This window comes from Nothobranchius furzeri, chromosome 19, assembly GCF_043380555.1.
Source record: "Nothobranchius furzeri strain GRZ-AD chromosome 19, NfurGRZ-RIMD1, whole genome shotgun sequence".
NCBI lineage: Eukaryota > Metazoa > Chordata > Actinopteri > Cyprinodontiformes > Nothobranchiidae > Nothobranchius > Nothobranchius furzeri.
Window position 1 is genome coordinate 9,791,768 of NC_091759.1, and position 70,446 is coordinate 9,862,213.

General features: G+C 42.0%; 4 protein-coding genes across 5 annotated transcripts; 3 read left to right on the plus strand and 1 right to left on the minus strand.

The window, feature by feature from the left end:
• Positions 1-2,866: 2,866 nt before the first annotated feature.
• On the minus strand, positions 2,867-16,676 carry LOC107394461 (bcl-2/adenovirus E1B 19 kDa-interacting protein 2-like protein). 2 transcript variants are annotated; one of them, XM_015973394.3, is made up of 14 exons: positions 16,511-16,676; positions 15,822-15,869; positions 15,410-15,552; positions 11,837-11,896; positions 11,678-11,713; positions 11,545-11,601; positions 11,386-11,469; positions 11,134-11,301; positions 9,126-9,377; positions 8,946-9,048; positions 8,628-8,759; positions 3,758-3,844; positions 3,572-3,670; positions 2,867-3,427 (listed from the first exon to the last, which is right to left on the minus strand). In XM_015973394.3, exons 2-14 carry the CDS (start codon positions 15,860-15,862, stop codon positions 3,403-3,405), a joined length of 1,287 nt encoding a protein of 428 aa, XP_015828880.1. In that variant the 5' UTR covers positions 15,863-15,869; positions 16,511-16,676; the 3' UTR covers positions 2,867-3,402. The 2 variants fall into 2 exon arrangements, with proteins under 2 accessions (XP_015828880.1, XP_015828879.1); XM_015973393.3 differs by having other exon boundaries at positions 15,410-15,555.
• A 1,319-nt stretch (positions 16,677-17,995) lies between these two features.
• psmb4 (proteasome 20S subunit beta 4) lies at positions 17,996-20,543 on the plus strand. Its single transcript, XM_015973392.3, has 8 exons — positions 17,996-18,153; positions 18,826-18,952; positions 19,022-19,101; positions 19,176-19,322; positions 19,428-19,509; positions 19,844-19,960; positions 20,179-20,267; positions 20,403-20,543. The coding sequence occupies exons 1-8, from the start codon at positions 18,044-18,046 to the stop codon at positions 20,413-20,415; spliced, it is 765 nt and encodes a 254-aa protein (XP_015828878.1). The 5' UTR covers positions 17,996-18,043; the 3' UTR covers positions 20,416-20,543.
• Positions 20,544-27,778: 7,235 nt separating this feature from the next.
• rfx5 (regulatory factor X, 5) lies at positions 27,779-35,817 on the plus strand. The gene is made up of 10 exons (XM_015973391.3): positions 27,779-27,826; positions 29,512-29,666; positions 29,867-29,900; positions 29,978-30,060; positions 30,226-30,348; positions 30,561-30,677; positions 33,641-33,719; positions 33,850-34,048; positions 34,150-34,361; positions 34,541-35,817. The coding sequence occupies exons 2-10, from the start codon at positions 29,545-29,547 to the stop codon at positions 35,585-35,587; spliced, it is 2,016 nt and encodes a 671-aa protein (XP_015828877.3). The 5' UTR covers positions 27,779-27,826; positions 29,512-29,544; the 3' UTR covers positions 35,588-35,817.
• A 6,183-nt stretch (positions 35,818-42,000) lies between these two features.
• Positions 42,001-65,336, plus strand: LOC107394457 (phosphatidylinositol 4-kinase beta). The gene is made up of 14 exons (XM_015973386.3): positions 42,001-42,188; positions 46,806-47,285; positions 47,378-47,853; positions 47,944-48,387; positions 61,362-61,589; positions 61,686-61,937; positions 62,035-62,141; positions 62,232-62,336; positions 62,417-62,540; positions 62,618-62,731; positions 63,739-63,890; positions 63,973-64,105; positions 64,219-64,339; positions 64,945-65,336. The coding sequence occupies exons 2-14, from the start codon at positions 46,820-46,822 to the stop codon at positions 65,124-65,126; spliced, it is 2,904 nt and encodes a 967-aa protein (XP_015828872.3). The 5' UTR covers positions 42,001-42,188; positions 46,806-46,819; the 3' UTR covers positions 65,127-65,336.
• Positions 65,337-70,446: the final 5,110 nt, after the last annotated feature.

Here is a 70,446-nt window from a genome sequence, read left to right on the forward strand (position 1 = left end):
GTAAATCTAGGGATCAGCGACAACTAACCAAGAGTGATACGTGGTTGGTAAGCAAAGGAAACTGGAACAACTGGCAGGAAAAGAAAGAAGGGACACAACATCAAAATCATAGATTACTTTAAGTCTTGGTCACTGAAGACTGGAAACATCTCACCAACAGTAGAAACGATACAAACCTTTAAATTTGATCTCCAGACTTTCCAACTAGCCATATTGGTCAATATTAGTAATTAAAGTAGCAAAACCAGCTGAATAAAAAGGCAGTACAACTATGAGAAAACAAGACTGACTCTTTCTTTTCATGTAATGATTGCAGAGGGATAAAAAAACAGTTGTTTGACAGAGACTCACACACAGTCTGGTGTGTGTTCCTGTTTATGGAGTTTCCTCTGCAGCTACATCACTTCCTTCCTGTCAAGCTCCATATCCTGAAAAATGGCTGTGTTCATGCAGACCACTTTTATGTTTCCTTCGCTTCAGGAGACATTAAAATGACTCAAGCTCGAATCCTGACCTTTGACCTGCCGCCATAAATTTCAGGAAATTCGGGTCTTTACCGCATAATCTGTGTTCTCGTAATCAAATTAAAGCTGACAATTAGACACACAAAAATAGGTTTCCATCTTCATCACAAGCTTCAGGATGTTTTGCATGTTACAAATGTTACAAAGGAAATGTTTATTATTGGAAACAATAGAAACTTCGAACTTTCACACAGATAAGTTTATTCTTCGTCCTTTTTGTTTGAGATCATTGAATCTTTTTGTGCTTTTTCTCTCAGCTGAATACGTTCCACATAAATTGACACATAGAAGCATTTCAATGTATCCTGGTGCTAATTAGCCGTGACTTGCAATGCTTTAATCCCTAATCAGTAACTTGAAACGGTAATACTGACTGATTACAAAAGCAAACCGAACATATTTTTCTTCTTAAGTGAAAAGAGGATATCTGTTAGAGGAAGAGCTGATAAAGAAGCAGAGTTCTCCATAATCTCAGCTGATCGACGGGAGAGTGCTTTAGCAGCTAGCGTAATGACATAAACGTTGCTCAACCAATAAAACAACACTGTAAACAACTCTATTTAATATCGCATTAGCTGCAAAATCATTTTTTTACCTTTCAGCTGATTTGGATGGTGGACATCCACTTTTTAATTCTTTGGATTACCTGTTAGGTGAACTCTCTAGCCCTAATATGATCAGAATAAATGATGAATTTCTGTTCAGATTATAGTACGGAATTGATTTGCTTTCACTTTTTTATTTTTCTGAATTGATAAGATGATAAAGGTAACAAAAAAACTTAATTATTGATTATGGCTTCAACGTGTTCGGACTGCTTCCCTCAGGGAAGCGCTACAGGTGCATTAATACAAAAACCCACAGACTCAAAAGCAGTTTCTTCCCCAAAGCAATAACCACCCTGAACTCACACATGCACCGATAACACAGCCCCCCACTTCCCACTTCCTCCATTGACCACCACTATCTGTTGATACCAAATTCCATGTGCAATAATTGTATATACACAACATTACTGTCCATATGTACATAGCGCTGCAGAACTGTACCCCCCCCCCCAAGTATGTTTGTTTTACACTGAGTAGGAGATGCTCTGTATCTCACTTTACACCTGTATAGTGACAATAAAGGCATTCTATTCTATTCTATTCTATTCTGTTCTGTTCTATTCTATTCTATGTTCTGTGCTTGTAAGTAAGAGGAACTGAAACATGTCCAGTTTGTTGAGTTTAATCCACTTTTACTTTGTTGTGAGACTGAGAAAGTTAAGACTCTTGTCTCTAAACTATGTAGATAAGATTTCTATTAGTTTGTCGACTTTGCGCTGACGCCTGCGGAGCGTGATCTCTCCTTGATGTGACCATGTTTCTCCAGGATCCGTTGGCAGAGGTTTTTTAAATGATCTTGTTACTTTAGAAAAAATGAGATATTTTTAAATTTCGCATTATGCTTCTGTAGTCTATAATTACACAGCTTTTATTTTTATTTTATTTTTTTTTTTTACTTTTTGTTTGGCAGAATGCAGAATCAAGTTTTTCTTCAACACTCCCAACAAAATTACTTGAGTTTGATGATTATGGTTTTAAGAAACATCATTCTAAAATATAAGAATGTCTAAGAGCATTGTAAATAAACAAAATCAATCCCAAACAAAGCTGTGATTTGGGTTTCCCCCCACCATTTACTGTTTTAAGCAAATACTTCTTCATGAGCAAGTGATGTTTTTCATGGGCAACAGCGCCCTCTGGAGTCACAATAGTTTGTTGTCACAAAATGCAAGAAAAGGTTCTTTCCTGTTTGTGGTAATTTTGTTTTACATAAAGTTGTGAATTTATTAAATTTTTTTTACCTGAGAATTTTAACCTTTTTTTCTCATCAAATTCAGAACTGAACAATCTCAGTAACTTTCTGTGATTTTTTTCAGATAAATGTATTTTTTCTGTTTTCTTGCAGTTTTCAATCTTTATTTTAGTATTTTCCCAGCTTTATTCTCATAAGTGCAAGCTTTTAGTACAGAAAATCTGAAGTTTTTCTTGCAAATGTAGGTGTTGTCATACAAATACACCACATCCATGAGACTGAATCAATAACAAAACACTTGCAACTTTACCCCCCCCATTTTCTTTACAAAAGCTCTAATGTGCAATCATTCCTAAAACTAGACAAAATTAGACAAACATCAAGAATTAAATCAAGGCTATAGCAAATTCAAACATCAAATTCACAAACAGGAAAGAGCAAGCATGACTAAAAGTGCAAACAAGAGGCTAGTTTTAAAAACCTTCACCACTTTGCAACATATTTAGGAAATGTGCGCATTTTTAATTGTTTTGGACACTTTAAAGAATTCTAGCTTTTATTTGTGTAAATAATCACAAAATTGTTTCAGGAGATGACAAGTCTGTAATGTAAAAATTAGATCCTCACATTTGACTCTTAATTAAATGTTTTGGTACTAAAATGCACAGAATTTCTATGACAAATACTCTTTGTGCTTTTTCATTTTTGATTAAAATGGAACATTCTCATAAACTAACTGTAAATGTTTGACACTTAAAAAATCAAACAAAAATATCGGCTTAATTATTTCTATTAAAAATTGGAGTAATTGGAAATCATTGAAGTCTCCTGGTTCACGTTTTTTTGCTTTAACATGGCATATAAGTTAATTTATCTTTAAATTTAAATATCTGGAACTAAAGATTCCACCAACACTGTTTACAAGATCAAAACTCTTGTTGAAACTGATTGTTCTTCACCACCACCCGATACTGCCGGGGTGCTTTTTGATGACAGCGATATGTCCTTAACTGGCAGCTGATAAATATCAGAAAGAGGAATATTTCCAGCGTTCTCACTCTGCTGTGACTCCCAAGCTTCACCTGGACAGGTTCTGGTCATACCTGAAAGGTTAAAAAACGATTAATGTTCAGGAATTTGTAAGGTATAATGATTTAAGGTTTCTGGACAGATCCCAACTAGTTGGTGATGAGTCTGTTAATCTATAAATCTCAAACGACAGCATGTCGATAAATGATGTCACTCACACTTTAACACAGTCCGGTATCTGCACATGCTCAGTAGGGATGAAGTGAGAAAGTTGCTGAAGTCCATTGACGAACTGAAGCTTCCTGCTGAACTTTGTGCTAAGAAGGAACAAAACATCAAATAATGCTCTGTAAGTTTAGTAACCATGGTAACACAGGACGAGTGAGGAAGAAGAGGCAGCAAACCTGATGAAGGGTTTGATGATCGTAATGACAACTTTGATGTACCAGGTGGGATGAACCACATAAAAACTCTTCAGGTTCTTCCTCAATCTGAACAAAGATGAACAAAATAAACAAAAAAATACTTTATTTATAATTCAAATTTTAAATAATCTTAACTGGAAAATCTACACATGATAAATAAATAAATAAATAAATAAATAAATAAATAAATAAATAAATAAATAGATAAATAGATAAATAAATAAACATAAATTTTTTTGAAAAAGTTTTAAACACAAATGCATCAAATAGATGTGGTGTAAAGTTTAATTAAATTTGCAAGGTTTGTGAGAATCTAAACTTTATCCTAGTGAAGAGATTTAATGTTTATAAGAATAGATTTTACTCCCTCTGTTGGAATCTGACCGAAAAAGTTTATCACTCAAGGTTCAGATGAGCAAATGTCACCTCTTCAATCGGAATGCTCATCATTTTGAGTCTTCTTTTAGTTGTTTCAACATTTTAAGTACTGAGAGTTGCACTTATGGATGATAAACACAAAAAAGAACAACAAATCCTTAAAAAGGAGTTGGAAAACAACTATTACTCACCCACTTTTTGATTACAGCAAATAAAACAGAATTCTCATTTAGATATTTTAAAGCTGGGTTGCGTCGATTAAATTTGTAGCTTAGACCTTTCATAATTTGTTTTTCCCCTTGCTAATCATTTATACAAGCCAAGAGCATTGACCAATAGAGTTGTGTATCCAAAAGAAAGAGCTGTGCCCCAGTTTCCAGCATGCACTGCAGGAAGTCACACCACTATGCCAATCTAGCTTGAATGCTAACTCCACCTGCATTGAATTAGTGTCAGTAAATTTCAAGCTAGCTTTGGAAGAGGAGGGGGGAACGAAAAGGGGTTTATTTTTTGTCTATTAGAGCTAAGTGTTTAATATAGCATTCAACCTTACGCTACAGCAAACTGTTGTTTTAGCCTGTTTGTAGCGTTAGCAGGGGTGGGCTACCAACTCGAATGCTGAATTCCTGCCAGTTTTAGACGTTTCCCTGCTTGAACACTGAAGATTAATGTGCAGTAAGCAGGTCCTGCAGAACCCAATGAAGGCTGAGGAAACATCAAAAGCATTCGACATTACTGGTTTGCTTGCTTGCTATTTATGTGCGCATGCGCAGCATGAAGCTTGGCTTTCAGTTCCTTCTAGAGCAGGGGTGCCCAATCCTGGTCCTGGAGGGCTGTAATCCAGCAGGTTTTGTGATTTTTCTGCTCCAACACACTTGATTAACTGGTTGAATCACCTGTGCAGCATCTCATCAGGCTCTGCAGAAGCCTGTTAATCACCTGCTGATTGAAATCAGGTGTGTTGAAGGAGAGTTAAAACTAAAACAAGCTGGATACTGGCCCTCGAGGACCAGGATTGGGCACCCCTGTTCTATAGGTAGAGGGGGGGGGCAGGGGTGTGAGCTATTGAACATGTTGTAGGGATCAAAGGAACAGCGCTAGGCTGGTTTAAATCCTACCTGTCTGACAGATTTCATTTTGTAAATGTACATGACAAATCTTCTTCATACTCCAGGGTTACTTGTGGAGTACCACAGGGTTCAGTGCTTGGACCAATTCTTTTACTATATATATGCTCCCAATTGGTAAAATCATTAGACAGCATAGGGTAAACTTCCACTGTTATGCTGACGATACTCAGTTATATTTATCCATTAACCCTGATGAACCTAATTAGTTGGGTAGATTACAGGCTTGTCTTGAGGACATAAAAAATTGGATGACTCTAAACTTTTTGCTTTTAAATCAAGACAAGACGGAAGTTCTCATCTTTGGACCAGAAATCCAGAAGAGGAAATTGCTTAGTCAATGACCTGACCTGAATGGCATTACATTAATCTCCGAGAACAAAGTAAGGAACCTTGGTGTTATCTTTGACCAGAACATGTCATTCAAATCCCAGGTTAAACAGGTTTGTAGGATTTCCTTTTTCCACCTTCGGAATATTGCTAATATTAGAAGCATCCTTTCCAGGAGTGGTGCTGAAAAATTAGTTCATACATTTATTACATCAAGACTGGATTACTGTAATTCATTACTCTCAGGAAGTCCACAGAATGTAGTTAAAAGTCTTCAGCTTGTCCAAAATGCTGCAGCTAGAGTTCTGATTAGAATTAAAAAGAGAGATCATATCTCTCCTGTCTTAGCTTCCCTACGTTGGCTACCTGTTAAATTCAGAATAGATTTTAAGATCCTCCTTCTCACATATAAAGCTCTTAATAATCATGCTCCATCATACATCAGTGATCTGATTGTTCCATATGTTCCTAACCGAGCACTTCACGCTCATACTGCAGGTCTACTGGTGGTTCCCAGAATTTCTAAAATTAGGATGGGAGGCAGAACTTTTAGTTATCAGGCTCCTCTCCTGTGGAACCAGCTCCCAGCTTTAGTCCGTGAGGCAGACACTTTGTCTACTTTTAAGACTAGGGTTAAAACATTTTTATTTGATGGGCCTATGGCTAAAATCTGATGTTAGCCTTAATCTGGACAAGTGGGGGAGTACAGGGAGGTGGAGTGTACAGTCGGTAAAGACAGCTCTCCCTTGCCCTGCCTCCAACATGCCTCCATCTAAATAGGATAGATTATCCTGATTTATCTCTGTAGTTATGCTGCTATAGGCTTAGACTGCTGGAGGATACACTGACCTCTTTTCACACTCTACTACTTTCTTCTATAATCTGCTCTTTTACGGTATTATTTTCTGCAATTTTAGCTGTTAACTTTATTTTCTCTCTAAGTGTTTTTCTCCCCAGAAGAAGCAACAATGATGTTCTGCTGAGCTGTGGTGGCCTCATGGAGGGGGCCATCGTCTAGCACACTGCTGCTAACCACTTAAACTTTCTCCCTCTCCTAATAATAACTTTTTGCTTTCCTTGACGTTGGATGTGCTACTACTAGTTTATCCGTTTAATTATAGATCCACTAGGATAAATACAATAAAGTTTATCTTTCACCAAATAGAATATTTACTAAGACATCACAATATAACTATAGACACATTATTTTGCCGTGTGTGTGTGTGTGTGTGTGTGTGTGTGTGTGTGTGTGTGTGTGTGTGTATGTGTGTGTGTGTGTGTGTGCGTCTGCTCTGTCATCTCGATCCCCAGTGAGTCGTGGAGGATGGCTGCTTATAGACCCTTTTACTACCTACGTCATCAAAAGTTGCGCGCGCAGCCTGGCAATGAGAGTGAAGGCTTCCTCATTCAAACTCGATACTAAAACAGCGTTTTAAACCCTTTGTTTTGAAGTTCTGAGCACATAAGAATGTCGGGTTGTTGCGTGTATGGATGCCAGAATCGCTTCTCTTCAAGCAGTGGACTGAAACTTTACAGAATTCCGAAGGGAGCACATCCATTTCAACAAAATCGGAGGCGTCTGTGGCTGCAGGCCATCAAAAGGGTTGATGAAAACTGGACTGAAAACACGATCCGAAATGCTCGAGTTTGTAGCGCCCATTTTATATCAGGTAAGGTAATTATGTACTAAGATTACACCAGAAAGCTGGTTAACGTGTGTTCTATTAAATAAAGTAAGTTGCATTTGCTGGTTTGCTTTTAAGCAGTCCATTTATTTACAGGCGAGGTTTTCTGTTTTTCCCATCCTAACACAAAGCTCAACTTTGAATAAAATTGCTGCTGCGTGGCTGCAGCATGACCCAAGTCTGGAACATCAAAATGACAGAATTAAACAAATTTATACGCTTTATTTCATGCTTCAAATTAACATTTCATTCTAATTCATCTGTATTTTCCCACTGCATATTAGTATAAACTGTATTTCTCTAAAATTAACACGATTGTACTCTGAGCACGCTAAAAAAAAGAAACCTATGCTATACTCACCCTGCCATGCAGGTACAGTTGGCTGTGAAGAGGTAGTTCTCTGGTTTGTTTACTATGACCCAAGCCTCGTACATAGCAGTCTTGTGTCCTTGTCTTTGGCTAGGAAGGACTTCTGCCTTCAAGACGCAAAACTCAGAGTCTATGTGGTGATATTTTACTTTCTGTACGTGGCCACAGACAACATAGTTGTATGCATCTAACGATTTGTATGCCCGTAGCTTCTCACTTGTGTACTTACTGGGCCTCTCCACTAAAAACGTATATATATCGGACCACTGGATATCTGGCCACGCACCTATCTTCCACCCATTCCGTAATGCCACAGGGATCCGGGAGTCTGTTGCCATTCGTTAAAGTGAGTTTAATAATATAACATTCAAGATTTGCCGGTGATAACCCCGCAGCGTAGCTTGATAAAGCCTGACACAACGCCATTCTCTGTTGCCAAGCTGCGTGCGCATTCTCGCTGACGTCATATTGTTTACAAACAGTAAAAGGGTCTATACAGAGCCAGGATTCTCAGGAGGTTTCTTCCTGTTTAATGGGAGTTTTCCTCTCCACTGTCACTATATGCTTGCTTAGTATGAGGATTGCTGTAAAGTCACTGACACTAGTCAGTGACTTGATGCAATTTGCTGGGTTCCTTATATAGGAAAAATTATTTCTGATTGGCTTAATGAACTGACCTGAATTGGAATGTTTATTATGTGAAGTGCCTTGAGACGACTCTTGTTGTGATTTGGCGCTTTGTAAATAAACTTGAATTGAATTGAATTGAATTATTTTTGCCAGTTTATTTTTTATTATTAATGGATATCAGTTCACAGTGTATCACATCATTATAAACATATTAAACACATTAATAAAAAAAATGCACTTGTGTTTGTTGAGAATTACTTCACAAATGACCTTGCAGCTCAAATAAGCTGACCAACTAAAAACATTTTCTGTCTCGCTGTGTTTGTTACCTCCTGTCGATGGTGGTGTAACACTCTTTCAACCAACTGATTCTTGGAAGTTTTTCCTTCTGACCTCCGGCACAAAGATACACAATCACATAATTCTCTGCTACCATCAGCTCTAGAGTCCCAACAATGAACCTGAGGAACAAAACAAAAATTGGACCTAATCATCAACAATCTGCTTTGTTATCAGCTTCGTCAACTGATGACATCCTGAAGTCAGCTGGGAGTTACTGGTGCTGTACTGGCCTGGACCAGTTAAGATGTGCAGTCTTGCTCTCATATTCCTAATTAAATACTTTAGGAGCAGATCTATGAGCTCACCTGAACAGGTTGTCCATCACATATTGATAATTCTCCAAGGTGTTCTCTGGCAGGTAACAGGAGGAAAACACAATGATGTCATTCATCCCGTCTCCATAGTAACCTGAGAGATGGCAGCAGCTGTTACATTTCAGGTCTACAGGTGACAAAAGTGGACTTGAGTGCAGGTAAGGGGGGTACCTCCATGTGACAGCACCCTGAGGAAGGGCTCCAGGACGCTCATGTTGACTCGAGACTCCTGCGGAGGGTCGCCTGTGGAGAAGCAGCGCCACCTGGTGCCCTCGGCATCCACCACATCCTCTCTGTCCATAGCTCCCAGTCCACTCTGGTCAGTCCCTGGTAGAGAACCACTTTGAGAGCCTGACCTGGACCTGGACCTGGAGCCCGTCCGTCTGTGGTGATGGGACGCCACACCGAGACGTTGCAGATCATCTGGAAAACAACCATTCTTGAGAGTCATAAAGATAGTCTACATTTGGCCAAACATCAGAATCACGTTCATTGCCAGGTAAGTGAGAGTCTCACTTATGGGGAGTTTGTTTCAGTGACAGAGTGCAAACATACATACAAGTCAGGCAATAAATAAAATAGGACACATCAGAATTTTGTTCGTTCATTTGTTTTCTTCCGCTTATCCGGGTACGGGTCACGGGGGTAGCATCTCAAGCAGGACATCTCACCAGCTCCTTCAGCAAGACCCCAAGGCGTTCCCGGGCCTGATTGGAGATGTACGTGCTCCAATGTGTCATCAGAAATAATTAACATAGCAAGAAAAACACAAATGGATGGTTGAAACAGTTAATAGGTGTCTTACAGCAGAGGGGAAGAAGCTACTTTTGTAGCATGAGGTTCTTGTCTGTAAGGACCTGAACCTCCTCCCTGAGGGTACTGTATGGGTCAGCTGTAATCCAACTTGCGTGTCTCAGAACCTTGGAGGTGAGCCGATTGGGGATTGATGGGGGGTTGCCTCCGATCACCTTTTCTGCTGTGCGCATCGCACATTGCAATCTTTGCTTGTCCCTGGCAGTGGCCCTCCGCACCCTACAGTGATGGAGGAGGACCAGGCACTCGATGATGGTCATATAGAACTGGACCATCATCATGGTTGGCATCATCTTTTCTGGGCCCTCTTAATGAGGGAGCTGATGGACATCTCCCAATTGAGTTCATAGGTGAAGGTGGTCCATAGAAAGTGGAAGGAGCCCACAGTTGGGGCGACGGTGGCACAGGAGTTAAGTGCTCGCCCCGTAATCGGAAGGTTGCAGGTTCGAGCCCCGCTCAGTCTGTCGCTGTCGTTGTGTCCTTGGGCAAGACACTTAACCCACGTTGCCTGCTGGTGGTGGTCGGAGGGACCGGTGGCGCCTGTGCTCGGCAGCCTCGCCTCTGTCAGTGCGCCCCAGGGCAGCTGTGGCTACATTGTAGCTCATCCACACCAGTGTGTGAATGTGTGTGTGAATGGGTGAATGACTGATTGTGTTGTAAAGCGCCTTGGGGGGTTTCAAGAACTCTAGAAGGCGCTATATCAAATACAGGCCATTTACCATTTACCATAGGGGTGTCTGTCAGGGTTTTTGGGGGCAGTGGAGCTGACACTTTCCTGAAATCCACAATCATCTCCACTATCTTCTGCACAGTCAGCTCCAGGTTGTTATTGGTGTACCAGAACGCCAGACATTCTGCCTCCCTCCTGTCCGCCGCAGACTGATCCCTGCCTGAGATGAGGCCAACGAGGATGGTGTCATCTGCAAACTTGACCAGTTTCACAGACTGGTGACTTGAGGTGCAGCAGTTGATGTAGAGGGAGAAGAGCAGAGGGGAGAGGACCCAGCCCTGTGGGTTTCCAATGTTAGTGGTCCGAGTCTCCACAAACAGGATTCTTACATGGGTTCCTGAGGAGTCCAGATGCTGCAGGATGAAGTTGAGGGCAAGATTGATTGTGTCATCTACATATCGGTTGACTCTCTAGACAAAATGCATGGGGTCCAGGAAGGGGGGGTTGTGATTTCTTTGAGGTGAGACAGAACCAGGTACTCGAGAGTCTTCACGACTACTGATTTCAGGGCCACTGATCTGTGGTCACTTAGTCTAGTGATCCATGGCTTTTTAGGTACTGGGACCATAATGGAGGATTTGAGGCAGGTTGGTACACCACATGAGTTAAACTTAAAGTTGACCTCTGACCCCTCACCTTCAAGGTCCAAGTCATAGATGGGGAAGTGCAGTGATTCGCTGTCAGATGGTGTCTCTATGGCATCCAAGTCGATATCAAGTCCAGCGTCGTCTGCGTCTGCATCTTCAGGTGACGGGGAGAGGAGGCCCGAGGGGAAGTCATCAGAGGCCATCGACATGCTTCCACCTGAAGAAGAAATATCATCACATGACTGAGACAGATGTAAAGCTGATTAAATAAATATGGCACAAATATTAAAAAAAACTTTACCTAAAGACAAACTGAGCTCTGGAGCTGTTAGAACCTTCTTCTTCATGGGCCGGGGCCCGGACAGAGCCAGACAGCTGGGAGGAGCTGCAGAATAACACAGGCTGTGATGTAAAATTTTTAAAAAAAAGATGATAAACCAGAGGATCATCTCCTGTTTACCTGGTCTGCTGTTGCTTAGAGACAATGATTTGTTCTCTGACTCAGATTCCTCAGTTCCTGATGGACAAAACAAAGATGGGAAGCCAAAATGGGAAACTGGAAGAATTAGGATGGAAAAAGGCTGTAGACCTACCTGGATGGAATTCAAACACCTGTTGGTCGTCTCTTACTGTCAAACAAGAGAACTTGATGAGAACCCGTGAGTTTTAGGAGCTGAGGCTGAGTTTTTGCTCAGAATAAAGCAGAACAAACAACACATTTGTAAGACTAACACACATGTATCTAGTCTTACCTGCTGGGTCGCCATCTGTCATCGCCAAGGCAACATTGTGTCCTCTTGCTTCCTTGTCTTCTGTTAAGAGATGATCAGAAATAAGCTGCAAGTCAGAATTTTATTTCAGGAACAAGGTTGAGATCTCCCATACCAGGTGCCCCTGGTAGGGTCTCCCATGACAAATTGGTCTTAGGTGAAGGTTGAGACAAAGAACGGTTCACAGGATCTTTCATGGAGGTAAAGTCAAAGAGTCGGAGTACCCGGCCCAGAGGGTTACCGGGGTCCCACCCTGGAGCCAGGCCTGGGGTTGGGGCCCGTGAGCGAGGGCCTAGTGGCCGGGCTTTCGCCCATGGGGCCCGGCCCGGCCCGAACCGGATACATGGGCTCATCCAACTGTGGACCCACCACCCACAGGAGGAACATGAAGGGTCCGGTGCACTGTGGATTGGGTGGCAGACCAAGGCGGGAGCCTTGGCGGTCCGATCCCCAGACAAGAAAACTGGTTTTTGGGACATGGAACGTCACCTCGCTAGCGGGGAAGGAGCAGGAGCTTGTGGCAGAGGTTGAGCGGTACCGCCTAGATATAGTCAGACTCACCTCGACACGTAGCATTGGCTCTGGAACCCAAGTCCTTGAGAGGACTTGGACACTCTCCTTTGCTGGAGTTGCTCCAGGTGAGAGGCGGAGGGCTGGGGTTGGCTTTTTGTTAGCCCCAAGACTCTCTGCCTGTGTGTTGGGGTTTACCCCGGGGGACAAGAGGGTAGCTTCCCTGCGCCTTCGGGTCGGGGAACGGGTCCTGACTGTTGTTTGTGCTTATGGGCCAAATATCAGTTCAGAGTTCCCACCCTTTTTGGAGTCCCTGGGAAGAGTGCTAGATAGTGCTCCATCAGGGGACTCCATTGTCCTGCTGGGGGACTTCAGTGCTCACGTGGACAATGACAGCTTGACCTGGAAGGGTGTGATTGGGAGGCCTGATCTGAACTCAAGTGGTGTTTCGTTATTGGACTTCTGTGCAAGCTGCAGTTTGGCCATAACGAACACAATGTTGGAACATAAGGATGCCCATCGGTACACTTGGTACCAGGGCAGCCTAGGTCGCAGGTCGATGATAGACTTGCGGCTGTATGCTTTGGACACCCGAGTGAAGAGAGGAGCGGAGCTGTCAACTGATCACCACTTGGTGGTGAGTTGGATCAGATGGCAGGGGAAGATGCCGTGTAGACCTGGCAGACCCAAACGCATAGTGAGGGTCTGCTGGGAACGCCTGGCAGAAGAACCTGTTAAGACGGTCTTCAACTCCCACCTCCGGCAGAGCTTTGACCGTGTCCCAAGAGCAGTGGGGGACATTGACTCCGAGTGGGCCTTGTTCCACTCTGCGATTGTTGAGGCGGCTGTTGCTAGCTGTGGTCGCAAGGTGGCTGGTCCCAGTCATGGTGGCAACCCCCGTACCCGCTGGTGGACACCAGAGGTTCAGGGAGCCGTCAGGCTGAAGAAGGAGGCCTACAGGGCGTGGCTTGTCTGTGGGTCTCCGGAGGCAGCAGACAGGTACCGTATAGCCAAGCGGGGTGCAGCAGTGGCAGTTGCCGAGGCAAAATCTCGGGCGTGGGATGAGTTTGGTGACGCCATGGAGAAAGACTATCGATTGGCTCCAAAGAGATTCTGGCAAACTGTCCGGTGCCTCAGGAGAGGGAGACAGCAACTCACTCACACTGTTTACAGTGGGGATGGGGAGCTGCTGACGTCAACTGAGGCTATAGTCAGACGGTGGAAGGAATACTTTGAGGAGCTCCTCAATCCCACCTATGCGCATTCCGAGGAGGAACCAGAGCCGGGAGACCTGGGGATGGACTGTCCAATCTCGGGGGCAGAAGTTGCTGAGGTAGTCAAACAACTACACAGCGGTGGAGCCCCGTGGGCAGATGAGATTCGTCCTGGGTATCTCAAGGCTATGGATGCTGTAGGGCTGTCATGGTTGACACGTCTCTGCAACATTGCGTGGTCATCTGGGGCAGTTCCTGTGGAGTGGCAGACCGGGGTGGTGGTCCCCATCTTTAAGAAGGGTGACCTGAGGGTGTGTTCCAACTATAGGGGGTTCACACTCCTCAGCCTCCCTGGAAAGGTCTACTCCAAGGTACTGGAGAGGAGGGTCCGATCGACAGTTGAATCTCAGATTGAGGAGGAGCAATGTGGTTTTCGTCCTGGCCGTGGAACTGTGGACCAGCTCTATACCCTTGCAAGGGTGATGGAGGGGGCATGGGAGTTTGCCCAACCAATCCACATGTGCTTTGTGGATTTGGAGAAGGCTTATGACCATGTCCCCATGGGGCACCCTGTGGGGGACGCTCCAGGAGTATGGGGTGGGTGGCTTTCTGTTAAGGGCCATTCAGTCCCTTTACCAGAGGAGCGTGAGTTTGGTCCGCATAGCTGGTAGTAAATCGGACATGTTCCCGGTGAGGGTTGGACTCTGCCAGGGCTGCCCTTTGTCACCGGTTCTGTTCATTACCTTTATGGACAGAATTTCTAGGCGCAGCCGTGGTGTGGAGTGTGTCGAGTTTGGTGGCAGGAGAATCTCGTCTCTGCTTTTTGCGGATGACGTGGTCCTCCTAGCTTCATCCAGCTCTGACCTTCAGCTCTTGCTGGGTAGGTTCGCGGCCGAGTGTGAAGCGACTGGGATGAGGATCAGCACCTCCAAATCTGAGACCATGGTTCTCGACCGGAAAAGGGTGGCTTGCCAACTCCGTGTCGGGGGAGAGGTCCTACCTCAAGTGGAGGAGTTTAAGTATCTCGGGGTCTTGTTCACGAGTGAGGGTAGGAGGGATCGGGAGATCGACAGGCGGATTGGTTCAGCATCTGCAGTGATGCGGACACTGAGCCGATCTGTCGTGGTGAAGAGGGAGCTGAGCCAGAAAGCCAAGCTCTCGATTTACCGGTCCATCTACGTCCCAATCCTCACCTATGGTCATGAGCTTTGGGTAATGACCGAAAGAACGAGATCACGGATACAAGCGGCCGAAATTAGATTCCTCCGTAGGGTGGCCGGGCTCATCCTTAGAGATAGGGTGAGGAGCTCGGACATTCGGGAGGGACTCGGAGTAGAACCGCTGCTCCTCCGGATCGAAAGGAGCCAGTTGAGGTGGTTTGGGCATCTGGTCAGGATGCCTCCTGGACGCCTCCCTGGGGAGGTGTTTTGGGCATGTCCTGCCGGCAGGAGGCCCCCGGGTCGACCCAGGACACGTTGGAGAGGTTACATCTCCAATCTGGTCTGGGAACGCCTTGGGGTCCTGCTGGAGGCACTGGTGGAGAAGACCGGGGAGAGGACAGTCTGGAGCTCCCTAGTTGGGATGCTGCCCCCGCGACCCGGACCCGGATAAGCGGAGGAAGACGACGACGACGGTTGAGATTTATCCAATCATTCCAACAGTTTGTTTAATTTAATCAGTCAAACTACAAACATGTGCTTTACTACAGCACCTTTGTTGCAATCCTTTAATTATCTTAGTTTATTTTCTGGCATTTTAACAACATTTGAGTTAAAATTATTGATACACTCTGATCACAACTTTAATTGTGTATTTTCAAACATTTTAGTACCTGGTTGATCCTCATGGGATGCAGAGAGACTTGTGTTTGTTGTTGAAGTATTTCCAGAAGCTTCAGCATTATTTTCTGTGATTGTGGACGTCATCCTGCTGGTGGTTCTACTCTGATCATCGTTATGATCTACCAGAAATGTTCTGCTTTTAGAAACACGAGGAAAGTGGTCAAATTAGACACTAAAGAATAATTTAGTGGAGGAAAGCATGAGGAAATTCTTTGAACGCCACAAACTTTTAGATAAGAGAATGGGTTTGACTCCTCAAGTAAAGATAAGTGATTATTTTCTGAGAGTTTCTATTAAACTTTTGTTTTAACTAACAGAGAAACTAATCCTCACTTGAGCTTTAAACTTCAGGCAGTAAAAGTATTTCAAAAAATGATTTATCTTTTAAGAATGAGCTCTTACTTTGATGTTGTCTCTTCTTGTTTCTCTTTTCTTGCCTCCATGCTGTTTCTGATGCAAATAATTGAAATAAATGACATTGAACACTGGTTAGATTGTAAAGTATGTTTAGCTTTGAGATCAGATTGAAATAATGCTGACAGCTAATAAATCACAAGCAAAACCAAAGAACCACAGAGTCGCTTTTTAAACCTGTTTTCAATAAACAAACGCAGTATGTAAAACCGAGAGATTTGCTGTCAGCAGCAAAAGTACTGGACACTTGTGATAAACATCAAATAAATCTGAAACTAGTTAATTTCATCAGTCATAATCTAGTGTTTTGTAAAAACGAAAGACTAAGCTGATTTCTGTAAGATGAGCACAAATAAAGAGAAAAATTAAGTGACTGATTGGATACGATGAATAAAGCCAGGAATGTTGCTGAAACCTAAATCAACTAAAACAAGTCAAACCTGTTGACACAATGCAGTTTTAAATATAACTGCGTTAAGTTTTCAGCTCACTGGAACTAAACAAACCCTGTTCACACACTCCTGTTTTGCTTTTTAACTACTAATCTGAACTGATCCTACGCTTATCTGACGGATTACGTTTGAGGACAAATGACCGAACAGCTGAAATCTGAAAGTGGTGAGAAACGACTCCACAGAGAAGAGTTTAGCCTGAGGAGTAGAAGGGAACAGACTTACAGCTCAGCCCGTCCACTGCCAGGTGAGGAGAGACAGGTGAGGTGGGTGAGACGGATTCTGAACAAACCAAGGAACTTGCTCCACACCTGAGGACTGATGATTTTACAAGTGGACTCTGACTGCCTACATACACACCCCCCACCGCCGGTCTTTCACCTCTTTGTGTGTATGTCTGTACTTCAACTAGAAGGACAATGAAGGTGTGGTGTGTTGCAGCAATAAGGGATCCGCCTGGTTGCTGTGGCAACTCTGACTGTGCAAGCAGGCGTGCCTGGGTTGAAACTGCAGCGTGCGTGTTGCTACCTGCTGAGTGCAGCCCACATGTGTGTGTTTGTGTATGCTGTTGGTGGATTGTACAGCTGACCTGAGCTGCTGTTTGACAGATGCTCTTGTTTTGAAGGTCTGGATTATTGGATAAATTTACACTTTCAATTTCTTACAGCAATATTACAAAATGTATGGCACACATTAAAGAACTTAATAATCCTGTGAAATGTATATCGGTGATAGAGCCTACGGTTTCAGAAAAGGTAGATTCCAAATATGAAACTAATTTATTGTAATGCTCTGGCTGCCAGGTCACCCCCTCTGAGCATGCTTTTGTCCCCAAATCTTACTGAAACATGCACAGAAATGTTTAAATATTATTGGCTCACATTAATTAATTAATTAAATTAATTAATTAATTAATTAATTAATTAATTAATTAATTAATTAATTAATTAATTAATTAATTAATAATAATAATAATAATAATAATAATAATAATAATAATAATTTAGGTTATTATTTTTTAATAAATTACAACTAGGGGAGTCCCAAAGTGAATAAAAGATAAAAGGATACATATTTTTTTCATCATTACTTTTTCTTAGTGTGGACATTAAAGTGTTAATAAAAACAAGCTTCATATGTAGACTATGGTCAGCAAAGAGGACAGCTATTCAAAAAATGTTTACTGGTATGTTTACAGTATGTTTACTGGTATCTGCACAAATGTACATACCAGTAAACAGCAACAGTAATGTTAGAATGTTGTTCAGAGGCATGAAAAAGAGTTTTACGCTAATTTGTTTCCAAAGTTGCTACAGCAACTTTCCTTTTTTAACATATCACATAATTTTAAACTAATGACCCCAAAATTCACATTTTACAATGTTCTCTTTGTTTAAAAGTCAATAATATGCAATTATTGGAAACGGGCATTTTGTTTATTTCTTGACGTAAAAAAAAGAAAATCTCTGTTATTTTTCCTAAATTTTATGTTGGTGTAAATATTAAATTATTTCACAATTAGACATTTGACTGTTTTAGAAAACATGACACTTACAAAAATACAAAAGTCGGGTAGAAATTTTAAAATGGAAGAAATAAATTCACCTTCTAATGCTGACTTAACCATCCTTTAAAGTTTCAGTTGTAATAATTTATTGAAAAGTTATAACAATCTTTGTTTCATCTGTCAAATTAGTTTGTATAAATAAAGTTCTCTTAAAAAAACGTCTCTGTGTCGTCACTTCCTCCACATTCAACATGGAGTCGTACGGAACGAAGCTGAGTTTTTGGGAAAACGGACCAAAGCCCGGACAATTTTACTCTTTTCCCGGTAGCAGTACATCATGTGGTCCGGTTAGACACACGCTGTGAGTAAACGGCATTTTTATAAACTGAATCGGTGTGAAAGTTAACAAATCTAAACGGCGGAATCGGTTTCGGTTTGAACTCCGCTGCTGTGCTGCATCATCATGGCTGCTAACCGATGCTAAATTCACCGTCAATTTGCATCAGTTTTACTGTTCTGTAAAGTATTAGACTCATATTTTGTCTTTACCTAGAGAATATTGTATATATTTTTATTTGCTAGAAAACGTTTTTTTCGGTTTCGGGTTTTGTTTTTCCTTCACTCTTAATGTGTTAGCTTAGTTAGCCGAGCCAGAACTTTGTTTTTGTTTCTAGTCATAAAAAGATCCTGTTCTTTTAGTAAGTAAAACGAATTTAGGTAGTGGTTTGAATTGTGCTGACTGAAGAAAGAAGTTGACAAGCATAATAGTATTAAAAATTGGGCCTTTAACTTGTTTAATCAAGAGTATTTTCAAATTTAATCATGCTTTTTGTTGCGAATCCTTTGAAATCAGTTAAAGTTTGTCAACTTTGAACATAATCTGGAAACGCGATAACAAACGTAACATTTATTAAGTTATTTTTTGAATTTCAGAGAAAAGATTTAAACTAAAATGTATGTGAACTAATCTGGGAGGAATTTCAGCAAAGCCTTAAATTGATTTTATTCTGACATATATTTCTCTTTTCTACAGTAACCCGATGGTGACCGGGACATCGGTGCTTGGTGTGAAGTTCAAAGGTGGCGTAGTCATCGCTGCTGACATGCTGGGCTCATATGGCTCTCTGGCTCGATTCAGGAACATTTCTCGTTTAATGAAGGTGATGACCGCTACTGACAAAGGACTCACTGATGAGTGAAAGTCTCTTAAATCTGCATTTTTGCTGCAGGTGAACGACAACACCATCCTGGGGGCATCAGGTGACTACGCTGACTACCAGTACCTGAAACAAGTCATCGAACAGATGGTGTAAGCTGCTGCTGATCAGAAAAACATTCTGCAGCTTGTGTAAAATGCACTTTCTTAAAGCTTTGTTCTGTTAGGATTGATGAAGAGCTGCTCGGTGATGGCCACAGCTACAGTCCAAAGGCCATCCACTCCTGGCTGACCAGGGTGATGTACAACCGTCGTAGCAAGATGAATCCACTGTGGAACACGGTTGTCATTGGAGGTTTCTACAATGGGGAGAGGTGAGGTGTCCCAAATTATCTAGACACAACATTTAGGATACATCAGATTCATTCTCTTAGCTGTTTTTGGAGATGTAATTAACTGTTTGAATATTTCTTATGTAGTTTCTTGGGCTATGTGGACAAGCTTGGTGTAGCCTATGAGGCTCCCACAGTAGCCACAGGCTTTGGAGCATACCTGGCTCAGGTGAGTTCCTGTTTAGAAAGTCAACAAGTAAATTAAGTGATATTAATTACAGCTTAATTGGAACATGGAAACAAAAAGCTTTTGCCACGTTTGTAAGCTAATAAGTTACAGAGAGGAAGATTCATAAGAGTTCAGAGTGAAAACCCAAATCATATTGTACCATAACAGCTTCAACTTCTACGTTTTACTCTAAGACTTCATATTTGCTTCATCTGTTGTTTAAGAATAGATCTGCTCTGATTTATATACTTTCATATGTTTTAGTATCACAATTGTCATGTCTTACTCTGCTTTAAGAGTGCAGCCTACAGACTGTGTGCGTTTGTGTTTACAGCCACTGATGAGGGAAGTGGTGGAGAACAAGGCGGAGATTACCAAACAGGAGGCCCGGGACCTGGTGGAGCGCTGCCTCAAGGTGCTGTACTACAGAGACGCTCGCTCCTACAACAGGGTGAGTTCACTTTCCATCCCAGACTAATTCCAGATCTAAGATCACTCTTGTGTGCTTGAAATTGCTCATTTTATCTTGCGCTGGCTATCTTTTCCTAATACTCAGCCTCAGTAGTTTCCTATCTAAGGAACCCAGCAAATTGTAACTTAATAGATTGAGAGAACTCTTAGAGACAAGTGTTATAGTGTTTGATGTATTATATGATGTCTGAATTTTAGCATGAGATTGCCATAGTAACAGAGGAGGGCGTGGAGATCATTGGTCCTCTATCATCAGAAACCAACTGGGACATCGCTCATCTGATCAGGTAGGGGGTCAAGATTTATTTTTTGTAAAAATGAAATCTCTGACACAAAATGTTGCCGTTTGTTTTTGTCAGGATCATGTGAAGGATGCTGAAATGTATAAATTTTTTTGTTTTGTGTATTTTTTTTTCCTGCAGTGGGTTTGACTGAAAACAAACAGCAACTAGTTCCCTGCAACATCAAAACAGCTTCTCACTTTCAACTTATCTATCCCAGTTTAGTTTTTTCTGTTTATGGACATTTTTCTAATGGAAAATAAAATGTGTTGATTAAAAATGTGTAGGTTTCCTGGTTTAATCCGTTTCATGTAAAGCTGATCATTTTCTGTAAATGCTTTCTATCTTTTCTACCCACTGGGTGTCTCTGAAAGGCAAAACGTCACCAAACCACACTAAAATCACCAGCAATAACCAAATGTATACTCATCAGTGTTGTCCAGTGATCAAATTGGAAATGGCATCCTAAATGAGGCAGGTATAAGTATGGTAATTTAAAGACCTGGAAAAAATGCACCCGTGACCATTTGTAGATGCAGAACATACGACACCATAAGAAAAGAGCACCAGAAGGAATGCGAGAAGGAAACAACAAAGACTCACAAGAACAACAACAAAAAAAGCAGAGGAGCAAACCCTCAAGTCAGCCATCTTAGATCACTGCAAACAAAATTATCACATCATGGACTGGGATCAAGGGAAAATTATCAACACGGAGAACAACCAGTTCAAACGTTGGGTCAGGGAGGCTGTAGAAATAAGGAAACGTGAGCATTGGAACATGAACAGAGACGATGGGGCCTATCAGATGTCTCGCACCTGGGATTCCCTTCTCCAAAGACCAGCCAGAGGAGGTGGGCGTGACCGACCCGGTGGATCTGACAGATCCGGGTTGGTCGCGCCTGTAACGTCCAGCAATGGTCAGTTTAGGTACTGTTTGACCTTTCAACATCTGGTCAAAAAGGAGACACGAGACTGCATGTGTTCCCTTTAAATCAGCTTGCCTTCCTCACCAGCTGGAGCTCAGATCCTGTGTCTGTACAAGATCTGCTCGGGTGCAAGATCGGCTCGGGGTCCTTCGACTGTCGATGACGTCAAAGTAGTTGATTGGCTGAACATGAAGCTTACGGAAGTTACGTAATCACGTTACGTTGTTATCACGTTACGTTGGTCCAGGCAAATTTTTCTGTTGGAAAGATGGACAACTTTTACAAAGAAATCCATCATTGCCTCTTTGAAAATACACTTTTAGCATAGAGCTGCATGTATATTAGGGCTGAACGATTAACTGCATGTGCAATTAAATTGCGATGTGACAAAAGGAGATTTTCTAATCGCAAAGGCTGCAATTTGGCAGCGAGTGGTTATCGCAACGCTAATATACATGGAAAAACCCATAGGAATGCTAATGCTAATATCACCGATTACATTCTTACAAATTATGAATTAGAAACGTGCCAAATGATTACATTTGGAGTCTAATAGAAAGTAAAACTACCATCAATCAAATAACTACAGACAGGTATTTTAGTAAAGCTAGAAAAGTTTTAACTCCAGAGTTTTGGCTAGCAGCTATGAGCGTAACTGAACTACGCATGGACAAGATGTCAAAAATTCTAAACACAAATACTTCAATAAACGGGACACACTTCTTTCCTGCAAATACATTTTCACAGGCGTTGCTAATACCTACGATCCTTCAAGGGATGTGCTCAAAGAGGAGTTCATCATTATGAATACAACATAGTGTTTTATTTTACAAATACCATTATAAACACAAACTTGCATCGTAAGAAACATTATTTTAATAACAAAACTGCAAAATTCTTTCCAACAGTATAAAGATGTGTAGTGTATTTTGTCCGAGTGGGTTTGCCGTACTTTGACGTCATCGGCAGTCGAAGGACCCCGAGCCGATCTTGCACCCGAGCAGATCTTGTACCGACACCGGCAGCTCTGACAGAGATAATGAAATCATAACAATGATATTCTCTCATTCCAAGGTCCCTCACAGAGCACCCTTTTATCTAAGTCTCCTTGCTCACAGAAGAAAAGAAGAAAGAAGATTTTTAAAATGAAATATGAACTTCAAAAATTTACATGCTAGATAATCATTAAATAAACGTTTGTTTATTGCTACTTATAATAATTATAAAATAATGAAATGTTCATTAATCTGTGCTCAATGATGTATGTTTCAGCATGTTTACTTGACAAGGTCATAACATTTGCACTCACACAAGAACAAAGTAAGGTAAAGTTCAATCCATGACACATAATTAGCCTTTACCCCAGATCAGAGCCTTCGCATCAAAGAAGGCATGTTTCTGAGATTATTGGTAACATCCTCAAACTTGTCAACCTCTGGTTGGCTACACAATCATAACATGAGAACATTAAAACCAGATCACTCTGGTGATTCTTCAGTTCTAGAGAAGCTTCAGGCCGGCCACCTGAAGCAAAAACGTCTTTAACCCACCAAAGCTCTTGACACGTCATCAAAACCTTTTTGCACCTGAGAAGCTGATACAACAAGATAGTCCTGCAGATCAAGCTGATTTGTTCAACTCCTTGAGAGTTATTCCTGAGATGCAAACTAGTTCCAACTGTCGTTACCTGGAAGATGACTCTGGACTGACCTGGTCGTACTGCAGTTAATCTACAGACTTTGGTACCTGGGGCCTCCGACCCCTCCCTGACATCTCGGATCCGAAAACGACGTCTCCACTTGGGTACGTAGAACACAGTGAGATTGCGTCTTGATGTGGTTTTGATAACTATCAACCTCATAGCTTAATACAAACCAAACTCTTACATCCAGAACGCAGCTCTCAGAGATACGGAAGTTCTGACCAACATCGCATTCACACATAGGTTCCAGACATCACCTTTAGTTCCATCCACTCACTGTAAATAATAGTTAACCAATTTGTCAAGTTTTAATAGTTTGCAAAATAAATTCTTACTTTTGTAAATGTAACAGAATGAAATGACTGTTTTCCACCTAAGTCATTTCCCCCCCTCTCCTCAGCAAGAACTAATCTGCATGAGATATTGCTCAAGGTCTCATGCTCTGCTTCTAAACTGTTTCTTCCTTTCCAGCTCAAGAGAAGAATGAAGACAAAGGACTCTTTCTTTTTAATAAATCAAAGAACTAAATTTTTAATAAAGCTAATCAAACAAAGTGTTAGTCAATAATAAAATGTGAACCAATCTGTGAAATGAAAATATTAATTACTTAATATTATAATCCTATAGAAAATAATAAGTAATAAAACTTTAAATGCTACCACTAGAGACTGATTACACGTAAAGTCACATGACACATTGCTTTTACTGATCCATTCAGAACCTTCCAGGTCTGATGCGAGGCGAGGTTTTGGTGGCGCTTGGTAAAGCTGTCCCTTTTTGATTGAACCATAAATCAAAACATCCAAATTATAAAACTATGCCCACGTCATCTTTAACTCCAGTTCAAAGCTTTCTAGAGAAGTTTTCAGAGTGGCCAATCTGCAACTTTCCTCTTCAGCCAAAAGAACCAACGGCAAGCTGGATAAAATCTGTTGCTGTTCCACCTGCTGCAACGGTTCCTTTCAGAATAAAAGCTGAATCATCACAACCCCTTTTTGGGTCTTGCTAGATGCCAATAAAACTGTCGTTTCCTCATCCGCACAGAAGCTTCCTTCTGGAGATCGGTCAGCAGCAGCGACCAAACATTCTACCATGGATGCCCCCCCCCCCCTCCTCTACGTCTTCCTCGTCTCTGCGTCCAGCAGTAGGTCAACACAACCCAACATGTAGCTGAGGCACAAATGCTGATTCAGACTTGTTAGCTTTGATGTGCAGTTGGATGTCATCTGCGTAAAGATGGTAGGAGATTCCTTTGAAGGAGCTCAGGATGTGCTGAAGAGGAAGCAGATAGAGGAGGAAGAGCAGAGGTCCCAGCATAGAACCTTGTGGGACACCATGGGTAAGGGAGGTGGTGGAGGACCTAAATTTGAAGACGGCCACAGAAAAGGAGCGCTCAGAGAGATAAGAGGAGAAGCACTACAGAGCAGTTCCTGATAGGCCTACCCAGTCTCTCAGCCTCTCCAGTAGCAGGTGATGGTCAACAGTGTCAAAGGCTGCAGTCAGGTCCAACAGAACCAGAACAGAACAGTCCCCTGCATCACTGTGAGTCAGAAGGTCGTTAGAGTCCCTAAGAAGAGATGTTTCAGTAGAATGAGCTCTACGAAAACCTGACTGGAAGCTATCATAGATGTTATGTTCATCAAGAGCAGCTGTGAGTTGTTTAGCCACAACCTTTTCCAAGATCTTGGAGATGAACGGAAGTTTAGAGATGGGTCTGAAGCTGCTATGGAGAGAGGGGTCGAGACTCGTTTTTTTAAGAAGCGGGTGGATTACAGCGTTCTTAAAGTAAGCAGGGACCTGACCAGAGACCAGAGAAGCATTAATAATAAAGAGCACGCTGGGACCAATGGACTGAAAAGCACTTTTAAACAAAGATGACGGTAAGATGTTGAGGGGGCATGCAGAGGTCTTCATAGAGTTAACTAGTTTGGTTAACTCAGGCAAAGAAACAGGAGCAAAGCTAGCTAGGATGATGGGCCTGGTTGGAGTCGGGAGAGGCAGCGATAAGGCTGAAGGAGAGATGCTAGATCTAACCTTATTGACTTTGTCCACAAAGAAAGACAGAAAGTTCTCACAGTCTGCAACAGAGTGGATGGAGGCTGTAGGAGAGGCAGGAGAGGAAATGCTGCTGATGGTGTTAAACAGCACCTTGGGGTTCCCTTTGCTCTGGGACAACAGGTTGGAAAAATGGGAAACCCTGGTGTCTCTGACTGCAGAGTTAAAGGATGACAGAAGGTCCTTTAGGTGCAGCAGATGGACGTGGAGATGGGTTTTCTTCCACAAACGCTCAATTTTTCTGCATTGGCGCTTCAGGCTGTGAAGGCAGAAAAATTGCTAGCTGTGCTCTCATTAAGAAAACGAGAACTAACCAGATGGCGAGCAGGATGTGGGGACGCAGAAATGGACAAGTTAATGAAAATGCAATGGTAATCCGGAATATAAACGTCCTCAGGACAAACATTGTCAGCATTTAGACCCAGAGTAACAACGAGGTCCAGAGTGTGTCCCCTGGTGTGTGTGGGGCCAGAAACATGCTGGGTAAAGCTGAAGGTGTTCATGAGGCATTAATAAATGGGTGCTATTAGCTTTTGTAGCACTAAGGATGTAGACTACATAAATATCCAGTTAGTTTGCTTGGCTGTGTGTCGCCACGCGCCTTTTGCACGTTTCTCTGCCACCTCTTAGCAGGCCATGTTTGTCTCTCACTTCCTGCCATGGCTTGCTCAATGGAGGCCACCTCTCTGCCTTACTCTGATGCTACTTTGCAGATAATTCAACCAGATCTTCGGTCTAAGCTCAAAGGTAGTGACTCAGGAAGAAGGAAAACACAAGAAAAGACAGAAAGTTTAACTTATCTGTTGTTAAACAGAATTTTTCTTTTGAAGTTTTACATAAAACAATCAAAAACAACCTTCCTGTTTCCCATTTGGTTGTATCTAGATTTTTTAACCTCTGCCAAAAGGCCTCTCGCTTACGAGAGGATATCTTCTTCATCGTTGGTGCTACACAACAGAGGGCTCAACATTCATGTCTGTCCTTTATCGTTTTCCATTCTGTGATCACAGAATTGTATAAAAAACCCTGTTTGTGAACTGGTGTGTGAATGCAGCGGAGTGTGTGTTTCTCTTGATTCTGTCTAAACGAAGAGCTCCAGGTCAGTTAAAGGGACCAAGAACATTTCAGACTGTTCAAATATTTCCTTTTGCATCACCAAATAAATAAATAAATAAATAAAAAGCGAGTTTGCATTTTAGATGCAACAGAACTTTCTGATTTAGAAAATCCAAAAGTCCACAGAACTGGAACTAATGTTGCACTGTTGAAGGCTGAAGTGTCTGTATGTTATGAATGTATCGTATCAAGAAAACACATTAAATGAGAATTTATGAGTATATTAAAATTCTGCTTTACGCTTGCGCTCTGCTACAAGCTGACAGCTGCCGGCTCTATTTTTATTGCAGAATAACAAAAAAATCAGAGTAATAATCCTCGTTTAAGCTCAGAATTAAACTGCAGAAATAAAAAAAATACACTCTGATATTCAAAGGTTTCAGTACCTAGCGGAGAAGATGAGTAACTTTCCATTTTCTGGGGTTTGGTTGCAACAAGATGTTTATAGGAGATAGTAAAAAGACTGAATTACCGGATAAACCAGTTTTTATTCTGGACTAATAATTTAACTAAAACTTGATGGTTTCAACTCAGAATCTGATTAATAACATTAAGGTCTAAGGCCACGTTCACAAGATAAGTTTAAAACAGAAATTTTGGAATTTGTTGGTCTTGATTTCAAGATGTATTTAAAAAAGAGTTGAAAGCAAATCTTATAGGCATGTGTCTAGAATTTCTAATCCAAGAAGGACTAACAGTGATCACACTAAAGATAGATTATTCCTGCCTATTGTTAATTTTTCTCACTGATTAAACTTAAAGACACGTTTAACGCCCAGAAACCCAAATTTAGAAAACAACTGCTAAATCTTTTTTTAACCTTTCACATGTTGTTGTAGGAGGCCAGATAAACAGGCCTATTTACACATTTTAACAGCCAATAGTGTTGCAGAACTGAACAGGACCTATTAGCAATGTAAATGTGGTTTTAAAAAGAAAAAAAAATGGGGAAGGTTTATTTTTGTATACTTAAATCTGATGTTGTAATATTACAACCGTGGGTCTCTGGGGGTTAAATTCTCAGTTTTTATTGCAATGAGGTGAACTGTTTTCACCAAAACCCTGAAACGGACGACTTTAATCCCAAAGTGAAATGTTGCTTCTGTGAAAGTCCGATTGAAACCTGAGGCTATGCAGCAGCCATTTCCCTTTGCAGGACCCGAATGGGCTAATCAAGTCGAACTGGAAAATCTGACAGAAATGTCACAGAGATAAAGGAAAGTTGGGCGCCACAAGTTCTGATGTTAAAAAACTGTTCAAAAGTTCAGTTTTTTTTTGACTGACAAGTACGGTTACCATTAGTTGTTATGTTTTGATGAAATGCCAAAGATGAGCTGCAAGCTATTACTTTAGACCAAAACAACATCTGATTAATAGATCATTAAGACAGATTTATTGTGAGCAACTGAAGATATAATAGAGTTTTAGTTTTTTTAAGGGCTATAGTTTGTTTAGACTGAAGCTTGGACTCCTGGGTCTTTAAACATCTTTAAACACCTAAAAGTCAAAAAAATTTTGTGGGAACATTCACTTACGTCTTGTTTGTAACTGGGCAGACCAGGAAATGTCGTCCAATCAGAATAATTCCTGTCACAAAAATATTTTTGTTCAGCCAATGAAATCTCGTCTTCTTTTGGTATCTGAGTAGAGTTTCGACAGCTGACCAATCGCAATAGACGCTAGCTTTGTAGTTAGGCAGACACAGCAAAGTCATCCAATCACAAAAAAATCTGAAAGGGGATTTTTGCTGTATCTTGGCTCAGGTACTTTCTTTTTCTTTTTTAAAATAAATACTGAAACATGAGTCACCCTGTCGACCATACATTAATAACATAATTTATTAACTATTATCTGGAGTTATTTTGAAGCTAAAAATCACCCGTAAAATCCCGTTTGACGGGGCTTTTATGTAGCTGCTTCTAGCTAGCGAGAACCACAAGCTAGCCGAGCAACTGTCAGCGTTAGCCGCTTTAGCTTTTTTCTCTTTACTAAAAAGTTCTCGTTTTCTTTGTCTACTCGATGTCTGTCAGTTGTGTTCATAATCAACCCCGCTAACGAATGTTATTGTTTTTGTCAGCCAAGGTGAAACGTGTTAGTGGTACCGTTAGCCAGCTAGCTACCACGTAGAACTGTGTCAGAGTGTTTGTGTGCGAGTGTTGTGTAAATGGCAGGCACATGACCACCGGCGCTACGCCCGCTGTAAACACAACAGTCAGACCTGACATGGGAGCTCCGCTGGGTAGACCAGCGTTTCTAGCTTTTGTTAGCGGGTGTAAGGAGAGGTAGTGGCCAACCTGTGTTTTTCCTTTTAGAAACATTCCGCCCCGCTCAGGCTGTAGTGAAGTTTTAACAGCACCCCTGACTACAACAAACATATGTCCTCATCCGCCAGACAGCGGGCCTTTTTCAGCCTGTCGGGGCGGAACCGGTTCGGAATCAGAGCCTTATTACACCGAGGTGTGGTGCTGAAATGAGGCGATCAGCAGATATCTGTTCCTCCTGGTGATCGCAGCTCATTGTTTTTAAAATCAAACGAATAATCCCTTTAACACAGGACTGTCAATCGCAGTTATTTATGATATTTAAATATTTAGAAGTAGTAATTACTACAGAACCAGTATTTAAACTTATCAGCTGTAAACATCTGATTTGACAGCTAACATTTATGATTTTGCAACAGCTATTTATATTTTTGCGTGTATAATATAACTATTTAATATCTCATACCTTACTGCAGCATTCACCTGTTACTCAGAAATCACCCCTGTCATTAAGCAGAAATGCACTTAAAATCGTTACGTTTAGTAGACAGAGAAACTACCGATGCAATCCAAGTAGGGATAAACCGATGTATCTGTTGGCCGATATATCGGACTGATATTTAAAAATTGTTATATATCTGCAATGGCTGATATGCCTCTTTAGTAGGGCAAATTTAAAAACGGGCACATCCGCAAGCAGCCTGGTGCTGCAGACAGACTCTGCAGTTAAATGTTTGATTTTAATTTTGAGCAGTGCAAAAGATTAAGATTAAATATTTGGTTAAATCCAATGTTCAAACACTGACTGAGGTTATGAAAAGTTGTGCATTTACTGTTATTAGTGACATTTTGGCCCAAATAATTGGCAGCACATATTGGACATTGGTTGATCTTGACCTCATATCTGTATTGTTATCGGCAATAGAAGACCTCACATGTCGATTTGTAATTTCAAGACAGTATATGGTTGGTGCTGTTGATTTAAATGTCATTATCTGTTCTTTTGTAATTCTTTCCAATTCAAATGACATTACCATCAAGTGTTTATTTTTCTATCTACTGCATAACTTATGTTAAATGATTTCATATTACTTAGCTAAATTGGTCATTTGTAAAGTATCTCTAGTCTTCCTCAGCAAACTGTTCATTTGATAAAGCTGAATTGGTTTGTGCCTGTTTGTTCTCAGATGGTGGTTTTCAACACCGGTTAGTTGGTCCAGATGTCTGAGGACCAGCGGCACCAGCGGGCTGAAGCCTCGCAGCAGGCTAAGGGTGGTCTGGAGGCAGTGGAGGGTGACACAGAGCCCAGCATGCTGCTGCAGAAACTAAAGAGCAATATCTCGTAAGCATGGAGATTTCTATAAACTTCTATTTTTGTTTACTTTCTCTTTTACAACTATTTCCTTAGTCCTCTGATAAAAAAATTTTTTTGTTCCTTTTTGTTTGGTTTCTGAAATGCTATGAAAACATTTATTGATGATGATGATGACCGAATAGTTTTTAACATTTTTCTGATTATTGGTTTTTTTTTTTGTCTTGCAGTAAAAATGTTCAGACCAAAGTGGATCAGATCCTGGTAAGAGTTTTTCGTCTGAATCTGCAGTTTGTTGACATTTGCTCAGGTACCTGATGTGTTTTGTTCTGCTTCAACAGCAAGATGTTCAGCGTTTCTCTGACAATGACAAGCTGTACCTGTACCTCCAGCTGCCCCCTGGACCCAGCTCTGGGGACAAAAGGTTAGAAATGTTTACCGTCAATAAAAGCACGTCATGTTTGTTTTCACTTTGTTTTTGAATGGAAAAAAAAACTTTGTACATAAGTCTGATGTGATGTGATTATTTACAGGAAGGTTTTTGTTCTTATTTAATAGTTTTAACACCATATTTTCATGTTTGTGGCAGTGGTGGGGACTCCAGCTCGTTCAACACAGCTGATCAGCTTCACACCTGTAACTGGATCCGCAGCCACCTGGAGGAGCACTCAGACACCTGTCTGCCCAAACAAGACGTCTACGAGACCTATAAGTGAGAATACTCCAAAACACATCTAATCAATCAAAGGAATCATACTTATAAAGCACCTTCCACAACATTAACGGATGCCCAAGGTGCTAACCACGATATAGAAACATAGATAGAAATTCCAAGAATTAAAAGGAGGATAAAAATAGCATAAGAACCATAAATAGATCTAAGTTAAAGAATACAGTTTTTATTCTGTGACTTGTGTCCTACAGGAGATACTGTGAGAATCTGCAGCATCGTCCTCTGAGTGCTGCCAACTTTGGGAAAATCATCAGAGACATTTTCCCAAACATCAAGGCGAGACGTCTCGGGGGCAGAGGACAGTCGAAATATCCTTTCTACTTCTAGATGGACAAACGGGAGCTTTCAGAGGAGAGCCGAGGAACGTTTTCTGCTCCTCTTTAGTTTAATTTTCTTATTTTCTGTTTATTCAAATGTGATTTTAGGGGGATTTTTATGCGTTAAAGTAACACTTCTCCCCGCTTATCCCTTCTGCTGGTTGAAAGCAGAGTTACAACTATTGTAAACAACCCTGCAGCAGCCTGCTGTTGCTAGCGCTAAGCGAGCTACTGCTAACAGGAGCCAACTGATTTTAAGCAGGGCTGCCAACTCTGACGCACTGAGCGTGAGACACATGCATTTAACCCTCTTCACATGCTCTCACGCCACACCTCCCAATATGTCACGCTGATTATTCACCCCCCCCCCCCAGTGAACAGGGTGAAACGGTCCGCCCCCCCACCCCCCGCTCTTATGCATTTAAATGTTCAAAAGTTGGCAGCCCTGTAATGAGTAAGCCACAAAGTGAAAAGATCCACACTGTTGGACAAAATCTAGTATTACTTTCAAGTCAAGTAACAACAAAGCCAGGTCACCATCAGTCCATGATCTCATAGCCTCCTTTAGCTTCCTCAAATGAGTATCGGCTGCCCTGATGTTCACTCTGGTTTTTACAAAGATGTCTTGCTTTTATTCCATAAAAAAACCCTTTTCTTCTTGTGCTTGTTATTGACGTCAATGAACTGAAAAAGCTAATCTTTATATTAGCTAACACCACAATAAACAGTTATTGCAGTAAAGCAGGTAGAGATCTTTCCACCAGTGCTTACCCGAACCACAAAAGTTGTTGATTTTCAGGTCAGCTTATGACAAATATTTACCTTTGTTATAATTTTTCTTCAAATTCTTCTCTTAACTCATTAACTGCCAGCTGTTTCCTGATCAGTAAATCCCTTAGCTGCCAGCGTTTTTCAGCGCTTTTACTGTTTTTTTAGAGTCACAGAACGTTGAGCTCTATGATGATGTTGACGCTAAAACTAGCAAAACAAAGAGTAGACTCACCTCTTACATCAGGAAGAATCCACGCGTTTCGAACGTTATCCGTTCTTTCATAATCCGTTGTCGAATTGTGATCGGCAGAAGCTTTTCCGGTTCGAGCCTCACATTGTTTACAGTAGCGGCCCAAAACGATCTCCCAACACATGGATTTTCTGCTTCCTGGTCACATGACGTGTGACGTACGCAGATGAAGATCGGCTTTAGAGCTGGGATGTTTGCTCTCATGGTGCGGGGGCTCGTTCCAACGCCCACACAGTAAAAAAAATGCAAATAGCAGTGAGTGGTTGGATTTAAAATGACAACTTTTTGTCGTCAATGGCAGTTAATAAGTTAAGTGTTGATGCTGCCGTAACAAGTGCATTTCCCCACTTTGGGATCAATAAATTCTATTCTGTTCTATTTAGAAAATTGGGCTCTACTCTGTTCATCCTTGTCCATGTCCATGTATAATGATGTTGCATATCTCCGTATCTCTGCAGATGGAGAAGTATAAACTAGGCTTTAGATAGTAATGTCTTTGGAGGCAAGCGAAGAAAGTGTGAACTAAACAAAGAACTAAAACCAGAGTGAACATCAGTGCCGCTTACACTCACTGGTTTCAGTTTCAAACCATCTAAATAGTTAGCAAGCAAAGTTAGCATTTTTTTCTTTGTTTCTGAACAACAAATAATCATAAAAACGTGCAAAATGCAACACTTTGTCTTGACGACATCGTTATCTGCAAAGCCTTCAGTAAGGTCTTTTACAACAGTTGTAATTCCACTTCCGGCCAGTAGGGGGAGACAGGAAACTTTTCAAGTCTCAATTTAAATCTGTCTCATAATGCTTTTTCAATCTGTGCTTTGGTAAAAAGCTGACTCATAACAGAAGTGTTGCACAAAAGAACTCGAGTAAGATACGCTTGCCTGCACCTAACAGACACAGCTGAGGGTTTAGTAAACCTTTATGTGGAGACAACTTTTAACTCATTCACTGCTAGCCGTTTCCTGATCGCTAAAGGCCTTCGCTGCCAGTGTTTCTCACCGTTTTTACTGTTTTTTCAAGAGTCACAGAACGTTGCGCGCTAGCGTGATGTCGATGCCAAAAGAACCAAAACAAAGCGGGGACTCACCTCTTACATCAGGAAGAATCCATGTGTTTCGAGCGTTATCTGTTCTTTCATAATCCGTTGTTGAATTGTGATCGGCAGACGCTTTTCCGGTTCGCGCCTCACTTTTTTTACAGGAACGGCCCAAAACGATCTCCTAATACATGGATGGTCTGCTTCCTGATCACATGACGTGTGACGTATGGGGATGAAGATCGGCTTCAGGGCTGAGATGTTTGTTCTCTCAGCGGGGGGGCTCGTTCTGATGCTCAAACAGTAAAAAAAATGCAAATGACGACTTTAGTCGTCAATGGCAGTGAATGAGTTAAAGAGCAAGTCACCCCCTACCAGAGTATTACTCCACTCCCACTTCCTGTTTGAAAAATGCAACAAATGCTGTTGCCTAGCAGACCGAGGGGCGGAGCCGCTAACAAATACACATCACACACACAGGCTCTCAGTGACATTGTGACATCATATGGTACCAGCTAACGGTCTAGGGTACCTCTTAGCCAATAGCGATGGCAGATTTAAATTCAACTGCAGCGCAGAAGTTTTACCTGACAACGACACAACACTGACAGTTTTAGGCGGAAAATTTAAATTTTAACTAAAATGCACTAAAGTGCAAAACTATTGAACACACGTGTCTGCAGCACGATTAGACACGCATTTATAATGTTTATCAGAAAAAAAAGTTGATTTGGGGGTGACTTGCTCTTTAAGGCCTCTTTTTAAATAACGTCTCATAGTTTTACCATTTCTGAGTTGTTTTTAAACACATGAAATTTGTAAATGTTGCACTTCTTTGGACAAATGTTAGTATGGAGGTTGCCGGTTGAATTCCCTAACCTGTTAGGTTGAAACGTATTGCTACAGCGGCATCAGGAGGAAAACGGTTCTCAACATGCCTCTTCTGCCCAACCTGGACCTCAAGAATGACCCGGTACACGCTCTAACTCAACCGTAACATGATGTTGCACGAGTAATACTAATCGCTGTATCTTTACGTGTATTTATATGATACTCTCACTGAGTTTAATGCGTCAGTTACACAAATAAAATTATTTCTCTAGTCGGAGCTGACTGAGCTGGTCCAGACCTACAAACAGGAAGTGACAGAAGCGGCGTGTGAGCTGATCTGTGATTGGGCGCAGAAGATCTTGAAGCGATCCTTTGATACGGTGGTGGAGATCGCTCGCTACCTGATCCAGGAGCATATTGTCAACCCTCGCTGCAGCCAGGCTGAGCTGGTGACCTCCGCAGCACTCGCAGGTGCTTCATTAGGACAGAAAAAATTCACATTAAAGGGTCGAAATTCTTGTTTTCTCTCCATGTTTACTGATTTATCAGCTTTCCCTTTTGTTTGCTTGCAGGTGGTCCAGCTAAAACCTACAAGGTCATCAAGAAAACTCCTGTGATTTCTAAAGCTGATGGGGACGGAGCTGGAGATTCAAAGAAGGATCCGGGAGACTCCTCATCCTCACAGAAGCTTCCTTCTGGAGATCAGTCAGCAGCAGCGACCAAGCATTCTACCATGGATGCCCCCCCTCCTTCCTCTACCTCTTCCTCGTCTCTGCGTCCAGCAGTAGGTCAACACAACCAAACGTGTAGCTGAGGCACAAATGCTGATTCAGACTTGTCAGCTTTGCTTTATTAGGAAACTGAATGTCGAGTAGAACATGGAGCAGTTATGTTTTAGTTGTGTGAAATAATATTGAGCAGATCAGTGAGTAATCTGAATTCTGATCTCTGGCTGTGCTGCAGGTGGAGGCTCGCATAAAGCAGTTACCCAGAATCCTCCCTCGCAGCTCCATCCCTGATAAGAGCCTCTCTGTTCGCTCCTCTTTGCCCTCGCAGGCTCCCAAAGAGGCCTCTGGGGTGGGAGGGCCACCTGGACATGCAAGCTCTGCTGCCGCTGCTGCTGCAGCCAGTAGTGGTGGGGTGAAGGTTATTGCCATGGCAACGCTGCCCCAGCAGCAGGGCGGGCCTGTTCCTGTGATGATCCTTCCTCAGGGCTGTTTGTCCTTTGAGAGGGACAATGTTGCTCCTCCTCCTCTTCCTCCTCAGCAGCAGCAGCAGCACCCTCTGGCTGCTTCCACCTCTGTGGTCCAGAAGGCACGAGTGACCAGCACTAAACGCCCTCTGGGGGGGGAGGTGTTGGGTGGGACTGCTGCTGGTGATTCTGCTGTCAGCCCCTCTCCTGTCAAACGAAAACGTGGACGACCAAGAAAACCCCGTCCTGAAGACTCATTTCCTAGTGCTCTTCCTCCTTCTCCTTCTCTGCCTCTATCTCAGCCTCCAGTCATCACCTCCCTGACTGGGGGCGTCATCCAAAAGGCTTCCTCCTCTTCGTCGTCCTCGCAGCCTTTGGTGGAGCTGGTGATCCAGGACCCACCGGGGCTGGTCCTGAGTCAGCTGCCTGCGGCGTCGGACCCAACCCATCGGCTGATGGAGCACCGCGGGGTGGTGGTACAGTGCCAAGCGAGCAGAGCGGCTGAACCGGATCACCACAGTCGGTCGCTGCTGGTGTTCCAGAGTCCCGGGAACCCCAGCTGGGAGCTGGCCACGTCGGGCCGGACCCCGATGGTGGAGGTGATCCAGAAAGCTCCGAGCAATAACAACAGCAGCTCTGCTCCTCCTCACCTCCCCCAGAACACGCTTCCCCTGCCCATGCCGCTGGAGGGGAAAGGAGAGGTGGAGATAACGTTGGTCCCAGTGGAGCCAAATGTCAGTCTGCCGCCACCCTCCTCCCCCTCCTTCACAGTGAAAGTTGAGGAGGAGGTGGAAGAAGGAGAACGCGGCACCTCCTGAGAGATCGAAGGACTTTAGCTGCCATCAGCCGCCTTTTTGTTTTATTCTTTACCTCATCTGCTTAAAACTTGCCCCTTGCACCTCTCCTCCTTATCGGTGGAAATCCCAGATTGGCTGCTGCCGAGAGCCAATCAAGCAGGATAAATGAAGCCAAAATATCCACACGCTGTCCTTCCATTGGCTCCAGAGCACTCTGAAACGGTGATTCTTCTGTGTCCACTCCTCCTGCCTCACTCATTCTTTTACTCGCAACATTTTCTGTGCTGAGAGTTGTTTGTTTGTGGCAGAAGTTCCCTTAAAAAGGGTAAACGAGACAGGAATCACGAACAGGAGGCGGTAAATAGCCAGGCCCCTGACGGAGTCGGCAGAGACAGCAGGTACGTACGGGTCAGAGCCTTGAAAAAGTTCTCTCTGCTTAAAAACGAGCTGGGGATCGTTTGAGAATGCACCCCAAAGCTGAGCTGCAAGAATCCTTCATGAAGTTTAGCTACTAGACGTTTATGGAGGCTGGAATAATGTCCGGTTATAGGGGCTGGATGTGAATCGCAGCTCAGTTCCTCTGTTTTAAACAGTTTTGTACTTTTATGGCGTGTAATTTCAGTGAGTTTGAGGGAAATTAAAAATATTACAAATATCTTATTGCTTAAAATAATATATTGTGTAAATTTTTATCAGACATTTTTAAAAGAAACTAATTGTTTGAAAATATTTGTTAAAAAACGGCACCTGGCCAGCGGAAAACAGTCTGAAAAAGTTCTGTTTCAAATTAAACTGCTTGATGAACTAGGATAGAAATAGTAAAAATAGTAAAAAATGTATTTCTATTGCCAGACTCACACCTGTGTCAAAGATCCTGACCTAAAGTTTATTGGAGATTTCCATCTCAGACGCCGCTTTGATCATGTCCGACTGTTAACTACGACGCTGCGACCTGCAGTTTCTTTACAGAACAGCACAAAACCCAGGAGGACATTACATGATAACACCTGAAAGCGGTGTTGCTATGTGACAGTGTTGTGAAACGGACTCACTCGCAGCAGCTGAACGTTCTCAGTTTAGAAAAAAACACAAAACTGAACACGAGATCCACCGAACATTTTCTAAATCCTGCGTTAAAAGCTCGGTTTTCCACCAAAACACCAAACTTTCACACTCAGCAGAACCTGCTGAGATGCAGATAGGTGAAAATGTGAAGTGCAGCTTTTGAGATTTAAAAACAAACAAACTTAGTGGGGTTTAATTGGTCTGAAACTGCTTCAGCGTAGGCACCGGAGAGCAAAGCACAAAGATTTCTGCTACGTAGCGCTGATATGTTAAGATACAGTACAAATCATTAATAAATGGGTGCTATTAGCTTCTGTAGCACTAAGGATGTAGACTGCGTGAATATCCAGTTAGTCTGCTTGGCTGTGTGTCGCCACGCGCCTTTTGCACGTTTCTCTGCCACCTCTTAGCAGGCCGTGTTTGTCTCTCACTTCCTGCCATGGCTTGCTCAACGGAGGCCACCTCTCTGCCTTACTCTGATGCTACTTTGCAGATAATTCAACCAGATCTTCGGTCTAAGCTCAAAGGTAGTGACTCAGGAAGAAGGAAAACACAAGAAAAAGACAGAAAGTTTAACTTATCTGTTGTTAAACAGAATTTTTCTTTTGAAGTTTTACATAAAACAATCAAAAACAACCTTCCTGTTTCCCATTTGGTTGTATCTAGATTTTTTAACCTCTGCCAAAAGGCCTCTCGCTTACGAGAGGATATCTTCTTCATCGTTGGTGCTACACAACAGAGGGCTCGACATTCATGTCTGTCCTTTATCGTTTTCCATTCTGTGATCACAGAATTGTATAAAAAACCCTGTTTGTGAACTGGTGTGTGAATGCAGCGGAGTGTGTGTTTCTCTTGATTCTGTCTAAACGAAGAGCTCCAGGTCAGTTAAAGGGACCAAGAACATTTCAGACTGTTCAAATATTTCCTTTTGCATCACCAAATAAATAAATAAATAAATAAAAAGCGAGTTTGCATTTTAGATGCAACAGAACTTTCTGATTTAGAAAATCCAAAAGTCCCTTAAATGTCTGAGCTGCAGCTCTTCCTCACACAGAACTGGAACTAATGTTGCACTGTTGAAAGCTGAAGAGTCTGTATGTTATGAATTTATCGTATCAAGAAAACACATTGTTGAGTATTTATGAGTATATTAAAATTCTGCTTTACGCTTGCGCTCTGCTACAAGCCGACAGCTGCCGGCTCTATTTTTATTGCAGAAAAAATCAGAGTAATAATCCTCATTTAAACTCAGAATTAAACTGCAGAAATAAAAAAATACACTCTGATATTAAAAGGTTTCAGTACCTAGCGGAAAAGATGAGCAACTTTGCACTTTCTGGGGTTTGGTTGCAACAAGATGTTTATAGGAGATATTAAAAAGACTGAATTACCGGATAAAACGGTTTTTATTCTGGACTAATAATTTAACTAAAACTTGATGGTTTCAACTCAGAATCTGATTACTAACATTAAGGTCTAAGGCCACGTTCACAAGATAAGTTTAAAACAGAAATTTTGGAATTTGTTGGTCTTGATTTCAAGATGTATATAAAAAAAAAGAGTTGAAAGCAAATCTTATAGGCATGTGTCTAGAATTTCTAATCCAAGAAGGACTAACAGTGATCACACCAATTAAAATGATAGATTATTCCTGCCTATTGTTAATTTTTCTCACAAATGAAACTTAAAGACACGTTTAAATTCTCAGTTTTTATTGCAATGAGGTGGACTGTTTTCACCAAAACCCTGAAACGGACGACTTTAATCCCAAAGTGAAATGTTGCTTCTGTGAAAGTCCGATTGAAACCTGAGGCTATGCAGCAGCCGTTTCCCTTTGCAGGACCCGAATGGGCTAATCAAGTCGAACTGGAAAATCTGACAGAAATGTCACAGAGATAAAGGAAAGTTGGGCGCCACAAGTTCTGATGTTAAAAACTGTTCAAACGTTCAGTTTTTTTTGACTGACAAGTACGGTTACCATTAGTTGTTGAGATGTTTTGATGAAATGCCAAAGACGAGCTGCAAGCTATTACTTTAGACCAAAACAACATCTGATTAATAGATCATTAAGACAAATTTATTGTGAGCAACTGAAGATATAATAGAGTTTTAGGTTTTTTAAGGGCTATAGTTTGTTTAGACTGAAGCTTGGACTCCTGGGTCTTTAAACATCTTTAAACACCTAAAAGTCTTTTTTTTTTTGTGGGAACATTTGAACACTTGGGGAATATGTTAAACATTAAAACAAATAAATTACCATCTGCCAATTCAGAATAGTTAATAAACCTGAGATTTGAATGTTATGGAAAGGAAACATTAGTGTTAACACCATCGGGGGAATGCTCGAGTGTGAAAATATTAGTGATCAAAATTATTACAGAACCTCTTCTTCACAATATGTATTTTACAAACTGCCGGTAGGAGATGGGTTTGAGTCCATCTGCAACCTGAAAAGGTCCATCTGGGTCTTCTTTCAAAACACCGGCCCATATCACTACCACCCTGCACCGTGTTGGTGTCTGGGACAAGCTGAAGCTCTCTGCCCTTTTGTGATCCATTCATGGGTCCAACCATCCACCTGGTCCATCATCTTCAGACCCTTCTTGACCCCGTCTTGACGTTTACATTGTTTACATGTCTTTTTCGATGGCGTTCAGGTTTTGTCTGTCCCTACCTTGGCCACGTCTCTGAGCCTGGACAATGATAACACCAGAGGATGACGGGTTCCTGTTTGGTTCATGCTGTTGCAACGAAATGCTTGATGGTAGAAGAATCACTCCTACGTATCTTGGCAATTTGGAACATGTCCCCCCCCCCCCCCGAATGACTGATTCATCTCGTTTTTGGCCCATTTTGCCTTTAGGGAAAAAATAAGCATCCTAATAATTATGTACACCTTGACGTAAACATCAAGTTTAGCTTGCACAGTAGCCTTGGAGTGTACCAGTGAGAACTAGGTTGTTCGGTTTACTCTCGTGAATTTTACGAAGTTTAAACATTTAAACCAACTTCTGAAAGAAGGGCAGACTTAAAATTGCTTTAGTTTGGCCCAGTTTGGCCCTGCTTTGGGAAACAAGGTTTAAAAGTAGAGTTGGTGGCAGTTAAACTTTCACTGTGGAGCCACGTTGCTCAAGCAACAAACCAGAAACGGGTCAGATAAGCAAAGAAAATAAAATCGGGATTCGGGTAGTGGTTCGTTGACGCTGGAGGATCAGATTTAATCAAACAACACGCTCGGATGTCACTTCCTGTTTGTGATCTGTTAAACAGATGCTGGAGTTTTTCTAATTGTGTAAGCAAAAAAAATAATTTGCTAGACAGTATTTATTGTGGAGAGAAAAGGAACTTTATATATTATTTGCTCACTTGCTGTTGAAGCATCTCAAAATTAGACCAATCAGATGTCTTATTAGGTTGCTTGGAATGTTCCATTTGCTTGAGGAGCTGAACTAGAGCTGAGATGATTTGTCTAGATCAGCAGTGATTTAAGCTAGAACAAATTCAACAACATATTTTTAGAAATCTAATCTCTGATTAAAACTGTAAATGATTGCAAATTTAAAAAGGGAAAAATGGAAACCAAATTTAAAGCCAGTTTGAATCTTCATGGTTCAAAACTGAAGGTGATGAGATGATGAGATGTTCGTTTGTACGAGCTGATCCTGGTCAACCCTGCAGGTCGTGTAATGATGGCGAACTCTCATTCTGATGTACTGTCAGAAACTTACTAGGATTGCAGAATCCATCCTGAGTGGGGTCCACGACATCAGACAGCTTCTTAGAGGCGTTCTTTTTTATTCATCAGTGTTTTCTAAAATTTCCTGTTCATTATTTTGTCTTTTTATTCTGCTTATTGCTGTGTCTTTTTGCAGTTTCATACAGTTGTACAGCTCGTTAAAGTGCAGTTTTTCCTTCTTACTGAGCATCGTTTAAAATTTCATTTCATTTGTAGAAGACACTGCCAGCTTCTTGCATGGTTTTCTGTGGCTGTTTGTCAGTTTTTTTTCCCTTCTCTAAATGTTTGTTTTTATCTGTAACCTGCTGGCTTTGTTTTGTTATTTTGCACTTTAATTCTCAAGTTGGAGGTGATAAATGTGAGTGAAATGCACATGTACTTTGCCCCGTTGATTTTTTTTTCTTTTTTAAATGAAAAAGTGTGATGGTTGAGAAAAGTCAGAACATTAATGTGAGTCTATTTTCCTACGTTCAGGGAATAAAGAACGCAGAGTTGATTTGTTGTCTTGTGTTTCTTTTCTTTCTTCCCATCTTAGATAAACTTTTAGCATAGTATTTACTTATTCCATATTTTCTTGGCCATGCATTTATTTTGTATTTATTCATGTGAGCAGTCTGAAATAGCAGAATTACCCTTTTAAACCTTTTTGTCCTTTTCACTAGCCTGGCAAGCCAGACCATATATGTGAATATATATATATATATATATATAAATAAGAATATATAAACTTATATATATATGTATATGTAAATGTATATATATATATATATATATATATATATATATATATATATATATATATATATATATATATATATATATATATATACAAACTTTGCAAAGCAAGAATTTGGTCTAGTTCACTAGGCTACTTTTCACAAGACCACTAAACTGTAAGAAACAGTCAAAATGTTATGTATATTATTTTAATGTTGTTTTTGAGATTTAATTAACATAAAACATGGAAACATGAAGCTAACATTATTATTATTATTATTATGAATAAGACAAATTACATTATTGAGAACGATATCTGTTTACATCACTGTAACATAGGGTTTAAAAAGCAATTAGTTTTATTATAAAATTTATAAACTTCTTAATTTTTTAATGAAATGAAAACGTCTAATGATGAACTCACTGATGAAGAGCCGGGTGGGAAGACCGGATGGACCATCTTGGTCCAAACGGAAGCATAACCAAAACCAGCTGCTTTGTAAAAGTTGTCATATTTTGTAAAATACCGGAACTGACGATGTTTACACTACAAATTAAAAGGTTCAGAGCATTTTAATCCAACACATAGTTTACACAACTCCACAGGCTGTGTTTTTTTACGAAGCATCTAAAAGAAATATATGCTACGTTCTTGCTTTGTGAGCATAGCGTTGCTCTTTGTACAAAATTAAAAGATAAAAAAACACCAACATTTGGGCAAGTCTCAAAAATATACATATATTTGATAACACATTCATGCTCATATTTTATGTGTTTACGTTTCTGACATAAGTGTCAGGTTAAATATTTTATTCTTCCATGCTTTTATTGTTTAGCCTTACAGGAAGTTGTAAATAATTACAACACAGGCTCTCTTTACGGATGTTGCGTCACCGCTGCTTTAAAGCAGACCGAACTGAGCGAGCAGGCCACAATTTATTCTCAAGCCGATGGATCGTATCCGAGCCTGAAAACCCGGGTTAAACCCACTCTAAAACCTGGATTAAGAACCTGGACCCTAACTGGGACACCCCTCGAGGGAACCTGGATTATCCCTCGCGCGTTGGAGCTTTTAAAACGGAGCGAAGGCGCTTTATTGGCTCGGTAAGTGCCACCGTTTCTTCGCTATTTTCACTTTTTTGACTTTCTTCTCCTTCTGTTTTTGGATAGTTCCGCTTAAAATGGCATTTAGCTGTGTGAGGCCGCTGCTGCAGTGTTAAATACCCGTTCGTGGGCCTGTTGCTGCCCGGCTCCCGTCCTCCTTCCTTTAGTTTGTTTTCATCAGGAGGGAGCGGCTCTCCTCCTCTCCTCCACCTCCACCACCTCCTTGTCCTACTGGCAGACAGGCTCGTGTTCATTTAAACGGCCAATATTCAAGGAGGTTTCTAGTTTTTATCACAAAATGTTTATTAATGTAGTAATAGCTCATTAGTATATACATGTGTAAGTTTTAACAGGAAAAACAGTAAATCAGCTTTTTATTTTACTATATTTACTGTGAATGCAACATAAACAAACATCAACTAAAATGTTTAAGAATAGGGATGTGTGTTGGTGAAATTCTGGCGATACGATACTTATCACGATACAGGGGAGACAATACGATATATCGCGATATATTGCGATACATTCAGTCGGACAATTCTCTACTGTCCACCCCTTGTTCCCTCCTCTTCACGATTGATGTCAGGTTGTTGTTATTGTTGTTGTTAGCCTCAAGGGCAACATGCTGATTATCACTTGTAAGTCGCTTTGGACAAAAGCGTCTGCTAAATACATAAACATGAACATGAACAATTATAGCGATTTTTTTTAGACTAAAATTATTATAGGAAAATTCAATAAATGGTCCAAACTGATACTTAACACGATTAACATGAGGTATCTGAACCATAATAGACGGATTTACATTTCAGTGGTGGAAACTAACTCCATTGCACCCTACTGCTGACTAGCGGACGGCATTTGATTTGCACCAAAAGAAAAGAAAATACACAAATGTTTGCACGTAAATTCTTCCAAAAAATCGATACACAGCTTTTGAACATCGATATAATATCGCAGGAAAAAATATTGCGATATATTGCTATATCGATATTTTCTTACATTCCTAGCTAAGAATGATAAGTGCAGCTGGTAAAAATAGGTTTTCGTCTAAGATTTTCTACCCTTGAGGGGTAAAATCCATCTGGATGGACCTGCATATAATCATTTACTTGTAGAGCTACTAACAGGCACATGCACTGTGCTTAGATTAAAGCAAAACAAAGCTGTGGTTGGCTAAAGCATCCCCCATCATGTGCTGGATTTATAATCCTTTGCCAAAAAAGCCAAATGAAGGTGGAGAAATGTTTCAACTCGAGCCATTTGAATGACTTAATGCAGAAATATAATTTGGGCCAAATAAAGCTAAATTCTAGATTTAACTACCTCTTCATTCTGTTTCATCCAAATCTTGAGAAAACTTGTTACATGTGTATTTCTATTTGTTGCTGAAAGACGAACTTGTCATTCAGATTGTTGCATTTGCATTTTCAAGGCGTGTGGAAGGACCCTGAGTTCATTTAGTTGTGATGTTGTCATAAGTTTCACACTTTGCCCTGAACTGCACACGTCTGTCTTCCATCAGCCCGCTGGGACGTTGCATTCAAAGACCGTCTGGTTATTAAATCAGCTCTCCTGACCTTTAAACTATGTCTTCATCTACTTTTTTCAGTCGAGATATAAAAGGTTCACCAGATCATTCAACTGAAGCAAATATTCAATTGAATTGCTCAAGTATTAATTTTTGATCAAACATTTTCTGCAGCAAAGTTGACACGATTTTCCTGCACAGTTTATTTTTTTTAAAATTTTTTACCAACCTTACCAATGCATACAAATCATTGTCATTAATTGTTTTGAGATAAGTGAGCAAAGAAAAAAAAAGTCTCCATCCCCTTTTATTTATAACGTGACATCAGCCTGAGACGCCACAAAGGGAGAGCAGTAATTGTCAACTGATGATCTGAAACATCTGCAGATGATTTTCAGCTCCAATCCAAACCCCAGTTGAGCAAAGCAACAATAACACCGACAGAAAAATTTACAGCACACACTCCCTTGTGCAAACAACGTCACTATGACAGCAGCAACCTCCACGGCATTCACATCAGGAATCCATCACACGTGCATTAACTCACACTATCGCTGCAGTGAGATGATCTCATGCACAGCTGCACATGATCAGCTCCTCCTATCTACGAGAAGGTTTGGTCTGAATCGCACACTTCAGTCAACTGAAGTCAACTTCAGGGTTCATTTCAAGATCCTGGTTCTGGTCTATAGGGCCTTACATGGACAAGCACCATCTTACATTGGTGATCTTCTTAGTCCCTACACCCCCAGCAGGTCTCTGAGGTCCAGTGATCAAAGCCTACTGGTTGTGCAGCACCAGGCTAAAGACCAAAGGTGACAGATCATTTGCTGCTGTGGCCCCCAGACTCTGGATCTCTCTCCCCCTGAGCCTGAGATCAGTGGACTCAGTGGTCTCCTTTAAAAATCAGCTGAAGACTCACTTGTTCAAGCTGGCTTTTGTATGACCTTCTTCACCTCTCTCTCTTTATTCTGCTCTCGCCACCTATTCCACCTTCCTCAGGATCCACTGATTTCCCTCTTTCCTATTCACTCTCTCTCTTTCTTAACATTTTTTCTTTTAAATCGCAATTGCTTGTTCTTGTTCATTTTAAATATATTTTTAAACATTTTCAAAATGCTTTTTTTCTATTTTTACAATTTTTACATTTTTTGTTTTTGTTTTTGTGAAGCGCCTCGTGATTTTTATCTTGAGAGGCGCTATAGAAATGATATTTTCTTCTTCTTCTTCTTTTAGGGGCTTATTTTAATCAAGTTAAAATAAAAACACTCAGGTTAGAAACTGTTTTATTTATTTATTTTTTAAAGAAGCCGTGATTGGATGAGTTTTTGGAAAAACAAAATAAAAAAAATGTCTTTAAAATCAAAGAGACATCAGAGGAAACATGGAGCTGATGTAAAATGAAAATGGAAACAAGATGCCTCCTCAGGCTGTAGGCTTGCAGATGATGGTGACGATGATGAGGCCTGCGTCACACTGATGGCTCGCCAACAAAAATGGGGATAACTTCCTGTCACCATCACAGATTCTGCAGGATCAACAAAAAACCCCAAAAGAGAACACATTTGTTTTTAATGGCAGAAACATTGTTTTTCTTGTTAATTTTAGAGTCCTTGCTTCTAGATATGCAAATCTGAGCTGATTTGTGGTATTTAGATGACACCCAAATGCAGAAACACACACATCCATCCACCTGTACACAAATGTCACCAAAGCAGAGCTGGAAGTGAAACATATTTAGTGCTTCCAATCAGACACAATCCTTTACTTCACTTCCTTCTGCTAAATCTCAGACGTTGGTCTTGGCTCATGAACAACACACTGTTTGTATTATTATTATTATTATTATAAACAGGAAGTAGAACACAATCATGCTCCAACAGGTAAGTTTTAATACTAAACCTCTATGATGTTCCAGATAACTCGGAAGAAAGAAATAATTGTGTTTGAGAAGTGAGACAAGCTAGAAAAATCATCCTCTCGCCGAAATTTAAAATGGGAATATAATCTATTTTTGTTGGCAATAGTATTTAAAAAAAATCAAAATGATATAATTCAGATGACTTTTTATTTTAAAATAGACATGTGCTTCTAAATGTATAAATGGAAAATGTGATAATTTTCATAAAGAGACAAATCGGGAACAGTGTTTATGGTGCAGTTTCCGAAATGTCTCAAAGTTACAGTTTTCTCTTTCCCGCCTCAAAACGGTTGCAAAGTTGTTGTAATCCAGTCTATATTTAGATAAATTGTGAGTCCGAATGGGCAAAAAATGGAATGGTCTGGTTTACTTAGAAAAGTATACTTGTTTAATTTCTTTTATGATTAGTCACTCTGAGTAGCACTTGTTTGTGTAATGCAATGTAAAATTTCTCTTCGAATCCAATTTCCCACATTAGCCACAGAAAGGGAACAAATGCGAAAATGACTGGGTCAGGTGAGGTGGTGCTCACTCCTCACCCCTGCCACGTGGACCTCAAGGGATAAGCCATGAACCCTGCTCAGTGGTCAACTTTCCCGGCAGCCAATAGGACAGTGGGAGGGTTAAACTTGGCTATTATTTTCATACAGTGCAGGTTCATGAGTCTTACTCATTAGCAGCACAACTCGTTTGCTGCCACTATTTGCTCTTCTTTCTCGGGTAAAAAAAATGCGACAATTTTTAAAAAAATGTTTTAATCTCCAATAATATTAATAATAACACAACCCCGAATATCTTCAGTCATGTTGTGGAGTTGCTAATGCTAATGGTTAGCCTACACTAGCTACTAAAATCAACACTGCCTTCTGCAGCTGCAAGCCAAACTGGGCAAGGCCATGAATGATAATTTACTCTCTGGCATCAAGCTGTCTGGATTTTTCTGGCCCAGTCGTTTTCGCATTTGTTTCCTTTCTGCGGCTAATGCAGGAAATAGGACCGGAAGAGAAATTTTACATGACATTACACAAGCACGTGCTACAATAGGACCGTGGGAGGGTTATTGTCATATGTTAATTGTTAGCAAAGTTATAAGAACCCTGTTTCTGGTAAAATTACTAAAGCACACATTTGTTCAAACGGATTTCTGCTTTGTGTTGTTTTTCAGGCCTTCCTCCCAAAATGGCTGACACCGAGGTCTCCTTGTCCCCAGCTCTTCAACCACTCCATCTTAGCCCCTCCCACTCTGCCCCACCTCCTCCACCTGGCTCTTCCTCTTCCCCAACCACGTTCTCTTGCCCTTCCTCCCCCTCCAGTGCCTCATCTTCTTCTTCATCCTCTTCTTCCTGCTCTGAGAGCTCATCAGACTGCCCTGATCACCATCACCATCATCGTCACCATAATCATCATCCCCGGCCTCAACTTCAGCTTCCCCCACCTCCCAACGGCGAGCAGCCATCTTCCCCCAGCGCCAGCCCTCGCAGCTCCAGTCCCAGCGGGAGCATCGGCAGCACTGGCAGCATCGGCAGCAGCAGCGAGGGCATCGGCAGCAGCGGCGTGTCGAGCGGCGGTGACCAGCGAGAGCCGAGTCCCCTGCTGGACGTAATCTCAGAAGACGCCATGGAGATGGACCTCGGGGTTGACCCAGGTAATCGCAAGAAAAATTATTCCATCCTTTCATCCTTTAATTGTTAAAATCTTGTTCTGGTGACAGTCTGACCCGTTTGTTTTGTTCCCCAGTGATCGATCCGGAGGTGGCGCTTAAAGCTTGCCAGGAAGTGCTTCTTAAGGTCCAGATGCTTGAAAACAAACAGCGACAAGACGACCCAAAGCAACACAACTACTCAGAAACCCCAGAGCTCTGCAGTCCTCCGTGGCACATCAACCCCGACACAAGATTCATCAAAGAAGAAGACGAGGACGAAGGACAGAAAGATGCTGCTAAAACCCAACGAGACCCGTCTCCTTTAGCCCGATCGGAGTCTTCTTCAACGTCCAAGCAGTCTTGGCTGTTGCGCCTGTTTGAATCCAAGCTGTTTGATGTTTCCATGGCGATCTCTTATCTGTATAAGTCGAAGGAGCCTGGAGTCCAGGCGTACATCGGAAACCGCCTGTTCAGTTTCCCTGACAGTGAAGTGGACTTTTACCTGCCACAGCTCCTTAATATGTACGTGCACATGGACACGGAGGTGGGAGATGCTATCAGGCCGTACCTGGTGAGTGTTCACACACCTGCTTTGAGTTACAATTTTGCTCTAGATGTTTTAAGAAGTTCAGTCTAAAGTGAGCATTTGTTTTTTTCTCAGATCAATCGCTGCAAATCGAGCATCACCTTCTCTCTGCTGTCAGCCTGGCTGCTGGGCGCCTACTCCTCCGACATGCACATCTCCACTCAGCGCCACTCCAGAGGCACCAAACTCCGAAAGCACATCCTGTCAGATGAGCTCAAACCTGCTGGAACTACATTTGAAGCACCTCGGCCCATTTCGGGATCAGTTTCCGACAGTCCGCTGTCCTCGCCGCCACACTGTCGCAGTCACCGCAGACACAACAGTAGCAATGTAGATGCCTCCTTGTCCTTCATTACTGGATCTGTCCCAGATGGTACTGATCAGGGGGAGGTGTTTTTTTCCCCGACCAAGAGGACCCATCAGAGGTCCAAGTCAGATGCCACCTTGGTGACCAGTGGACTTGGTGCCAGCCTGAAACGGACAGGAAGTAACCCGAAGGTGGAGGCTGTCCACGAGGAGGTGAGGGGCAGTTGTTGGATATGAGAGAACTCTGTAGGGGGGAGGGCCTGATGGGAATAAAAAAAAGTCATATTTTCAGCCTTTGAGAGATGACCAACCCCAAATTTAATTAGGAAAGTAAAAATAAAAATAACCAAAGCAAAGTCATTTCTGGTCTAGCTAGGGATGGGTACCGAATTCAGTACTTTTTAAGGTACCGACCGAATTCCACAGTACCGACCGAGCACCGATTCACTTCATTTGAAACGGTGCCTCGTTTCGGTACCCGTCCTTCACAACGAGAACTTGCCTAGACAGCTGTGCATGCGCAAGAGTGTCATGTCGTTGGTCGCTGCGAGCGAGTTGTAAACAGAGCAGCATGGTAGAAAGAACACACGCTAAAGCTTGGGTCCACTTCACTAAATGTGATGGGTAACTGGGTGATGATGAAACCAGCAACAACGATCTAAGTGAGACATCCTCATCTTAATCTGCTCCGATAGGTAAATAAAATGTTTAAGATAACGTTATCTTGATTTGTTAGCTTCCGTTTCACTAATGGTGCGTTCGCTTTCTCCTCGGAACTCCGAAATTCCGACTAGATGAACATGAACGCGCTCTAAAGTTTGGCTTCACTTTACTAAATGCGACGGGTGATTGGGTGAAGATGAAACCAGTGACAACGATCTAAGTGTGAGGCATCATTGTTTAAATCTGCTCCAGCAGCTAAATAAACTGTTTAAGATAACGTAGCTTGATATGTTAGCTTCCTATGCCACCATTGTTATCATCTAATGGTGCGTTCGCTTTCTCCTCGGAAATTCTAACTTCCCAGTAGGAAAAATCAAATGAAAAAAGATGGCAAAAGGAATGAAGATACACAGTAAATTTAGTTCACAGTAAAGATGTTTGTTTCAGTTTAATTATCAGCTTATAAAACTACAAGGACGATGTTAAAATACAAACAGTTGCATGTTATTTATCGTGATATTTATCAAATATTGTTATATATTGAGAAAAAAATATATATAATTATAAAAGAGAATTAAAATATTAAACACTCAAAAGTATCGAAAATTGGTACCGTTTAGTACCGGTATCGATTCGTAGGTACAGGGAATTAGTACCGAATCGATTCAAATGTCAAAGGTACCCATCCCTAGCACTCTGCTGTTGATCTTATAATTAGCCAAGGCTGCAGAACACGGATTTGCTGATCATTTATGCCACTTTGTGGTCTTTCACAGAGCGCTGTAAAAAATGTATTTGGTCTGGCCATAGAATGCTGCTTTTTACATCACACAGCCACTCTTTAAACGCATCACATGAATGGCGTGAAATTCGGCGTACTTTGACAGAATAAACGTTTAATTAATAACGCCTGTAGCTGTGGGCACCTTTTCAGTGATGTCACTCACAAAACGGTTTAGTCTGGTCAAAAAACTCATGTAGTGGCAGTGGGCCTTGCCGGATTGCTAAGAAAAGTGTAGATTTAAAGAGCAAGTCACCCCCAAATCTACTTTTTTGTTTTTTTTGTTGATGAACTTTATAAATGCGTGTCTAATCGTGCTGCAGACATGTTCTGACAATAATTTTTCACTTTAGTGCATTTTAGTAAAAATGTTAATTTTCTGCCTTAAACTGTCAGTGTTGTGCCGTTGTCAGGTAAAAACTCCGCGCACTGCATTTGAATTTAAATCTGCCATCGCTATTGGCTAAGAGGTACCCTATGATGTTAGCTGGTATATTATGATGCCACAATGTTGTGTGTGTGTGTGTGTTTGTTTGTTAGTGGCTCCGCCCTCTTGGTCTGCTAGGCAACAGCGGCCTTGTTCGAGATGAGCCAGTTCTGCGCAGATTAGATCACCGGTGATCGGCGCGCAGTGCATGCCGTTTAGATTTGTGTCCGACTTGACGCCGACTTGCTCTGACATCATGTCTACGTAGGCAACGATATCCTCGTGAGATCAAGTTGGTCGCAGATTTTGGAGCAAGGCGCTGCAGTTGCTCTCCACCAGCTGCAAAACCTAGGGGATGACGGGTAACGCCTGGCTCTCACCTGATCTGACCCCGGGTTTCCACGGGAGCCGTCAGCAGCACGTTACTGCAGCAGCACGTCTAGCTGCTGCTTGGCCCTTCCCACGAGACGCGACGCAGCAGGGGAGCAGCTGTCACCGACAGGGCACGAAGTCACACGAGTGACTTCGTCAGTAAACACAACAACAAGCAGGAGAAAACTACAACATGGCTCCAAAATGTTTGTGTTTTTATATTCTGTCCGTTTTATAATCGCCAATACGGACCTGAAAAACAAAGGAGACCGCTAGCTAGGTGATAACTTCTCACGGGGACGCACAGTTAGTAACCTTTTTTAAAGTAAAGCGACCGGAAGGCAGTACGTTCTTTATTCTGAAAATCTCGGGAGCTTCTCTCCTTTTCCGCGTCCGATTTCCTGTCTTTCCTTCCCCAAAAATGTCGAACTTGACCCGTTTCAGAGGCGTCGCGCGTAGGAAATAGAACCGGCGAGTAAAGGCCGCGACATGCTGCTCCTGAGACGCGGCCGACTCGCGCTGCTGACGGCTGCTGACGGCTGCTGTGGAAAAGGTTCTGTTGACCACAGCCGTTCCTATCAGCAGCTATGACGTGCTGCTGCAGTAACGTGCTGCTGACGGCTGCTGTGGAAAGCCGGGGTAAGATCTGATTGGTTCACATTTTGATCCAAACATCCAGTGGTAGTACATGAAATGTTAGTTGGTCACATGTATTCTGTAAATCATGTTATGTTGATGATGACAACTATATGGGCCATAAAGAGAAATGTGATTTGTGTTATTTTGTCACGTTTCCTATGAGCACACTAAACCTACAGCTGACAACCTTTACTTATTATTAGTCATATCTTCATATACAGTATATGATATCCACAAGCACGTGAGGATGTGTTTCGGTTGCTAACAGGCACCAGAATTAAAATAAGTAATTAAACAAGTATGAACTCTAACGCGATATCTTCATCCATCATCACCCGCAAGCTACATATGTAGGGAAATCTGTCAGACTTAAATGCCGGCTTTTAGCCACTCCCCCTGCTGCGTCCGTCGGCTCTCGTCTGTTTTCCAGGTTAGGCACCGCTCAACTCGAACAAGGCCAACATTTGTTACATTTTTCAAACAGGAAGTCGGAGTAGAGTAAGACTCAGGTAGGGGGTGACTTGCTCTTTAAGTAAAGAAAACCTAAAATTTTTAAGTTTTTTTTAAAATTATTATAGGTCCAGAGTTGTGACTGCCTTCAATTTAGTATCTGTGTGTCAGAATGAGAAAGAACAGATGCGACAAAATAAAAAAGTAAATTAAGATGAGTTCCCAACAAATGAAAGAATCACGACACTCTGTGACTGAACTGTGGTTTAGACATTTTTTATAATATTCGCGTGAATCTTTCAGAACTTTTAATAATAATAATAATAATAATAATAATAATAATTAATAATAATAACTATTTATTTGCAATTTAGATAATCCCAAATTTATTGTTAATACAAATCATCACTCAAACTGAAAACTTGCTTGTTGTCTTCTGGTATCGTCGTCTTCCTCCGCTTATCCGGGTCACGGGGGCAGCATCCCAACTAGGGAGCTCCAGACCATCCTCTCCCCGGCCTTCTCCACCAGCACCTCCGGCAGGACCCCAAGGCGTTCCCGGACCAGACTGGAGATGTAACCTCTCCAACGTGTCCTGGGTCGACCCGGGGGCCTCCTGCCGGCAGGACATGCCCGAAACACCTCCCCGGGGAGGCGTCCCGACCAGATGCCCAAACCACCTCAACTGGCTCCTTTCGATCCGGAGGAGCAGCGGTTCTACTCCGAGTCCCTCCCGAATGTCCGAGCTCCTCACCCTATCTCTAATGCTGAGCCCAGCCACCCTACGGAGGAAACTCATTTCGGCCGCTTGTATCCGCGATCTCGTTCTTTCGGTCATTACCCAAAGCTCATGACCATAGGTGAGGATTGGGACGTAGATCGACCGGTAAATCGAGAGCCTGGCTTTCTGGCTCAGCTCCCTCTTCACCACGACAGATCGGCTCAGCGTCCGCATCACTGCACACGCCGAACCAATCCGCCTGTCGATCTCCCGATCCCTCCTACCCTCACTCGTGAACAAGACCCAGAGATACTTAAACTCCTCCATTTGAGGTAGGACCTCTCTCCCGACCCGGAGTGTGCAAGCCACCCTTTTCCGGTCGAGATCCATGGTCTCAGATTTGGAGGTGCTGATCCTCATCCCAGCCGCTTCACACTCGGCTGCAAACCTACCCAGCAAGAGCTGAAGGTCAGAGCTGGATCTTTCATGGAAGTAAATTCAAAGAGTCGGCGTACCCGGCCCGGAGGGTTACCGGGGTCCCACCCTGGAGCCAGGCCTGGGGTTGGGGCCCGTGACCTGGTGGCTGGGCCTTCGCCCATGGGGCCCGGCCGGGCCCAGCCCGAACCGGATACATGGGCTCAACCAACTGTGGACCCACCACCCGCAGGAGGAACATGACGGGTCCGGTGCAGTGTGGATCTGGTGGCAGACCGAGGTTGGCGGTCCAATCCCCAGACAAGGAAACTGGTTTTTGGGACATGGAACGTCACCTTGCTGGCGGGGAAGGAGCAGGAGCTTGTGGCGGAGGTTGAGCGGTACCGCCTAGATATAGTCGGATTCACCTCGACACATAGCATTGGCTCTGGAACCCAAGTCCTTTTAGAGGGGTTGGACACTCTCCTTTGCTGGAGTTGCTCCGGGTGAGAGGCGGAGGGCTGGGGTTGGCTTTTTGTTAGTCCCAAGACTCTCTGCCTGTGTGTTGGGGTTTACCCCGGGGGACGAGAGGGTAGCTTCTCTGCGCCTTCGGGTCGGGGAACGGGTCCTGACTGTTGTTTGTGCTTATGGGCCAAATATCAGTTCAAAGTACCCACCCTTTTTGGAGTCCCTGGGACGAGTGCTAGATAGTGCTCCATCAGGGGACTCCATTGTCCTGCTGGGGGACTTCAATGCTCACGTGGGCATTGACAGCATGACCTGGAGGGGTGTGATTGGGAGGAACTTGGGAGCCTGATCTGAACTCGAGTGGTGTTTCGTTATTGGACTTCTGTGCAAGCCGCAGTTTGGCCATAACGAACACCATGTTCGAACATAAGGATGCCCATCGGTACACTTGGTACCAGGGCAGCCTAGGTTGCAGGTCGATGATAGACTTTGTAGTCATATCATCTGACCTGCAGCCGTATGTTTTGGACACCCGAGTGAAGAGAGGAGCGGAGCTGTCAACTGATAACCACCTGGTGGTGAGTTGGATCAGATGGCAGGGAAGATGCCGCGTAGACCTGGCAGACCCAAACGCATAGTGAGGGTCTGCTGGGAACGCCTGGCAGAAGAACCTGTCAAGACAGTCTTCAACTCCCAGTTAAAGTTAATATCCAAAGTTAATATTAACTCTATAAAACCATTGATATATTAATCTAGTGGATATAAAGGACTGGGCTTGCTGGGAAAAAACAAATTTACTTGAAACCTTTTATTTTTTACGGTATATGTGACTCATAGTCGTGATCAGAGTGTGCAAAGAAAACTAAGATTATCACGTTTTCTTTGTATTTTCTGCTTATTAGTTGATCTTGTTTTGCTCCTTCGCTGCATCTCTCATGCTTGACTCCATTTCTTTAATTGGTTTGATCGGTTTCTGCGGTGGAGTAAAACTCTTATTGTTCATCGACACGTGGGAGAAAACAGATTGGTCCTAAGTCATCTTCAGCCCATCAAATAACCTTTTGATGTTATCATTTTAACATAAAATAAACAAGGCATCAGTTTTATTTTGAAGAGTGGATCCTCTAATTTTCTTTCAAATATCAGTAACCAGCATCTGTTAGAAGTTTATCTGCTTCCCAGATGTGTTGGGGAGCAGGTATCTGTAGCTTATCTGCAAACAGGAAGTAACTTGGTTCAGATCTAAAGTCTGGGACGTATAACAGGCAGGTTTAGATTTTGAGATTCTTTCTTTCCTCACATTGAAATAAATCTTTAGACATTCTGTGACAAACAAACCAAAAGCCGATTATCATTGACCCTCTTGTTGGAGCTGCTGAAACATCTTGTGATTCCTCCTAATCAGCTGTAACACGCTCAGATGAGGGAGGTTTTCAGTCTGACGTTACAGCAGAGAAAATGAGAGATAAAGGTGTCTCTTCTGTGTTGCTCTCAGCCTCACATTCCTGGCTGGCGGCTTAGTCACATGAAGAGTCTCTGTTGGCTGAGATCCAGACACATTGTGTGATGTGATTGGAATAAGGACCAGAGGAACGAGGGAAAGAAAACTCCGACTCCCCTTCTCCTGTTTGATGGCATTCCAACTGATGTTATGTTTTAACCCTCCCACTGTCTTTATGGGTGACCCCGCGAGGAAAGTTGACCATTGAGCAGGGCTGATGGTTTATCCCCTGAGGTCCACGTGACAGGGGTGAGGTGGTGCTCACTCCACGTGGACCCAAGGGATAAACCATCAACCCTGCTCAATGGTCAACTTTCTTCGCGGGGTCACCCATAAAGACAGTGGGAGGGTTAAAGTAGTTAAATCCTACCCTGGAAAAAAGGAGAGAGACAGAAGAAAACCAGGACAGCTAATCTTTATTTTCTGCAGCTGAACTTGTGAACTCCTGATAAGGAAAGCCAAAGGGAAAGCTGATGTCTTTCATTTTGATCCTGATGTTTTCTTAGCTGAATAAGCGAGGAATTCTGGGACTTGGATTGAATATTACAAAATAACAGTAAAGAAATCAGGACCTCAACGGCCAACGAAGTTAGGCTCCCACTATCTGTTGCCATGGTGATTCACACTCTAAGATGTGATTTAGCCGTGAAACACAAAAAACACAGTTTAACCTGAAGTTACCTTTTTAAAGCCACGTCACAGAACACAGAATCGCTGAGCTTTACAAGATGTGCTTCTTTTCTAAAGGGCCAGGATTTAAGATATATCAAATACCTACAATTCCTGTAAAGACCAAGTTCACTGGAGTTTTTGACAATTAAAATTGTGCCCACATTTTCTAAGTTAACACATCTCTTTTAACAAAGGTTGTTTCTGCATCTTGCTTCAGTCCCCCCCCCCACCCCCACCCCCACCCCACACACACACCCACCCCCGCGCGCAGCGACCGCAAACTCACTGATGCGCCTGCAGCCTCTCAGAGTTGCTGCTGCTCTAAACATTAAAATAATTATTTCATTTTCTGTTCCTCACTTCTGATTACCTTCAATGGTGTCTGTTTGTTGCAACCACTAGGTACAAAAACTAACTTGTTTTTATTTGACTATTTTTCTGTCCAGTCTCTGTTTATTATCTTCCTGCATCTCCTCTCAATCCTAAAGAGAAACTGCTACCTGGGTTCATATATATTCACCTTATGAGTTAGCTTTGAACAGCAGTTTTAAAAGATCTACTGGCCGCAAATGTAGCGTAGTGCGCGCCGCACATGGGCCGCATTGATGAGATGAAATCACCGGAGGACAAAACAGGTGATGCGCCCCGCTCCACAGCAGCGAAACGCATCAGGCACAAATAAAAGACAGAAAACATAAAAGGAAATGAGCCGACATGAACGATCGCGTGTTAAATTTGTTTTTGAGGTGGTGACACCTGATTTGATAATGTTACTGTGGGCGCAGATGTCTGGAGCGCGTCAACAATCAGAGCTTTGCATGCGCAAGCTGGTTAGGATGGGGGTGAGGGGAAGGTTAAGTTGCAAGAGGGTAAAGGTCATAATTTGGTCAGATGTCTGTTTTACGGCGGGCGTCAGATACCGACGCTCTGGCACAGCGCGTTGCCTCCCTACGCGCAGGGGCTCGTCACCTGCAGTCTTCTCCGAGGACTGCATCTTGTCGGTCATTATCATGTGACAGCGACTAGTCGATGACAGGCATAAAAAGTCACTACAGAGCAGTGAAGTCGACTAGTTGATACAACCCCTACTGGGGAGCCATATTTACTAGTTACTTTTGTAATTAAGTCGCTCTCTCCGAGTTTGACACACAGGCTAAACGTGAAAATAGTCAACATAGATGGGGAAGCTCAAATTAGAAAAGCTACTCAGATTTACGTCACTGAAAAGAAGCATTCATGGACTCAGTCATTTTGACTCGTAACAGGGAAGGCCGTTGTTGATTTAGCGTCCGGGAGAGAGCAGAGCGGTTAAATCGTTAAATTTGATGAATCATACAAATTTAATGCCAAAGTCGTTTCAAATGAATTCCTGAGCCAACACTGTTTTTGTTATTTTCTTCTCTAAGGTCACACAATCCCAACAAACATGGAGCACTGTGATTGGTGAGACAAAACCTTTTGGGCCAATGGTAGACCTGCTGAGCATGGCTAGATTCATCTGCAGGGCAAAATCTGTTTGCTACTGCTACGATCGGTTTAGATTTCTACGCCATTATATTGGTTTTGGTCATCACTTGTAATACAGCACAGCTATAAATGCATCAAATCTAAGGTCAGTGTCTGCAAAATAACTGAGTTAGCAGTATTTTTGTGTGTTCTTAGCCTAACACAGCCCAAACCTTAAACATTACCCTAAACCTAGCTATCAGGCTAGCTTCAATCAGCATAACAAAGAAAGGTAGTCATGGTGCGTTCGATTTGTCCTCGGAACTCGGAAATCCCTACTTCCGAGTAGGAAAGTTCAAACGAAACGCCCTCCAAAGTCGGACCTCCGAATCGGAAACTTGGAAGAATTTCAGAACTCCAACCTCGACATCCAAAAAGGCAGCTCTCCGTATCGACAACTGTAACTTTTGGGTGAAATGTGTTTATTTTACAAAACACACTTTTAAGAGCGCATTTAAAACGATGTTACATGTAGTGCTTGCAACTCTAAGCTGGTCAAACTAAAAGTTTTGTTTGCATGTTGAACGTACAGCTTAAAAATATGTTATTAAGAGGAATCTACAAACAATGGCTACTTGGGTGGTGTGCGTCGTCTTATTGGAATCCTGACTTCTCCGACTACGGTAACCAGAACGCAGTTAACTCTGCTGTGACGGCATTCCCATTTCCGAGGTAAATCGAAAGCACCATCAGTTCTACATTAAGTCAAGACTTTCAGATCTTTTCATCTAATTATTCATGAGATAGGCAAATGCACCCAGACCTCATTTCCCACAGCTGAAGACACGACTTTATGTTTTTGGTGATACTTTATACTTCAGGGCTCCTATGGGCGTTGAAAGTGTAGCTGAAATAGTTTCATCACAGTGGGGCAGATACTGATACCTGTTTCTTGTACATCTTTGACCTGCTGATGCTGATAGTTGAGTTTTAGATCAGCCAGGAAAGCTGAGTATCAGGTAGTTCTGATCACCAACAAATGTGTATTTGTACATTAGGTTTAGATCCACGGCGTCAACGAAATTTGTATTTAAATTTATAGTTTAGCATAATCTGAAAAAAAAACATGTTCTTATTCAAAGTATTTGTTGCGTTCCACGTGCTCTTATTTAATCTTGCCTTTCAAATGAGGCACCGTCCTCCCCTTTTGATGGCTAAACTTGTCTGCTGTTGTTTTTTTAAGTTTATGCAAAAAAAAAAAAGAAGATGGCAGAACCAGGGCACAACTTATCACCGGTGTATGATGCATACCCCAAAAATGCCCCTCTATTCAGGGTTCTCACTTGAAAGTGTTTCAAGCACTTTTTTAAAGAACTAGGAAGGGAAATAATCATTTTGATTATTTAATTTTGTCGATGCCTATTCTGTGATCAATTTGGCCGATCCAGACTCCTGAGTAAGCACATCAAGATTATTTCTAGATCAGCAGCTTGGCTGATTATTACACACTCTGTGGGTTCATGATGCAAAGAAATCTCTGCTGAAAGGATCAACAAAATCTGAACTCCTGTTGACTGCTCTGTTCAGGTCGAGCTTGTCCAACCTGCAGCAGAATCTCAGTTCAGCTAAAGATTATTGGAAAGACGTCGGCAAAGCCACGTGCCTCACTGGTTGCTCAGTTTGACACAAAGATGGTATCAGACACGCATTTGCAGTCAGGCTTCAGGAAGTCCGCGGTTCTTCCCTCCCTCTGTCTTCAGAGACCTTCTCTGGCTTATTTAGTCAGCGGATCAAACAAATAACCAGAACCAAAAATCCAAGATCTGCTTTTAATTTTTGTTTTGTTAACTGGCACAAAAAAGGACATTTCTCTGTAGGATATTTATCACATTTAAATTATTGTTCCTGTTTGTTTTTGCTGTTGAATTCATAACAAGAAGAAGCCTAAAACTTCTGTTTTTTGTCTCTGCATCACAAAGAGATGCAGCGTGACGCTCGACTATGTAGAAATCTGAGATGATGCGGTGAAACACGAACTCCCTGGCGAGACCTCTCTAAGTTGTCATGGTGACCGGGAGGGATGGACAAAGGGGAGAGATGAGTGTCGTCTTTCAGCGAGAGGCTTTGGATTCAATAACAGAGCGAGAGGACCAGATTCTGTTTACAGTATTCATGATTTAAATGTAAACTTCTTACAGATGAAAATGTTTTTAAATCATTTTTAATGTCATTTTTAGATGTTTTGTCTCAGCAGTAATTGTCTGAAGGGATTTGTAACTTTTAGCCTGGAACATTGAAAGACAGAGAAATCTGTGTTTGTTATAAGAAACGTTCCTGTCTGCTGGGATCGGTTTCATCTCTGAAAGTCTCACTGAAGAACACAGACTCTTCCACTCTACACATCAATGCCTTTGCAGAATCCTTTTTGTTGTACTTTCTAAGGGAGCAGATTAGTGGTGCTTTTACGTCTGCTGATTCCTTATCTCGACACCCAACCTGTTCCAGAACAGGTTGGGTTTCCAGCACGAACCGCCGCTGTGACATAACCCGGGAAAGGAGAGAACCAGTTTTGTGATACTGAAAACCCTCAAACTGACCCTTGAAATGAACTAAATCAGATGCTATAATCCTGATTCAGAGTACTGACGTAGGGTCCGGGTCAGTAAAGGGCCTGTGGGGGATTTGAACCCACGTGATGCTCAGAAGACAGCCTGGTTGTCGTGTGACTCAGCTGCTTTTTCAGAAAGCAGAAATGGACTAAAGCCAAGTTTATATGCAGAATTCATTCTAAACACCTTGTTTTGACATGTTTTTGTTGGTTTTAATTGACTAAATTCTGACCTGGTTTATAGCAAAACATGCTAAAAAGTAATATATGTGATGGCAAGAATCTGGCAATACAATATAAATTCAATATGTTAAGATAATAAAAGCCAGATGAAATTTGCAATTTTTAAGACTGAATTACATCTGAAACCTCAGGCCCGAAGCTTCCAGGACACATCCTGTGTTATGCAGATTTGTTAGGTCAGAATGAAAGTGGTAAAACCTGCTGCCTCCTAGCAGTCGGGGTTTGAATTACACCACAAAAAACAAATTGCATGTAAATTGTCAATAAAAACCTGATACACTGCTTTTAAAGGGGCATTATAGAAGTTTGACAGCCAAAACATGTATAGAAATAATGAATTTCTTCTTAAAACATTCTCCTGCAATGTCCTGGTCCTGTAGAATGAGCCCTGGCATTTTTACTGTGATTGCCTGTTTTTCTGTAAAATCATAGAAAAAGAGAGCTGCTCGGGTCGAGCAGGCTGCTTCATGCACGTTCACGCTCAGGCATAGCCCTCCGAACGGTTCTTACATGTTACAGATACTAGTAACGTCACTGGCACGTTAGCTCGCCTGGTAAGTCGTTGGTCTTATGTGCTGAAGACCGGGGTTCGATTCCAGATGTGGATATAGTTTATTTAGTTTCTTTTTTTACGTTAATGTTATATTTTTTTACAGTAAGATGGACAAATTTTTATTTGAGACTCGCCGAACGGCATTGAATTCAGATAAAAAAGAAGTGGTTTCAACTTTCATTTTGGAACAATTTTTCAAGCAAGGGAAGGGAATGATCTGAGCATGCAGGAGGACTGACCCATCATAAACATTTGTCGGCTGTGCTGAAGAGAAAGGTACAGAACCAAATTATTTAATTAATTAGCTGCGTGCCCTCTGTCCTCTGGGACACACACACACACACACACACACACACACACACACACACACACACACACACACACACACACACACACACACACACACACACACACACACACACACACAGACACACACACACGGAGCTGACTGTCTCAGCTGCTATTTTAGTTAAGGAGTGTGCACGTACAGCATACGCGCTTCGTGCACGAGTCTACTATTGAAGCTGCCGTTACGCTTTTGGCCTGAGGGGGCAATCACGAGCGTAAAAATTCAAAACTCCGTAAAGTCCCTTTAAAGATTGAACGAGGACCAATTGCAGCTCCACCTCTCCTGAGTCTGTGTGTGACATCTTGTCTGTTGTCCATTACCTGACCCATCTGAACTCAGCCAATTGTTTACTCTGTTGTTCACGTGTGTGTGTGCGCGTGCGTGCGCGCGAGTGTGTGGGTGAGTGTACGTTCACCTTGGAAATTGGTTGCGGGAGGGGAAGTGTAATTGTCAATTGTTTTATACTTGGGGAGGGTGCTGGGATGGGAAATATGGGATCTTTGGGGCCATTTTAATCTGTGAAGCACTTTGAGTTGCATTTTTTTGTATGAAAAGTGCTTTATAAATAAAGTTGATTTGATTTGTCTTCTTCTGCGCATGCGATTCGCTTTGGGGCAGCGAATCGTTCACACTGGGGAGTGTTTGCTATCGCAGTTCAGTTATAATGTGAACAACCACACAAAAAAACTAAATTGGAATTGAACATTAAGTCCTGCAGTGTGAACGTAGCCTAAATATCTTCTTTTTTTCCCTGAATGTTAAAAGCTTCCTAAACACTTGATTTAATCTTGCTGAAGTATTTGGGTTTCTGTTGTTTCTTTGTAATCACCACCTTTTTAAAGCTTCTCATAAAGTTGTTTTTGCTTCGTCTCGTTTGCAGCCAGATCGTCTTCGTCCTCAGCGGGAGTTTGTAAAGTCTCTGTTCGGCATCGGGAAGCGGTTAGCCACGCTGCCAACCAAAGAACAGAAGACTCAGCGGCTGATCTCAGAGCTGTCGCTGCTCAATGGCAAGCTGCCGGCTCGGGTTTGGTTACCGACCGCTGATCATCAGCACCACGTCTGCAGGGTCCCCCACACCCAAGCTGTGGTCCTGAACTCCAAAGACAAGGTGAGAACCTCGCGCTGTCAGCAACTCTGATCACATGAAGAACAGCTCACAGTTAAAGACACAACGGCTAACATCACATTTCCTCTCCTCCTCCAGGCTCCCTACATCATCTACGTAGAGGTTTTAGAGTGTGAAAGCTTCGAGACGTCTCCGGTTCCCGTTCGGATCTCTGAGACCAGGATTCGTACGGCCCGTTCCGCTGAGAACCTGGACTGTGGAACGGCGGCTAATGCTAACAGTAGCATCATGACGTCAGAACACCGAGCGGGAAGCTTCTCCACCGTCCCAAACTATGATAACGACGACGAGGCGTGGGCCACTGATGATATCGGACAGCTCCAAGTAGAGGTACTCTTACAAGAAACTTTATTCTTTGAAAGTCCCAATAAGTCTTCGGAGTTTTTCGTGTCCTTGTCAGGAATATTAACCAGTTTGTGTGTTTCAGGGAGAGGCCCAGACCAGCAGCAGTGATAACATCAGTCAGTTTTCAGTAGACAGCATCACAAGTCTGGAGAGCAAGGAGCCAGTGTTCATCGCTGCCGGAGACATCAGGTAGACACACCCCGCTGGAGGACGTTGGTGTCCCTGAAGTGTGTATTTGTTACCGTCGTCCAGCTTTGATCTCTGTTGGTGTCGTTTCAGACGCCGTCTCTCAGAGAACCTGGCTCAAACACCCACTACATTCAAGAGGGACCCTGAAGACCCATCAGCTGTCGCCCTCAAGGAGCCCTGGCAGGAGAAAGTCAGGTAGGTCTTTTTTTTTAGAAGAAAGGATGACCCTTCATCAACTTGATACTGTTGCTGTTAAACTTTGTATTTGTGTTCAGGCGGATCAGAGAAGCCTCTCCGTACGGTCACCTCCCTAACTGGAGGTTGCTGTCGGTCATCGTGAAATGTGGAGATGACCTGAGGCAGGAGCTGCTGGCCTATCAGGTTCTCAAACAGCTACAGGTACAAACAGCCCCGAACCACCCTGGCACACGTACGCACAGATTTTATCATTTAATTTACTCCGTTTGTGTCCTCAGTCCATCTGGCAGCAGGAGAGAGTTCCTCTGTGGATCAAACCTTATAAGATCCTGGTGATGTCCTCAGACAGCGGGATGATCGAGCCCGTCCTCAACGCTGTCTCTCTGCACCAGGTGGGCAAAGGATCCTGGGAAAGGACCCTGCTGAAGCATTCATGTGAAACAGTTTGTGATCTGACGCCGGGGACACACCGGCCGCGGAAGCGCCGCGAAGCGCCGAGAAGCGAATCGCTCACGAAATTCGGCCGCTGCTCGCCGCTCCTCAGTTCAGATCAGACGCGCCCCAGTCGAGGCGCGCCTCGGCTCAGCTGTAGTTTTTCTTTTAAACACTTGGTGTCCTCCATTTCCTCTCTGCCTTTTCTCAGCTCTTTTCCTCTACGTTTGAGTGTGTGTGTGTGTGTGTGTGTGTGTGTGTGTGTGTGTGTGTGTGTGTGTGTGTGTGTGTGTTAACCTATGGTATGAGTTGTTTCTGCCAGTTGAATCTCTTGGAACCCGCTCCAATTCTGCAGCTGTATCCTAGCAGTTTCTTCCGAAATGGGTACGTAAATAATCGTGTTTTTCGGGGGTCGTACAGCTCCTTGTGTTTCTCAACTTCCATAATTAATTTAAAGTCATCCATCTTAACTGCTTGCCTCAGACTTTCTGCCTCTCTGTCCTGTTTGCTCCGGTGAAAAGACACCCAAAACCACACCCCCCTTCACGTGGTCACACACGCACACAAGTTCGATGTGTGTGTTTGTGTGTGCGTGTTCGTGTGGTTTTTCTGCAGTGTCTGATGACGAACACATTTGACTAGTGGGGAATTTTATTTTGAAATGCTTTATTTTGTTAACTTTACCGGCCTGCCTCTTGTGTCTAGGTTTGACTTCCTGCCAGAATTGACGCGATTCACCCGCGGCTCGCGAAAAAAATAGAGCCGACGCCGAAATGATCGCTGCACGGCGTGAGGCGATTTGCGGCGCTTCGGCGGCCCATGTGGTCTATAGAATAGCTTAACAAGGGCGCCGAATGAAGGCGGCCCCATTTTCGCGGCGCTTCCGCGGCCAGTGTGTCCCCGGCGTTATGTTGACATAAAACGGTGCTCAGATCAATTATTTACTTATTTATCTTTTGTCTGCCAGGTGAGAAAGCAGAGTCAGTTGTCGCTACTCGACTACTTCCTGCAGGAACACGGCAGCTTCACCACCGAGGCTTTCCTCACCGCTCAGAGGAACTTTGTCCAGAGCTGCGCTGGATACAGCCTCATCTGTTACCTGCTGCAGGTCAAGGACAGGTGAGGAAAACACAACGTCTCTGCACCATGTCGGGTTTGGGGTCTCGGAACCTTCTCACACATCCTCCTGTGATCGCTGCAGACACAACGGGAACATCCTGCTGGACTCCGAAGGCCACATCATCCACATCGACTTCGGCTTCATTCTCTCCAGCTCTCCTCGCAACCTTGGCTTCGAGACGTCAGCCTTCAAACTCACGTCAGAGTTTGTAGACGTACGTTTTGGGTATTTATTTTTTTGGGGGGAAAGGATTAAATTCCTGTTAAAATTAGACAGAGAAGCTCAGATCCTCGTTTAAACAAACACCTTTTCATCTGGTGTTTCCAGGTGATGGGCGGCCTCGATGGAGACATGTTTATCTACTACAAGATGCTGATGCTTCAGGGTCTGATTGCGGCCAGGAAGCACATGGAGAAAGTCCTGCAGATAGTGGAGATCATGCAACAAGGTAACACGTGTAACACACTCCACAGCTGTAATGGCTTTCTACGATTGGATCTAGGGATGTGTATTTTTGAAATTCTGGCGATACGATACATATCACGATACAGGGGAGATTATACGATATATCACGATATATTGCGATACATTCAGTCACAGACGTTACAAGCAATTTTTTTTTTACTGAATTTATTGTAAGAATGTTCAATAAACAGTCCAAACTGATACGTAATATGTTTAACATGAGGTATCTGAACCATGATGGAGGGATTTACATTTCAGTGGTGGAAACAAAACCCGCTGCACACTACTGCCAACTAGCGGGTGGCGATTGAATTGCGCAAAATGAAAAGAAAATACACAAATATTTGCATGTCAATTCTTTCAGGACTTAGATACACGGCTTTTGAATATCGATGTAATAATCGCAGGAAAAAATATCACGATATATTGCCATATTGATATTTCCGATACACGGCTTTTGAATATCGATATAATATTGCTGGGAAAAATATCACGACATATTGCCATATCGATATTTTCTTACATCCCTAATTGGATCACAAAAGTAAAATCCCGCTCTCCACCTTTATGTCCTCCGTGTGTTCCTAGGTTCCCACCTGCCCTGTTTCCATGGCTCCAGCACCATCCGAGGCCTGAAGGAGCGCTTCCACATGTCTCTGACAGAGGAGCAGCTCCAGCTGCTGGTGGAGCAGCTGGTGGACGGATCCATGCGCTCCATCACCACCAAACTCTACGACTCCTTCCAGTACGTCACTAACGGCATCATGTGACCCGTCACACCAGGCGGGGCACATTTAAGCTCTGTGCACAAAGTGGCGGCTTGATTTCTTTTTAGTTTTTCTCCTTCTGATGGAAGTCAGGAGCTAAACACGACACCGACTGGATTCACTGGATTGGAATACTGTGATTCTTTTGGAATCTTAACGGATTGATCCGATCAGCTTTTTGCTGGGATCTTGGAAAGGAAAGAATCTGGAACTTTTCTGCATCAAAATTAAATAAACAGTATAAAAAAGGCCAGAGGCATAAAAGACGTTTATCATCCGAGCTGCTGCCTGTGATGGATTTATTTTAGACCCCGTTGGACTTCTGCTGGACTTAACTCTGAACGGTTTGTGCAGCTGCTGCTGAAGACGGAGAAACGGAAGATCGTCAGATTTTAACTTTATTAAACCCTCGAAACCTGCACGGCGCAAAAGGCGAAAGCGACTTTCGAATCGGCCACAACTCCACAACGAACTCGACGAGCTGCAGCGACAAATATGAAACGGAAAACTAAATGGCCAGCTGTGAGATTTCAGGGGATTTGGCAGATGATGAAAACCACAGAAAAGATCCACTTTCTTATTACTTTAAGAAGAAAACTTGGAATTATGAAATCAAAATGTTTAATTTGCCTCCAGAATTTGGAACATGACAACAGCTAGTTCTCAGCTGACCCGAGCCCGACGGGGCGGCGAACACCAGCAGGACGTCTCGACTGACTGAAGAAATCTGTCGGTATTTGTGATTGTTCTTACAGAACAGAAACACTAAAGGGTAAAAGCACATCCAGAGCAAAGTGGAGTTTTTTTTCCTGGACTTTATTTCTCAGCAGAGAAAGTTTATTGAGAGAAAAAAAGAAAACTGTTCTCACCCCCTTTTAGTTTTGGGGAGTTCTGAAAATGTTTGTGTCAGTTGTTTCACCAGACAGTTACTGCAAAAGCTAAATCTGAGTAATTCTACATCTACAGCCAACTTCCACCAAACTAAGAAAGAACAAGCAGAATCGCGCTCTGTGTAGCGTGTTTTCAATCTGCATTCTGTATTATGGCCAGCAGAGGGTGACTGTAGTCTGTTTCAAAGTCATTAAAAGGGAAAAGGATGCTTTTTAAAAATCCATTACCTCAGCAACCATTTTCCTTTTACGACTAAATGCTCTAAATTCACAGTTTTAAACTCGGCATAATATTCATTAAGCATCTTCGTGAGTAGAAGATTCTTCCTTCACCTGTAAATAGCTAACGGTTGAGCTTAGCTCATTTGATGACACGTTGCTACATCCTTTATCAACGGTATTTTTCTTCATTTGTTATTAATTATTTCACACACTAAGAAAACATTTAACCAACGAATGAGCTGTTGCTGAACATATTTACCGTCCTGAGTGCCCTCTGCTACGTGAATGTTCAAATATTCAGTATTATGAAACATTTCTGGTTAGCATAGCATCCTGTCTGGTGGGAAAACTGACTTTTAACATCTGTTTTTCATCACTTTAGGTCCAAGTTGAATTTCAGACTTAAACTGTGCAATTTATAGTTTTGTTTTGTTTTTTAACTCAGAATATCTGTCAAAAACATTCGGTTCACATGGTAAAGGGGCTAACGTTAGCGCAAACCTTTGACCGGATTGGACGATTCCTCGCTCAGCGTCTGTGTTGTTTGCTCTAAATGGATCTCTTGTGTTACAGTCCAACGAGCGTTTTGCATATTTAACATACGATTAGCGTTCTTCCTCCTGGTTGGTTGAAACCAAAATTCCTCTGACTGAAGGGAACCAATCAGGAGATGCGGTTCTGCACGTTGGGTTTAAAAAGACAAATAAATAAATAAATGGACTCAATAAATGTATTTGTAAAATCAAAGATGACAGTTTTCCTGAACATGTGAAAGTGTTTTTTTTATATAAATGTCCTCTAAAATATCGTAATATTGTTGTCACACAGATTTGTTCTGACAAGCAGAAGTTTCTACTTTAATCTCTTTGCACTGGCTTTACTCCAGAGTATTAGCTTACTGTTTACACCTGGAAATACAAGATTAACACAAGGTGGAGTATTTCTTCTGTATTTTAAATATCTATCTTTACTAAAAGTAATTTGAGAATTTAGTATTAGGGCTGCACAATATATCGCAAATATATCGTTATCGCGATATCAGCATGCACAATATGCATATCGCAAAGAACAGATAAATATCGCAATGAATGGTCAAGTCAAATGTTTGCTACACATAATGCATTCTTTCAATCAAACGGAAGTATGTTTTTTTTAACAAACTAAATGGAGCTCCACCCATTTGTCCAATTGGGTGGGTTCTCCTGGGTTAGATGCCCACCCCCGAGGCGGACGGCACTTAATTTTGATGGTTAGCAAACACCTGCGTTAGCTTTGTTCTGCACTTTCTGCTGATTCTGCTTTTTCTGGGATCCACTGATTGCCTTTTCTTGTTCATTTCCTTTTTCTCTTTCCTCACATCTTTAGCATTTCTCATTCTCATGATTTTTTTTGCCATTTTTTGATTTATTTGTTTTTGATAATTTTAGTTCCTGAGTTAAGTTTTTATTGCAAATAATATCGTCATCGCAATATTTATCACTGTTATTGCATATTGCAGGTTTTCCTAATATCATGCGGCCCTAGTATGTGTGCTAGCCGATATACAATAATATCTAATGTAAACAAATTAGCTTAACCGCTAACTCCTAATGCCTGTTGCAGGTTTTTGTGCTTTGAATCAAACAACTCCTGTCCTTTTCTCACATTTGAGTTGAAAATTTAAGATAAATTGAATTATTGTTGCTAAAACCGCTGCTTCCAGTGTAAAATATTAATTATAAGCCCTATTTGGCTAATTGTGGCTAATGCTAACTTGATAGCAAGCTGAATAATTAGGCCTACTGAAAGCTGGTTCCAAATTATTGTATATTTTTCAAAATGTTCAAATATTTTAATACATTTATCTGATTTCCCCAGCTTTATTCATATCATGACGGTGATTTAAATAAATTATAGCTAATTTAATAAATGTAGCGTGCTGATAGAATTTGGCTAATATCCATTTTGTGCGTTATTCACCATCGACGTGTAATAAGACGCTAATTTAAAATTTGAATAAGAAAATTCCCTCTGGAATAAAGCCAGTGCTCTAGGAGGTCAAGTTTGTATGATTTATTTCTGTTTTGTCACGTTTCTTTTTGGCCACTATTAAAGAAAAAGCACATGTTTGTTGTTGTGACGGCAGCATCTTGTTACCTTCTGCTAACCGTAAGCCTGCTACGTTTTACCTAGCTGTGACTAAAGTTTACCAGAGAAGCAACTGAAATAGCAAACACTTTTTTGTTTTTTGCAATTTTCCTTATTTTATTAGAAATTGTAAATATGTATTTGTGTTTGTTTTTCCTGTACGAAGAATTGATGCCTTGAGACGTACAGAAGGTACAAAACTTATCAATGCAACCAGAGGGACGATTGTGTTTGTCCCTCCCAAGTGCTTTTATATTTGATATTTGAACGCTTCAGGGGTGAGTTTCAACAGTCTGATGTTTGTTTAGCTTCATGTGAAGTCACATTTTATATTATAACCACTTTATAAGTTATTAAATGTGTTTTAATGTCAGAACTAGCTAAATTGGCAAAAGGAACCCTTCAAATTGCCTGCAAAACGAAGCTAAAATAAGCACTGTTGGAACTCTGCTACTGAAAACCTTTCATTGCCTTCTTTGTTTCTTCCATCAGCTCTGAACACTTCTACACTATCAATGTGAAAAACTTTAAACAAGTGCTTTTATTCTAAATGAAAATGTTATTTGAGTAGATCCCTTGTTTTTACCGTCATCTGTTCGTACAAACGTAAATGCAGACACATTTTTGGTTCATCAACGCACTAATCCAACGCTAACTCAAACTAAAAATGAATAACTTATATATCTTAAACATAGAAAAATGTCAGTTTTTTTTATTTAATTTATTTTTTTTTATAAATGACACAAACTGGCCAGCCAGGACAAAAATGACCAATTTTTATTTTATTTTTTACAAAAATTCCACCTGGATTTTTTTCTGATTTTTAGATCTTAAAAAGAAATCAGCAAAATTTTTATGAACCTGGAATATCATGTTTCCCAAAATTTAGAACAAATAACTATTGATCTTATCAAAATAATTTAGAAAACTTAACAGTTTTCATGAAACATAGTCATTTGATTTTCCAAAAATGTTTTATATTTTATTTATTCATTTTGATTAATGACATTTTTTAATTTTACATTTAAACCACATTTTTTTTCTTCAGCTCCGACTCAGTGTTTTTAAGGAGAAACAAATACATCCTGTTTTAGTTCTAGTTATACGTCTGCTGATGTTCTTGATCTTCAGTCTTACCATGTCCTGACTAACTGCATGGAAACTCATCCAATAAACCTAAAACCTGGTTCTGACCTGGACTTTGGTCTTTTTATGCTCAGATGTGCTAAAGAACACTGGTGTTGTAGGATCTTTTTGACTTAAACACAGAAATTTCAGATTTTGAGTTAAACATTGACTGTTGAATCAATCTGGCTGTCGTTTCAGCAATTTTTCCCCCCCTGATTAGAAATTTTAAGGGTCACAACAGCTTCCAAAGTTTGAGTTTCAGACCGCTGTGACAAGTCTGTTGATTTTGCTGTGTTTGCTGATGAGAGGATACTCTGAGGTTGGTGGGATGTGAGATATGGGCTGCTCTTTCCAGCAAGGCTCAGTGTCACCCACGATGGAGAGGGTGAAATATTCAACAACCTGGAAGCTGCCGTGGATTACGTGAAGATCTTTATCAGATTGGATAATTGAGCACTTGAGCTGCTGCCGCCACAGTATCTGGGATGCACAGGTCAGGTTGCATTATGACACACTTAGGATGTTTGTGTACTAAACCAGTGGTTCCTAACCTGGGGGTCCCGACCCCCACAAGGGGGCGCCAAAGCCTCTCAGTGGGTCGCCAGGACCTCTCCACTTTAAGGGGTTAAAACTTCATTTATTACTTGTTTAAAGCCTACATTTTGCTCACATTTTTTTCATGAGTGAAAAGTTTACTGATATTAAGACAGGAAATAATTAGTACAGAAAAAGTAACACACTTTTAAGAACATTTTGCTCAGCTCACTGTTTTATTTTCAAGTGTCAAAAGTTCATTAAAGATAGGACTGGTTGATTAATCACAGCCTTTACAGTAAATAGTCTAGTATAAACAGTAATATGCACATTTAAGTACGTTTTGCTCAGTGTATTTTTTATGTGTCAAACGTTTATTGAAAGGAATGATTGATTTATGTGTTTACAAGCAACAATGTGTT

Excerpts from the sequence above, each read along its gene's own strand:
- LOC107394461 (XM_015973393.3), bottom strand. The coding sequence starts at position 15,862 with ATGGAGGCAAGAAAAGAGAAACAAGAAGAGACAACATCAAA. Across the intron at positions 11,897-15,409 it reads ATCCCATGAGGATCAACCAG|AAGACAAGGAAGCAAGAGGA; the intron begins GTACTAAAATGT and ends ATCTCTTAACAG. Across the intron at positions 9,049-9,125 it reads CAGGGTGCTGTCACATGGAG|GTTACTATGGAGACGGGATG; the intron begins GTACCCCCCTTA and ends GCCATCTCTCAG.
- psmb4 (XM_015973392.3), top strand. The coding sequence starts at position 18,044 with ATGGAGTCGTACGGAACGAAGCTGAGTTTTTGGGAAAACGGACCAAAG. Across the intron at positions 19,102-19,175 it reads CAAGTCATCGAACAGATGGT|GATTGATGAAGAGCTGCTCG; the intron begins GTAAGCTGCTGC and ends TTGTTCTGTTAG. Across the intron at positions 19,323-19,427 it reads GGTTTCTACAATGGGGAGAG|TTTCTTGGGCTATGTGGACA; the intron begins GTGAGGTGTCCC and ends TTTCTTATGTAG.
- rfx5 (XM_015973391.3), top strand. The coding sequence starts at position 29,545 with ATGTCTGAGGACCAGCGGCACCAGCGGGCTGAAGCCTCGCAGCAGGCT. Across the intron at positions 30,349-30,560 it reads GACGTCTACGAGACCTATAA|GAGATACTGTGAGAATCTGC; the intron begins GTGAGAATACTC and ends TGTGTCCTACAG. Across the intron at positions 34,049-34,149 it reads GACCTCCGCAGCACTCGCAG|GTGGTCCAGCTAAAACCTAC; the intron begins GTGCTTCATTAG and ends GTTTGCTTGCAG.
- LOC107394457 (XM_015973386.3), top strand. The coding sequence starts at position 46,820 with ATGGCTGACACCGAGGTCTCCTTGTCCCCAGCTCTTCAACCACTCCAT. Across the intron at positions 48,388-61,361 it reads TGGAGGCTGTCCACGAGGAG|CCAGATCGTCTTCGTCCTCA; the intron begins GTGAGGGGCAGT and ends TCTCGTTTGCAG. Across the intron at positions 61,938-62,034 it reads TCGGACAGCTCCAAGTAGAG|GGAGAGGCCCAGACCAGCAG; the intron begins GTACTCTTACAA and ends TGTGTGTTTCAG.